Source organism: Triticum urartu, chromosome 7A (assembly GCF_056163025.1).
Source record: "Triticum urartu cultivar PI428250 chromosome 7A, HENAU_Tu73, whole genome shotgun sequence".
NCBI classification, from domain to species: domain Eukaryota; kingdom Viridiplantae; phylum Streptophyta; class Magnoliopsida; order Poales; family Poaceae; genus Triticum; species Triticum urartu.
In genome coordinates, this window is record NC_141879.1 from 686,216,102 (window position 1) to 686,288,190 (window position 72,089).

At 44.1% G+C, this 72,089-nt stretch overlaps 3 protein-coding genes and 3 pseudogenes across 4 annotated transcripts; 5 read left to right on the forward strand and 1 right to left on the reverse strand.

Annotated features, from left to right (window-relative positions):
- The first annotated feature begins 3,761 nt into the window (after positions 1-3,761).
- LOC125519670 (disease resistance protein Pik-2) lies at positions 3,762-6,981 on the forward strand. Its single transcript, XM_048684401.2, has 2 exons — positions 3,762-4,754; positions 4,940-6,981. The coding sequence occupies exons 1-2, from the start codon at positions 3,763-3,765 to the stop codon at positions 6,549-6,551; spliced, it is 2,604 nt and encodes an 867-aa protein (XP_048540358.2). The 5' UTR covers position 3,762; the 3' UTR covers positions 6,552-6,981.
- Positions 6,982-28,799: 21,818 nt separating this feature from the next.
- On the forward strand, positions 28,800-31,402 carry LOC125519338 (disease resistance protein RGA5-like; annotated as a pseudogene).
- A 12,974-nt stretch (positions 31,403-44,376) lies between these two features.
- LOC147961515 (F-box/kelch-repeat protein At3g23880-like) lies at positions 44,377-45,535 on the forward strand (annotated as a pseudogene).
- A 715-nt stretch (positions 45,536-46,250) lies between these two features.
- LOC147961516 (F-box/kelch-repeat protein At2g43445-like) lies at positions 46,251-47,482 on the forward strand (annotated as a pseudogene).
- Positions 47,483-48,174: 692 nt separating this feature from the next.
- LOC147961517 (putative F-box protein At1g47765) lies at positions 48,175-48,867 on the forward strand. Its single transcript, XM_087533836.1, has one exon. The coding sequence runs from the start codon at positions 48,175-48,177 to the stop codon at positions 48,865-48,867; it is 693 nt and encodes a 230-aa protein (XP_087389962.1).
- A 2,344-nt stretch (positions 48,868-51,211) lies between these two features.
- LOC125522273 (uncharacterized) lies at positions 51,212-53,302 on the reverse strand. 2 transcript variants are annotated; one of them, XR_015612130.1, is made up of 5 exons: positions 53,148-53,295; positions 52,723-53,074; positions 52,539-52,616; positions 52,170-52,293; positions 51,212-51,893 (listed from the first exon to the last, which is right to left on the reverse strand). XR_015612130.1 is itself a non-coding variant. In XM_087537513.1 (5 exons), exons 1-3 carry the CDS (start codon positions 53,192-53,194, stop codon positions 52,592-52,594), a joined length of 384 nt encoding a protein of 127 aa, XP_087393639.1. In that variant the 5' UTR covers positions 53,195-53,302; the 3' UTR covers positions 51,212-51,893; positions 52,170-52,293; positions 52,539-52,591. The 2 variants fall into 2 exon arrangements, 1 of the variants encoding a protein (XP_087393639.1); XM_087537513.1 differs by having other exon boundaries at positions 52,723-53,034; positions 53,148-53,302.
- Between the last annotated feature and the right edge of the window lie 18,787 nt (positions 53,303-72,089).

The following is a 72,089-nucleotide window of genomic DNA, read 5'->3' on the forward strand; positions in this document are numbered from 1 at the left end:
AGATCCTGGACGTCACGAGGAGTTCCGGAATGGTCCGGAGGTGAAGAATTATATATAGGAAGTGCAGTTTCGGCCACCGGGAGAGTTTCGGGGTCACCGGTATTGTACCGGGACCACCGGAAGGGTCCCGGGGGTCCACCGGGTGGGGCCACCCATCCCGGAGGGCCCCATGGGCCAAAGTGGGGAGGGGAACCAGCCCATAGTGGGCTGGTGCGCCCCCCTAGGCCCACCCCATGCGCCTAGGGTTGGAACCCTAGGGGTGGGGGGGGCGCCCCACCTTGCCTTGGGGGCTACTCCACCCTTGGCCGCCGCCCCCCTAGGAGATCCCATCTCCTAGGGCCGGCGCCCCCCTAGGGGAGCCTATATAAAGGGGGGGAGGGAGGGGGCAGATAGACCTTGAGTCTTGGCGCCTCCCTCTCCCCTGCTACACCTCTCTCTCTCTCTCGCAGTATACGGCGAAGCCCTGCTACTGTGACGCCCTGCATCCACCACCACGCCGTCGTGCTGCTGGATCTTCATCAACCTCTCCTTCCCCCTTGCTGGATCAAGAAGGAGGAGACGTCATGCTGACCGTACGTGTGTTGAACACGGAGGTGCCGTCCGTTCGGCGCTAGGATCTCCTGTGATTTGGATCACGTCGAGTACGTCTTCCTCATCCCTGTTCTTTGAACGCTTCCGCGCGTGATCTACAAAGGTATGTAGATGCAATCCAATCACTCGTTGCTAGATGAACTCATAGATGGATCTTGGTGAAACCGTAGGAAAATTTTTGTTTTCTGCAACGTTCCCCAACACAGGGGGCACCCCTTGACACACAAGTTGATCCACGTGATCATATTCTTAGCCGTGTGCGGTGCCCCCTTCCACCATAGTCCTCGATAATATTGTAGCGGTGCTTAGGCGAAGCCCTGCGACGGTAGTGCATCAAGATTGTCACCACACCGTCGTGCTGACGGAACTCTTCCCCGACACTTTGCTGGATCGGAGTCCGGGGATCGTCATCGAGCTGAACGTGTGCTAGAACTCGGAGGTGCCGTAGTTTCGGTGCTTGATCGGTCAGGCCGTGGAGACGTACGACTACATCAACAAAACGCTTTCGTTGTCGATCTACAAGGGTACGTAGATCACACTCTCCCCTCTCGTTGCTATGCATCACCATGACCTTGCGTGTGCGTAGGAATTTTTTTGAAATTACTACGTTCCCCAACAGTTATCCTCGATGGTAACAATACAATACGTGCATTGCTGCCCCTTCTGTCACTGGGAAAGGACACCGCAAGATCGCACCCAAAGCTAAGCACTTCTCCCATGGCAAGAAAAATCAATCTAGTAGGCCAAACCAAACTGATAATTCAAAGAGACTTGCAAAGATAACCAATCATACATAAAAGAATTCAGAGAAGATTCAAATATTATCCATAGATAGACTTGATCATAAACCCATAATTCATCGGTCTCAACAAACACACCGCAAAAAGAAGATTACATCGAATAGATCTCCACAAGAGAGGGGGAGAACATTGTATTGAGATCCAAAAAAAGAGAAGAAGCCATCTAGCTACTAACTATGGACCCGTAGGTATGAAATAAACTACTCACACTTCATCGGAGGGGCTTGGATGATGATGTAGAAGCGCTCCGTGATCGATGCCCCCTCCGGCAGAGCTCCGGAACAGGCCCCAAGATGGGATCTCGTGGATACAGAAAGTTGCGGTGGTGGAATTAGGTTTTTGGCTCCGTCCCCGATCGTTTGGGGGTACGTAGGTATATATAGGAGGAAGAAGTACGTCGGTGGAGCTTCGATGGGCCCACGAGGCAGGGGGCGCACCCTCCACCCTCGTGGCCGCCTCGTGGCTTTCTTGACGGAGGGTCCAAGTCTCCTGGATCTTATCTGATGAGAAAATCACGTTTCCGAAGGTTTCATTCCGTTTGGACTCCGTTTGATATTCTGTTTCTCCGAAACACTGAAATAGGCAAAAAACAGCAATTCTGGGCTGGGCCTCCGGTTAATAGGTTAGTTCCAAAAATAATATAAAAGTGGAAAATAGAGCCCAATATAGTCCAAAACAGTAGATAATATAGTATGGAGCAATCAAAAATTATAGATACATTGGAGACGTATCATGGGTTCATCCCCGACGACATCTAGACTATTTATGTGCTGGAGTCTTTGATTATATTCGAATTCCAAGTTAGTTTTGTGATATGGAGTGCTCTCCAGAAATATAGGGACTTGTCTATAATTTTTGGTTTTTGTTGTTTCCATGTGTAAAATGTGGTTGTATTGTTTCTAGTAATATCTAATCCAGTCTGGGTCCTTTCGCACACTTCTCCAATAAGAAAATGAACTCATATGAGAGCATGACTATTTCTATTATTCAATGGAACATTTATGTCACATATAGGTGTAATATTTATTTATATATGTACTACTTCTTCCGATTTAAAATAAGCGCCACAGCTTTAAACTACGAAAACACTAACGCCCACATATGTGGGCGTTTGCATCTCGTCCACACGCGTGGATCCGTATCCGTTTGTAAACGCACGAATCTTGGCATGTTTCTAGTGCCACGTATGACTGGGCTGATGTGTGGGCATTTACCCGGTCGCCCACACGGCCGTTTCACCACATGAGATGGGCTGATGTGTGGGCGTTCAGCAGTTCGCCCACACGCCACTTTCCACTCACGCACAAGGGCTGGTGTGTGGGCATTTGCCATCTCGCCCACACGCCCGTCTCATCTCCCACACCCAAGTTGCCACACGCCATGTATTTTGCAGTGTACATGGCAACTACCCTAATGTGCTTTATAAGCAGGTGGCAACTCTTTTTTTTTACCCGAACATGTCAGTTGCCATGTATTTTGCAGGGTACATGGCAACTGGCCTAGTGTGTGCTTATAAGCAGATGGCAACTCTTTTTTTTACTCGAACATGTTGTTTTGTCATGTCTTTTTGTAGCGCTACACGGCAACTGTCTAGTGTTAGTAGGTGGCAACTCCTAAGGTTTTCAAATTATGGCAACTGTAGTAAAACCAGACCATACATGGCAACTGCCTAGTGTTAGTAGGTGGCAAACCCCTAACGTTTTCAAATCATGGCAACTATAGTAAACAGACCATACATGGCAACAGCCGCAGTTGCCCAAAAATGACATTTGGAACTTTTGACATGAGATGGCAACTGCACTTGAGCAACCATGGTAACTGTAGTTGTCCGACATGGCAACTGCAGTTAAACGAACATGGACGAGGGTCTGGACCATGGAAACTGCGGGCGTGCGGTGACTGTCACGCGGGACGTGCTGGACCACGAGGTACGAGGCTTGACGTACGGGGCGTGTGGGCGTTATCTATTTCGCCCACACGCACGCGTGTGAGAGGGATTGGGAGGGGGAAAAAGAGGTGTGTGGGCATTACTTGTTTTTGCCTACACGTAGGTGTGTGGGTTGTTCCTCTTATACATCACACAAAATATGTGGACAGACTCTCTAACGCCTACACGTGTGATACTTATCGGCGTCCTTAAACTAAGGAGGGAGTATGTAGGAAAACTCGAACATTTTCTCTACGTTCATTCTAAATATTATCAAGTTTTTATTAGGACATGATTTATTTTACTTTTCTTAGAACACATGGTTATCTGGAGTAGTAAAAAAATGTCAGACAAGTATTGGGCCGGCCCAATAATCGGGAGTGCCTTTGCTCGTTGTTGACCAAATCAAGACGTCTTTTTCTAAGATTTTCTATTCCGTTGATGATGCTGCTGTGGAGTGTGAATAATTACAGCCAAAAAATCATTGGCGCCACCAGGCGACGAAGACTTGGTGGCCTCTCAGTCTCCCTCAGGTCCACGCCCATCCTCGTTCTCGCCGCCGGCGACACCCACAGTCCACAGATCCAGATCCAGAGGAGGCCGCTCTGTTCTCAACAGACCGGCGGGATGGAGATCGCGGTGGGCGCGCTGTCGGGCATGGTGGAGGCGCTGCCGGGCAAGCTGGGCGAGCTGCTGCAGCAGGAGTACGAGCTGCTCTCCGGCGCCCGCGGGGACGTCGCTTTCTTCCAGGCCGAGCTGAGGACGATGAACGCCGCCGTGCTCCGCTGCGAGGCCCTCGAGGAGCCCGACGTCCAGACCACCAGCTGGATCGCCCAGGTCCGCGACCTCGCCTTCGACATCGAGGACTGGGTCGACCTCTTCGCCCACCGCGTCGACGCCGGCGCCCACGGCGCCGACGCCGCCACCTCCCACCGCTTCTCCCGCTGGATCCGCCGGCTCACCACCATCCCCGACCGCCACGTCATCGCCACCGAGCTCAAGGAGCTCCGGGCGCGCGTCGTCGAGGTGAGCGAGCTGCGGAAGCGCTACAGCCTCGGCCCGCAGATGCCGTCCCATCACGCGCCCGCCGTCGACCCCCGCCTCTTCGCGCTCTACGCCGACAGCGCCGGCCTCGTCGGCATGGACGGGCCGCGGGACGAGGTGGCGGGGATGGTGACCGGACAGGGCTCGGACGGCCTCAAGGTCGTGTCCATCGTCGGGATGGCCGGCTCCGGGAAGACGACGCTTGCCAGGGAGGTGTATCGGTTGGTTGGCGCGGGGTTCAAGTGCCGCGCGTTGGTTTCGGTCGGCCGGAGCTCCGACGTCGCCAAGGTGCTCGGCGATATGCTGTCCCAAGTGGACAGCAGAGGACGAGGTGATGCTGGCGATGTGAATCAGTTGATTGGGAGGCTGAGGCAGCATCTGCAAGATAAGAGGTACTCTATTTGCTTGCTGATAAAAGTTGCTGGATTGACAATCATCGACCACCATTTATACTGAAATTTTGCTCCAGTACAGTGTTATTATACTGAAAAATTATCTCCAGCCCTGCTTCCTCTTGGTTCAGATACATGTATACTCTCTGATTATGATTGATGATTTCCCTCGTGTCATTAAGCAGGTACCTTGTTATGGTTGATGATTTATGGAATGTTCAAACCTGGGGGATAATCAAACACTGTTTTCCGGAGAACAATCTCGGGAGTCGCATAATCACTACAACAAGAATTGAGGCCGTTGCAAAAGCAGGTGCAGGTGCCCATGTTTACAAGACTTGTCTTCTTGACGAAGCCGATGCTGAAACCTTGTTTACCCAAAGAACTTTTGGGAGTGTGGGTGCCTGCCCTGCCCATTTGAAGGATGTCTCAGCTCAGATCATGAGAAAGTGTGGTGGTTTGCCACTCGCTATAGTGAGCGTGGGTGGCTTGCTAGCCAGCAAGGCGCGCACAAGAGATGAATTTGAGCGGTCAGGACTGGAATGGCGGACAAATTCAGAACTACAAAGGATGAAACAGATCATCAAACTCAGCTACAGTGATCTTCCTGCCAATCTCAAGGCATGCCTATTGCACCTAAGCATATTTCCCGAGAACCATGAGATCGAAATAGAGCGTCTTGCGAGACGTTGGGTTGCAGAAGGGTTCATCAATGAACAACGTGGCACAAGCATGGAGGAAACAGCGAGAAACTACATCTGTGAGCTCATTGGCAGAAACTTAATCCAACCATCACAGCTGAATCATGATGGAACCCACAGGAGCTACGTTCTTCATCCAGTAATACACGATTTCATCATTTGCAAGTCCATGGAAGACAACTTTGTTGCTCTGGTACATGCTCAACAGCAAGATGTCCCACCTGGTAATGGCACTGTCCGACGGCTGTCTTTACTTAATAGTGGTAAGCATGATCAGGCTGCTGCACAAATTGATGGGGCAAAAGTGTCTCGTGCTCGCTCGATCACCGTATTTTCTCACACCGGTCGCACGCCTCGTCTGAATGAACTCAGTGTACTGCGGGTTCTTGACCTTGAAGGCTGTCAAGGTCCACTGTGCCTTGATGGTCTCTACAAACTGCTGCTTCTGAGATACTTAAACCTCAAGGGAACAGATGTCAGTGAGCTCCCTACACAGATCGGAGAGCTAAGATGCCTGGAGACACTGGATGTGAGATCCACAAAGGTGAAAGAGCTACCTCCCAGCATTCTCAGGCTGGAAAAGTTAATGCATTTGCTCGCCGGGAACGCCAAGTTGCCGAGTGGGATAACCAAGATGAAGTCACTGCTGACACTTTCGTGCAGCAATATCGGGAAGAGTGCTGATGCGGATATCATTCAAGAGCTCAGTGAAATGGCAAGCTTGCGGGAACTGGAATTATTTTGTAATGTTCCTCGGATGTCTGAGGATAAGAAACAAGTCGCATTTCCGAGTGATGGATTTCAGAGTCTTAAGAAGCTTTCGATAAGGTGCAGCTTGTCATCAGTGACCTTTGTGGCCGACGCTTTATCGAAGGTTGAAGTGCTTGAGCTAAAGTTTGAAGAAGGCCTTTCAAAGGAGTCGAGTGGTGTGTCTGGCGTTGAGCATCTGTCAGGCCTGAAGCATATGCTCATCGAGTTTTCGCAGCATGATGCGGGTGCTGCAGCAGCAATTGCTGCAGTCAAGAAGGTTGCTGAGAAGGTCCACCCTAATTGTCAAGTGATCATCGTGAACGTTGATAAGAAGACCGACCAATAGAGTTTTGGAGCATTGTGCATATCTGATTCCGAGCAAGCATGAGGGATGTCCGGATGTGATATACCTTCTGCTGTGGGCAGTCAAGGGCATTTGATGATTCATTTCAACACACCTCCTTCAACATTGTTCTCATGATTTGTGTAGTGAATTGGTTCTTGAATAAGTGATGCCCCTAGAACTCGGTATTGTCATTCCATAAACCAAATGTATGATGTTTTGGTGAAGAATGCATTTGTGTTTTACAGTAATTGCTAAGGTGTTTTCATGGGAGGGTGTATTTTTTCAGAAACTTTATTTCGCTTTCAGTTCCAGCCTGAACTAAACAAGCAAAGTGACCCTGTATGGACTTCGTGTGAATACCTCATTTATAAATGAATGTATTATGTATCCATAAGTCATTATTCTCAAATGCAATTATTTATGAACTCTATATGGATCTTGTGTGAATACTTTTAGATATAAATGATTTTTTTACACTTCATATCAGTGAAAAATATTTGAACAAAAAAATGATTTAAGATGGAGTGGTTCATATACAAAATAAGTTGTGAATTTCTCTTCATTCACCAAAATGTTTTCTTACCTTTTTTATAGAACTCTCTATAAAAAAATAGAGTATTATTCTTTGTCTACATAACAAGAAATTAAATTGTTACTTTCTTTCTATTTCTTAGTTTCTAGTGTTGTATTATTGATCCTACTAATGATTTTTTTTGGAAAAAACAGTAGGGAAGGCCCCTACTAATGATTTTATATTAAACTATTTTTATTTTATAATTTCATATATATAAACATTGTTGTATCTTTTATCCATCCAATAAGTATATGCATATCCAGATATATTATGTAACGTCATAAGTGGCTATGTGCCGGTTGTGGCTCGGCCTGTAGGACGTGGCTCGTCATGCTGATGTCACTTGAGTTTTTTTCTTTTTCATTTTGTTTACATTTTAAATGCATATATTTCAAAAACTTCAATTTACTTAAGAAGTAAAAAAACGAATTCAAAAATTATAAAATTTTATAAAAAATTGTTAGTGCAGTTTATAAAAATGTTGATAACTTAAAAAAATGTCCGAGACAACGAAAAAAATGTTCATGTGTTTAAAAAAATATAGGAAAATTTAGAAAATGTTTATACAATGTAAAACAAATGTTTGTGTAATGTAAAAATTTGTTTATTTTTTTCTAAAATGTGATGTGCAATGTAAAAATTGTTCATGTAGGGTGAAAAATCTTTATATCCATTTACATAATGTACGTCACGTGATTCCAAACAAATGTACGTGAATTTTTCAAAAAAATATATATAATGTAAGAGAATGTCCACGTAGTTTAAAAAAATGATTGCCATTAATAACATGTATAAAATGTACTCGATTTTAAAATGTAACAGTATATTCGATTTGTTTTTTAAAACATCTAGTTTAAAAACTGTACATCATGTATTTGAAAAATGTAAAGCGTTATTAGAAAAATGTTTCATGTGTGCTCTAAAAATATATACATTGTGTACTGAGAAATTAGTAAACATGTGTTGAAAAAACCTATAAAAATGACAAAGAAACAAAAAGGAAAGAAAAAACAAAAGAAAACCAAGAAAAATATTGTGCACATCGAGTTTTTGCCGCAGGATGCAGGTGCTACAGCGGCAATTACTGCAGTCAGGAAGGCTGCTGGGAAGGTCCACCCTAATTGTCAAGTGATCATTGTCAACGTTGATAAGAAGACCGACGAATAGATTTTTTGAGCATTGTGCACATCTGATTCCGAAGATGCGTGAGGGATGTCCGGATATGATATACCTTCTGTTGGAGACGGTCAAGGGCATTTGATGATTCATTTCAACACACTTTCCTTCAACAACGTTCTCATGATTTTGTGTAGTTAATTGGTTTGAATAAGTGATCCCCCTAGCATTTGTATTTCATTCCTCCAATTAAATGTATGATGTTGTCTGCCATTGTTACTTGCTTCTATGCCCATGGCCGTTAAGCCGTGAATAAGGCATTGCGTTTTACAATAATTGCTAAAGGGTGTCCCTTTCAGAAACTTTATTTTGCTTTCAGTTTTAGTCCAAACTAAACTCACAGAATGACTCTCCATATGAATACAGAATAGCTTTGTTTTGTAAATGACTGTATTCTGTATCCATTTATCAGTATTTCCAAATTTATCCATTCAGATTTAACATGGATTCACAAAAAAAGGATTTAACATGGAGTTTGTATACAGAACAAATTGTTAATTTCTATTAGTAAAAAAGAAGGTAAGAAAATAATTTTTTCACCCGGAAAAAAATTCTTACCTTTTTTGAACTTAATTTAAAAATAAGTACTATTCATAATAAGAAATTAAATTGTCATTTTTATTTCTTATTTCTAGTTTTGTCTTACTTACCCTCCTAATTATTTTCAAAATATATTTTATTTTCTATTTTAATATATGAACAGTATTATATATTTTATCTAGTAAGCCCATGCGCTTGAGCATTCATATATGTCTTGTAGTGTCTAGGTTCCCAGCCTCCTCTAAGGGCGTGCAACCCGTGCGACAGAACAGGGTCCCCAAGTTTTAGGGCCACCTATTCAGCACATTTAGCTCCCCCACCCCTACCCCCCCTCCGTGCTGGCCGACCAGCCAACCTTCCTCATTGCCTGAAAAGCCAACCTTCTTCAGTGGGGGCCAGCCTCCTAACCTAGTGTGCTCGCTAACCTCGTCTTTACACAATGATGCTATGTTAATGCTAGTCATCATTTCAACCTTTCTCTTTTTTATGTATACTTTTGTAAATGTATCTACAATTTTACAAGCTTTATACACATTGTTTTTTTTAATAAAAAGGTAAGCGAAATAGTGCTCATGTATCTAAAAAAATGATCATGTGCCTTGAAAAGAGAGTTCACGTGTTTTAACAAAAAATTCATGTATCGATTTTTAAAATACTCATGTAACTTATTCAAGCATTTGAGAAAACATTGTTTGTGTAGTACAAAAGGTTTTCTCACTTCTTCTAAATGTTCATGTAATTAAAATAAGTGTCCATATTTTTGTGCAAAAGTTATTGTAATTTTAGATGGTGCTCGGGCCTTCTATAAAAGTGTTCATACACATGTAACTTAAAATATGTTTCTGTATTTAAAAACATACTTATGTTTTTTTAAACTCAAAAACCACAGGAAAATAAACTAAATATAAAAAAGGTTCTCCCAAGAAAACTCAAGAGGAAGCAGCGTAAAAAGAAGAAAATACTAATGAAAAACAGCCGCACCACTCTTGGGCTCGGTCCATGGACACACGTGTCGGCAACTTGCCCATTTGGGGGCTTCTGCCCTCAGGCAATGGATTTGCCGTACCGGCTTCCGCCGACACATGTAGCCTTCGCTTTTTCGTCTGTTTTTTTCTATTTCCTTTTTCCCTCTGATTTTTCTTTCATTTTATTTTTTCCTTTTATATTGGTATATATAAAAAGACCCAAAGAGACAGATCCAATTAATCTCCATCATCAAATCATGTCAATCCAATGACTTAAACTGCTTCAATGTCGAGCGCTCAGCACGTTTAGCGTGTAGTTAATTTTATGTCAAATATAGTGCTAATCACATAATAACACGCAAATAATATCCTACTTAATATCCACATGCACTTAGTATACCTAAGAGAACCGTCCTTATTAATTTATTTATATCAACATGCAATCATGCCACCTCACAATAAAATTATGAATAAGATAAGGCCCACCTCAACATGCAATAATGTATAGAAAAAGACCCACCACAACACTCATTTTGTTCCTCATTAATTTATTTATATCAACATGCAATCATGCCACCTCACAATAAAATTATGAATAGGATAAAGCCCACCTCAACATGCAATAATGTACTCCCTCCGTTCAGGTGCATAAGGCACCTAAGAGAATTCTAAAATTCCAAAAGTGTTAGACGTAATTCAATTAAATGCTCCTCGTTTATCTAAATCATCTCGTTTTTTTCTGTTCGCTCCACCAGGACGTGCTCCTTCTCCTAATCTCCCACCGGTCCACCTCCTAGTAATCTCCGGTGTGAAAGCAAACAGCATGCATGTTGCTTCTTCTCTCTTCTCTGTAACGCCTCTTTTCCCGTGTGAAAGCAATCATGCATGCTGCATGTTCCCGTGACGCTCCTTCCAACACTAATGACAGGATTAATTTTCAAATTCAGTTTCGATTTTGAGGGAAACCTGCGCGCGCTCTCGTCCAATCTCAACCCACCTAAATCGCAGAGCTTTTTCTTATGCGCCCTATGCACCTGGACGGAGGGAGTATAGAAAAAGACCCACCACAAATTTTGTTCCTTTCAATTATATTCTACTTATATCAAACGTCTACTAGACGAATGTGCCATCCCCACTGACCAACTGCACTGCCCTTTGTGTTTTGACTAAGCGAGGTGTTCTATATTCATTACCACAAGTAGTCCACTACTCTGGTGCAGATATCACTCGCAATTTTTCTCAAGAAAAAATTGGTAAAACTCGAGTTTTTTTCTGAAAAAATAAATTGTAACTCGAATTCAAGTACTTGCGGGAGGGAGAAAAATATTATTCCCATATTGAGATTCAAACTGTAGTTACTGTAAACGAAATGAAGACTAGTGAGCTATTTGACTTTTTTACCATTCAAACCACTTGTATTAGTGTAAAAATATATTTTACTAAGATTGCCTCCTAGTGTTTTTCTCATCAGCGTGCCCAATTCATTCTCTTCGGAATTTTATTCATTTTTCTGTATCACAATTTTTCATTGTTGTTATCTTTCTAGACCACATCGCTCGTATTTTGATACGACAAAGCTAAAATCTAACCTATCAGAAACTCGCAACAGATCCGAACGATGTGGATCTCGTCCATTTCTCGATCGGACAGGGCTGGCGATCTTGCGATGATTTTGCGTTGCACTTTCCTGACTTAACCGGCGTAATCCTGCACACATTGATTGACTTCCGTACTAATTAGATCATGACAGCCTGCTCTCCCGATGAAATCGCACGGCAGGCCCAGCCGCCCCTTCTTTTCTCTCTCTCCCAAAAAATCTGCATGCGAAAAATGTAAGTGGTGGGTGTGGGAATCGAACCTAGCACGTGTTGTGCTTATACCCATCACTCTTGCCATCTCACCAACTGTTACTTATCTAAAAATGGTAACAAGGTATTTGAACCTTTTTCCTGCAATATGAGCAAAAAAATGCAAACAATCTAGTTCTTTTCTTGGATTTTTTTTACCAACTCGTATCGAGTTGATCACACCGTGGAAATTTTCACGCCCCGATAACTTTTGTGTGAACATTATGGTAACTCACACATTGCATACCTAATAACTTATATACCCCGGTCCTGGTAACTTTGCCGCCGGGGGGGGGAGGGGGGGGGGCGGGGGGTGATAAAATATCACCGTGGTAACTTTTATGTGAATAGCATGTTAAGTTGGTGAGGGTGATAAAATATCACCGTGGTAACTTTTATGTGAATAGCATGTTAAGTTGGTGACTCACACATCACAAACCTAATAACTTATGTATCGCGGTCCTGATAACTTTGGCATGGGGAGTGGGGGTTGATTAAATATCCCCCGATAACTTTTGTGTGAATAGCATGATAACTCACACATTGCAGACATGATAACTTATGTGCACTCACACGCCGTAGACATGATGACTTATGACCCCAGTCCTGGTAACTTGGGCGACCAGGGGGGAGTGCACTAGTAGAAAACGGAGCTTTAACGCCGGTTCGTAAGGGTCTTTAGTGCCGGTTCCATAACCGGCACTAAAGGGTGGGTACTAAAGCCCCCCCCTTAGTACCGGTTTGGCACGAACCGGCGCTAAAGTGCCACCACGTGGCGTGAGCTCGCGCCCTGGTATGGGGGACCTTTAGTACCGGTTGGTGTTTTTTTGAAGGGTTTTTTTTTGAAAATTTTGGAATTTTTTTGATTTTTTATTTCGATTTTTAATTTTTCTGAATTATTTGATGATTTAGTCTCTAATCACCTCTCTTAACTGCTCAAGTGTGGATCATTCATTCCAAATCGTCTGACTTCCCGGCCGGTCACCCATCCTCTCACTCCCCCAGCCTGAGCACGTTTAACTTCGGAGTTCTATTCCCCCTACATTCCAAGTCTGCACTTATTGTTTTCCTGACAAATGTAAGCTGTCAATCCTATTAACCCTCAGCAATTTAGCTTGAGCATTAGGTCACATGTTTCACCGTTTGAGTTTCAAACTATTATTCTAAAAAACAGTAATTATTTAGTAACACTAATATTTCTTAAATAAGTTTGACCATAGTTTGACCACAGTTTGACCATAGTTTGACCAGATTTGACCAAAATTTAAAAAATTGAAATAATTATTTAGTAACACTAATATTCTTGAATAATTATGTAGTAACATTAATACTTCTTGAATAAGTAGTTTGACTAGATTTAACCATTTTTTTTAAAAAAAATGAAATTTGACCATATCTTTTTTTTCCTTTTGGAATTTGAGGATTCTAAAAAATTGCAAGCAGGCCGTAGGATTTTCGTGCTGAATTTTTTGATATATTATACGTTTTTTTCCGACATCGTATGCAAAAGTTATAACCGTTTTATATTTTCCCTACACTTTTTGCAAAACATGTCCAAATTTAAGTTTTCAAATTTTCCTAACTAGTAGATGTAGTAATATAACTACCTCTCGAAGGATTTTATTTTTTGAAGTTTTTATCATTTTCTTTTGATTTTTTCAGAACTGAAATGGCGACACACGGGGGGGGGGGGGGGGGGGGGTTGAAAATTGCCCTATAGTGCCGGTTTGTGTCACAAACCGGTACTATAGGTCAGACCCCTTTAGTACCAGTTCGTGGCACAAACCGGTACTAAAGGTTAGCCCTTTAGTACCGGTTTATAACATGAACCGGTACTAAAGGTGATCGTGGGGCCCCGGCCTGATGCTAGCCTGCCTAACACGAACCGGTACTAAAGGTTCAACACGAACCGGCATTAATGCATAGCCGTTCGAACTGGCACTAATGGTACCATTAGTACCGGGCTAAAATCAAACTGGCACTAATGTGTCTCACATTAGGTCCTTTTTCTACTAGTGGTGGGTTGATGAAATATACCCTCCTGGTAACTTTTGTGTGAATAACATGATATAACTTATGTGCCTCGGTCCTGGTAGCTTTAGGGGACGGGGGAGGAAGGGGGTGATGAAACATAAGTCTGAAAAGTTCAAAGTATTTAAGAGTGAAGTGGAAAATCATCGTGACAAGAAAATAAAGTTTCTACGATCTAATCGCAGAGACGAATATCTGAGTTACGAGTTTGGTCTTCAATTAAAACAATGTGGAATAGTTTCACAAACTCATGCCACCTGGAACACCACAGCATAATGGTGTGTCCGGACGTCATAACAGTACTTTATTGGATATAGTACAATCTATGATGTTTCTTACCGATTTACCAATATCATTTTGGGATCATGCATTAGAGACAGTTGCATTCACGTTAAAAAGGGGCACCGTCTAAGTCCGTTGAGACGACACAATCTGAACTGTGGTTTGGCAAGAAACCAAAGTTGTCGTTTCTTAAAGTTTGGGATTGTGATGCTTATATGAAAAAGTTTCATCCTGATAAGCTCAAACTCAAATCGGATAAATGTGTCTTCATAGGATACCCAAAGGAGACTTTTGGGTACACCTTCTATCACAGATCCGAAGGCAAGACATTCATTGCTAAGAATGGATCCTTTCTAGAGAAGGAGTTTCTCTTGAAAGAAGTGAGTGGGAGGAAAGTAAAACCTGATAAGGTAATTGTACCTTCTCCCATATTGAAAAGTAGTTCATCACAGAAATCTGTTCCTGTGACTACTACACCAATTAGTGAGGAAGCTAATAATGATGATCATGTAACTTCAGATCAAGTTACTACCGAATCTCGTAGGTTAACCAGAGTGAGATCCGCACCAGAGTGGTACGGTAATCTTGTTCTGGAGGTCATTCTACTTGACCATGACGAACCTACGAACTATGAGGAAGCGATGATGAGCCCAGATTCCGCAAAATGGCTTGAGGCCATGAAATCTGAGATAGGATCCATGTATGAGAACAAAGTATGGACTTTGGTTGACTTGCCCGATGTTCGGCAAGCCATTGAGATTAAATGGATCTTCAAGAAGAAGACGGACGCTGATAGTAGTGTTACTAACTACAAAGCTAGAATTGTCGCAAAAGGTTTTCGACAAGTTCAAGGTGTTGACTACGATGAGAGTTTCTCACTCGTATCTATGCTTAAGTCTGTCCGAATCATGTTAGCAATTGCCGCATTTTATGAAATCTGGCAAATGGATAAACAAAACTGCATTCCTTAATGGATTTATTGTATATGATGCAACCAGAAGGTTTTGTCAATCCTAAAGGTGCTAACAAAATGTGCAAGCTCCAGCGATCCATCTATGGACTGGTGCAAGCATCTCAGAGTTGGAATATACACTTTGATGAGTTGATCAAAGCATATAGTTTTATACAGACTTGCGGTGAAGCCTGTATTTACAAGAAAGTGAGTGGGAGCACTACAGCATTTCTGGTAAGTATATGTGAATGACATATTGTTGATCGGAAATAATATAGAATTATTCTGCAAAGCATAAAGGAGTGTTTTGAAAGAAGTTTTTCAAAAAAAGATCTCGGTGAAGCTTCTTACATATTAAGCATCAAGATCTATAGAGATCGATCAAGATGCTTGATAAGTTTTTTCAATGAGTACATACCTTGACAATATTTTGAGAGAAAAGTATACTTTTCGTCCCTCAACTCTTCGCTGAGTTTACTTTTCGTCCCTCAACTCTAAAACCGGACAGAGTGCACCCCGAACTCTCGAAACCGGTTATTTTTTGTCCCTGCGACTGAGTCAACTCGGTTTTGACCACGTGTGAACAGTACACCAGATGAACAGTAAATTCGAAAAATAGAGCAAAAAGAATAAAAAAAAAATCTGAAATGTTATGACATCGAAGATACTCAGGTGTGCCATGTGCGTGCAAATTTTCATCATGTTTGGAAGTTCGAGGAGCTCGCAGCAAAAATAAAAAATTAATCTACTCTGAAGTGAACAGTAAAATCAAAAAAATAGCAAAAAAATCTGAAATTTTTTGGTATCAAAGATGCTCGGGTGTGCAAGGTGCGTACATATTTTCGTGGTCAAATGACAACCGAGAAGGTCATGCCAATAAAAACAAAATAGCGTACGTGTGCATGCCGCTTCGGGTGGTTTCCAAACCCTCGGATCTTATTTTACCACGAAAATTTGCACCCACCTTGACCACCCAAGCATCTTCGATGGCAAAAAATTTCAAATTTTTTTGACTTGTTTTCTAATTTTTTTAATGTACTGTTCACTTCAGAGTAGATTTAATTTTTCTTTTTTTGCTGCGAGCTCCTCGAACTTCCAAAATGTCAAAAATTTGCACACACGTGGCTAACTGAGTATCTTTGATGTCATAAATTTCCAGATTTTTTTGCTATTTTTTTGAATTTACTGTTCATCATGTGTACTGTTCATGTGTGGTCAAAACCGGGTTGACTCAGTCGCAGGGACGAAAAATGACCGGTTTCGAGAGTTCGGGGTACACTCTGTCTGGTTTTAGAGTTGAGGGACGAAAAATAAACTTAGCGAAGAATTGAGGGACGAAAAGTATACTTTTCTCATATTTTGAAGTAGTTCAAAAAATGGAACAGTCAAAGAAAGAGTTCTTGGCTGTGTTACAAGGTGTGAAATTGAGTAAGACTCAAAGCCCGACCACAGTAGAAGATAGAAAGAGAATGAAAGTCATTCCCTATGCCTCAACCATAGGTTCTATAAAGTATGCCATGCTGTGTACCAGATCTATTGTATACCCTACACTGTGTTAAGCAAGGGAGTACAATAGTGATCTAAGAGTAGATCACTGGACAGCGGTCAAAATTATCCTTAGTGGAATAAGGAAATATTTCTCAATTATGGAGGTGTCAAAAGGTTCGTCGTAAAAAGTTACGTCGATGCAAGTTTTGACACAGATCTGCATGACTCTAAGTCTCGATCTAGATACATATTGAAAGTGGGAGCAATTAGCTAGAGTAGCTCCATGCAGAGCATTGTAGACATAGAATTCGCAAAATACTTATGGATCTATATGTGACAGACCCGTTGACTAAAATTATCTCACAAGCAAAATATGATCACACCTTAGTACTCTTTGGGTGTTAATCACATAAGCGATGTGAACTAGATTACTGACTCTAGTAAACCCTTTTGGTATAGGTCACATGACGATGTGAACTATGGGTATTAATCACATGGTGATGTGAACTATTAGTGTTAAATCACATGGCGATGTGAACTATATTATTGACTCTAGTGCAAGTGGGAGACTGAAGGAAATATGCCCTAGAGGCAATAATAAAGTTATTATTTATTTCCTTATATCATGATAAATGTTTATTATTCATGCTAGAATTGTATTAAACGGAAACATAATACATGTGTGAATACATAGACAAACAGAGTGTCACTAGTATGCCTCTACTAGACTAGCTCGTTAATCGAAGATGGTTATGTTTCCTAACCATGAACAAAAGAGTTGTTATTTGATTAACGGGATCACATCATTAGAAGAATGATGTGATTGACTTGACCCATTCCGTTAGCTTAGCACCCGATCGTTTAGTATGTTGCTATTGCTTTCTTCATGACTTATACATGTTCCTATGACTATGAGATTATGCAACTCCCGTTTACCCGAGGAACACTTTGTGTGCTACCAAACGTCACAACATAACTGGGTGATTATAAAGGAGCTCTACAGGTGTCTCCAAAGGTGAATGTTGGGTTGGCGTATTTCGAGATTAGGATTTGTCACTCCGATTGTCGGAGAGGTATCTCTGGGCCCTCTCGGTAATGCACATCACATAAGCATTGCAACTAATGAGTTAGTTGTGAGATGATGTATTACGGAACGAGTAAAGATACTTGCCGGTAACGAGATTGAACTAGGTATTAAGATACCGACGATCGAATCTCGGGTAAGTAACATACCGATGACAAAGGAAACAACGTATGTTGTTATGCGGTCTGACCGATAAAGATCTTCGTAGAATATGTAGGAGCCAATATGAGCATCCAGGTTCCGCTATTGGTTATTGACCGGAGACGTGTCTCGGTCATGTCTACATTGTTCTCGAATCCGTAGGGTCCGCACGCTTAAGGTTTCAATGACAGTTTCATTATGAGTTTATATGTTTTGATGTACCGAAGGAGTTCGGAGTCCCGGATGAGATCGGGGACATGACGAGGAGTCTCGAAATGGTCGAGACGTAAAGATCGATATATTGGACGACTATATTCCTGTTGGGGAACGTAGTAATTCAAAAAAATTCCTACGCACACGCAAGATCATGGTGATGCATAGCAACGAGAGGGGAGAGTGTGATCTACGTACCCTTGTAGACCGACAGCAGAAGCGTTAGCACAACGCGGTTGATGTAGTCGTACGTCTTCACGGCCTGACCGATCAAGCACCGAAACTACGGCACCTCCGAGTTTTAGCACACGTTCAGCTCGATGACGATCCCCGGACTCCGATCTAGCAAAGTGTCGGGGAAGAGTTCCGTCAGCACGACGGCGTGGTGATGATCTTGATGTTCTACCGTCGCAGGGCTTCGCCTAAGCACCGCTACAATATTATCGAGGATTATGGTGGAAGGGGGCACCGCACACGGCTAAGAATATGATCACGTGGATCAACTTGTGTGTCTAGGGGTGCCCCCTGCTCCCGTATATAAAGGATCAAGGGGAGGAGGCCGGCCCTAGGAGGGGCGCGCCAGGGAGTAGGATTCCTACTCCTAGTTGGAGTAGGTTTCCTCCTTTCCTAGTCCAACTAGGAGAAGGGGGGAAAGGGGGGAAGAGGGGAAGGAAGGGAGAGAGGGGCCGCGCCCTAAACCCCTTATCCAATTCGGACTGGGCTTGGGAGGGGCGCGCGCGCCACCTCCTGGTCCTTTCCACTAAGGCCCATTGCTTCTTTCTCGTATTCCCGTAACTCCCCGGTACCTCCGAAAATAGCCGAATCACTCGGAACCTTTCCGATGTCCGAATATAGTCGTCCAATATATCGATTTTTATGTCTCGACCATTTCAAGACTCCTCGTCATGTCCCTGATCTCATGCGGGACTCCGAACTCCTTCGGTACATCAAAACTCATAAACTCATAATATAACTGTCATCGAAACCTTAAGCGTGCGGACCCTATGGGTTCGAGAACAATGTAGACATGACCGAGACACGTCTCCGGTCAATAACCAATAGCGGAACCTGAATGCTCATATTGGCTCCCACATATTCTACAAAGATCTTTATCGGTCAGACCGCATAACAACATACGTTGTTCCCTTTGTCATCGGTATGTTACTTGCCCGAGATTCAATCGTCGGTATCTTAATACCTAGTTCAATATCGTTATCGGCAAGTCTCTTTACTCGTTTCATAATACATCATCTTGCAACTAACTTATTAGTTGTAATGCTTGCAAGGCTTATGTGATGTGTACTACCGAGAGGGCCCAGAGATACCTCTCCGACAATTGGAGTGACAAATCCTAATCTCGAAATATGCCAACCCAACATTCACCTTTGGAGACACCTGTAGAGCTCCTTTATAATCACCCAGTTACGTTGTGACGTTTGGTAGCACACAAAGTGTTCCTCCGGTAAACGGGAGTTGCATAATCTCATAGTCATAGGAACATGTATAAGTCATGAAGAAAGCAATAAAAACATACTAAACGATCGAGTGCTAAGCTAACGGAATGGGTCAAGTCAATCACATCATTCTTCTAATGATGTGATCCCGTTAATCACAACTCTTTTGTTCATGGTTAGGAAATATAACCATCTTCGATTAATGAGCTAGTCTAGTAGAGGCATACTAGTGACACTCTATTTGTCTATGTATTCACACATGTATTATGTTTCCGTTTAATACAATTCTAGCATGAATAATAAACATTTATCATGATATAAGGAAATAAATAATAACTTTATTATTGCCTCTAGGGCATATTTCCTTCAGTCTCCCACTTGCACTAGAGTCAATAATCTAGTTCACATCGCCATGTGATTCAACACTAATAGTTCACATCACCATGTGATTAACACCCATAGTTCACATTGTCATGTGACCTATACCCAAAGGGTTTACTAGAGTCAGTAATCTAGTTCACATCGTTTATGTGATTAACACCCAAAGAGTACTAAGGTGTGATCATGTTTTGCTTGTGAGATAATTTTAGTCAACGGGTCTGTCACATACAGATCCGTAAGTATTTTGCGAATTCTATGTCTACAATGCTCTGCATGGAGCTACTCTAGCTAATTGCTCCCACTTTCAATATGTATCTAGATCGAGACTTAGAGTCATCCACATCTGTGTCAAAACTTGCATCGACGTAACTTTTTACGACGAACCTTTTTGTCACCTCCATAATTGAGAAATATTTCCTTATTCCACTAAGGATAATTTTGACCGCTGTCCAGTGATCTACTCTTAGATCACTATTGTACTCCCTTGCTTAACACAGTGTAGGGTATACAATAGATCTGGTACACAGCATGACATACTTTATAGAACCTATGGCTGAGGCATAGGGAATGACTTTCATTCTATTTCTATCTTCTGCCGTGGTCGGGCTTTGAGTCTTACTTAATTTCACACCTTGTAACACATCCAAGAACTCTTTCTTTAACTGTTCCAATTTTTGAACTACTTCAAAATATTGTCAAGGTATGTACTCATTGAAAAAAAACTTATCAAGCATCTTGATCTATCTCTATAGATCTTGATGCTTAATATGTAAGCAGCTTCACCGAGGTCTTTCTTTGAAAAACTTCTTTCAAAACACTCCTTTATGCTTTACAGAACAATTCTACATTATTTTCGATCAACAATATGTCATTCACATATACTTATCAGAAATGTTGTAGTGCTCCCACTCACTTTCTTGTAAATACAGGCTTCACCGCAAGTCTGTATAAAACTATATGCTTTGATCATCTCATCAAAGCGCATATTCCAACTCCGAGATGCTTGCACCAGTCCATAGATGGATCGCTGGAGCTTGCACATTTTGTTAGCACCTTTAGGATTGACAAAACCTTCTGGTTGTATCATATACAACTCTTCTTTAATAAATCCATTAAGGAATGCAGTTTTGTTTATCCATTTGCCAGATTTCATAAAAATGCGGCAATTGCTAACATGATTTGGACAGACTTAAGCATCGCTACGAGTGAGAAAATTTCATCGTAGTCAACACCTTGAACTTTGTCAAAAAACCTTTTTGACAAGTCTAGCTTTGTAGATAGTAACACTACTATCAGCGTCCGTCTTCCTCTTGAAGATCCATTTATTTTCTATGGCTTGCCGATCATCGGGCAAATCCATCAAAGTCCATACTTTGTTCTCATACATGGATCATATCTCAGATTTCATGGCCTCAAACCATTTCGCGGAATCTGGGCTCATCATCGCTTCCTCATAGTTCGCAAGTTCGTCATGGTCTAGTAACATGACTTTCAGAACAGGATTACTGTACCACTCTGCTGCGGATCTCACTCTTGTTTACCTACGAGATTCGGTAGTAACTTGATCTGAAGTTACATGATCATCATCATTAACTTCCTCACTAATTGGTGTAGTAGTCACAAGAACAGATTTCTGTGATGAACTACTTTCCAATAAGGGAGAAGGTACAATTACCTTATCAAGTTTTCTACTTTCCTCCCACTCACTTCTTTCGAGAGAAACTCCTTCTCTAGAAAGGATCCATTCTTAGCAACGAATGTCTTGCCTTCGGATCAGTGATAGAAGGTGTACCCAACAGTCTTCTTTGGGTATCCTATGAAGACATATTTCTCCGATTTGGGTTTGAGCTTATCAGGATGAAACTTTTTCACATAAGCATCACAACCCAAAACTTTAAGAAACGACAACTTTGGTTTCTTGCCAAACCATAATTCAGATTGTGTCGTCTCAACGGATTTAGATGGTGCCCTTTTTAACGTGAATGCAGCTGTCTCTAATGCATAACCCCAAAACGATAGTGGTAGATTGGTAAGAGACATCATAGATTGCACTATATCCAATAAAGTACGGTTATGACGATCAGACACACCATCATGCTGTGGTGTTTCAGGTGGCATGAGTTTGTGAAACTATTCCACAATATTTTAATTGAAGACCAAACTCGTAACTCAAATATTTGTCTCCGCGATCAGATCGTAGAAACTTTTTTTTCTTGTCACGATGATTTTCCACTTCACCCTGGAATTATTTAAACTTTTCAAATGTTTCAGACTTATGTTTCATCAAGTAGATATACTCATATCTGCTCAAATCATCTGCGAAGATCAGAAAATAATGACACCTGTCGCGAGCCTAAATATTCATCAGACCACATACATCGTATGTATGATTTCCAACAAATCTGTTGCTCGCTCCATTGTTCCGAAGAACAGAGTCTTAGTCATCTTGCCCATGAGGCATGGTTCGCAAGCATCAATTGATTCATAATCAAGTGATTCCAAAAGCCCATCAGTATGGAGTTTCTTCATGCGCTTTACACCAATATGACCTAAACAGCAGTGCCAAAAATAAGTTGCACTATCATTATTAATTTTGCATCTTTTGGTTTCAATATTATGATTATGTGTATCACTACGATCGAGATCCAACGAACTATTTTCATTGGGTGTGTAACCATATAAGGTTTTATTCATGTAAACAGAACAATAATTTATTCTCTTACTTAAATGAATAACCGTATAAACATGATCAAATCATATTCATGCTCAACGCAAACACCAAATAACACTTATTTAGGTTCAACACTAATCCCGAAATTATAGGGAGTGTGCGATGATGATCATACCAATCTTGGAACCACTTCCAACACACATCGTCACTTCACCCTTAACTAGTCTTTGTTTATTCTGCAACTCCCGTTTCGAGTTACTAATCTTAGCAACTGAACTAGTATCAAATACTGAGGGGTTGCTATAAACACTAGTAAAGTACACATCAATAACATGTATATCAAATATACTTATGTTCACTTTGCCATCCTTCTTATCCGCCAATCACTTGGGGTAGTTCCGCTTCCAGTGACCAGTCCCTTTGCAGTAGAAGCACTTAGTCTCAGGCTTAGGACCAGACTTGGGCTTCTTCACTTGAGCAGCAACTTGCTTGCTATTCTTCTTGAAGTTCCCCTTCTTCCCTCTGCCCTTTTCTTGAAACTAGTGGTCTTGTCTACCATCAACACTTGATGTTTTTCTCGATTTCTACCTTCGTCAATTTCAGCATTACGAAGAGCTTGGGAATCGTTTCCGTTATCCCTTGCATATTATAGTTCATCACGAAGTTCTACTAACTTGGTGATGGTGACTAGAGAATTCTGTCAATCACTATCTTATCTGGAAGATTAACTCCCACTTGATTCAAGCGATTGTAGTACCCAGACAATCTGAGCACATGCTCACTAGTTGAGCGATTCTCCTCCATCTTTTAGCTATAGAATTTGTTGGAGACTTCATATCTCTCAACTCGGGTATTTGCTTGAAATATTAACTTCAACTCCTGGAACATCTCATATGGTCCATGACGTTCAAAACGTCTTTGAAGTCCCGATTCTAAGCCATTAAGCATGGTGCACTAAACTATCAAGTAGTCATCATATTGAGCTAGCCAAACGTTCATAACATCTGCATCTGCTCCTGCAATAGGTCTGTCACCTAGTGGTGCATCAAGGACATAATTCTTCTGTGCAGCAATGAGGATAAACCTCAGATCACGGATCCAATCCGCATCATTGCTACTAACATCTTTCAACACAATTTTCTCTAGGAACATATCAAAATAAACACAGGGAAGCAACAACGCGAGCTATTGATCTACAACATAATTTGCAAAATACTACCAGGACTAAGTTCATGATAAATTTAAAGTTCAATTAATCATATTACTTAAGAACTCCCACTTAGAAAGACATCCCTCTAATCTTCTAAGTGATCACGTGATCCAAATCAACTAAACCATGTCCGATCATCACGTGAGATGGAGTAGTTTCAATGGTGAACATCACTATGTTGATCATATCTACTATATGATTCACGCTCGACCTTTCGGTCTCCGTGTTCCGAGGCCATATCTGTATATGCTTGGCTCGTCAAGTATAACCTGAGTATTCCGCGTGTGCAACTGTTTTGCACCCGTTGTATTTGAACGTAGAGCCTATCACACCCGATCATCACGTGGTGTCTCAGCACGAAGAACTTTCGCAACGGTGCATACTCAGGAAGAACACTTCTTGATAATTAGTGAGAGATCATCTAAAAATGCTACCGACAATCAAAGCAAGATAAGATGCATAAAAGATAAACATCACATGCAATCAATATAAGTGATATGATATGGCCATCATCATCTTGTGCTTGTGATCTCCATCTTCAAAGCACCGTCGTGATCACCATCGTCACCGGCGCGACACCTTGATCACCATCGTAGCATCGTTGTCATCTCGCCAATCTTATGCTTCCAGGACTATCGCTACCGCTTAGTGATAAAGTAAAGCATTACAACGCAATTGCATTGCATACAATAAAGCGACAACCATATGGCTCCTGCCAGTTGCCGATAACTTGATTACAAAACATGATCATCTCATACAGTAAAATTTAGCATCATGTCTTGACCATATCACATCACAACATGCCCTGCAAAAACAAGTTAGACGTACTCTACTTTGTTGTTGCAAGTTTTACGTGGCTGCTACAGGCTTAAGCAAGAACCAATCTTACCTACGCATCAAAACCACAACGATAGTTTGTCAAGTTGGTGCTGTTTTAACCTTCGCAAGGACCGGGCGTAGCCACACTCGGTTCAACTAAAGTTGGAGAAACTGTCACCCGCTAGTCACCTTTGTGCAAAACACGTCGGGAGAACCGGTCTCGCGTAAGCGTACGCGTAATGTCGGTCCGGGCCGCTTCGTCCAACAATACCGCCAAACCAAAGTATGACACGCTGGTAAGCAGTATGACTTATATCGCCCACAACTCACTTATGTTCTACTCGTGCATATAACATCAACACATAAAACATAGGCTCGGATGCCACTCTTGGGGAACGTAGTAATTTCAAAAAATTTCCTACGCACACGCAAGATATGGTGATGCATAGCAACGAGAGGGGAGAGTGTGATCTACGTACCCTTGTAGACCGACAGCGGAAGCGTTAGCACAACGCGGTTGATGTAGTCGTACGTCTTCACGGCCCGACCGATCAAGCACCGAAACTACGGCACCTTCGAGTTTTAGCACACGTTCAGCTCGATGACGATCCCCAGACTCCGATCCAGCAAAGTGTCGGGGAAGAGTTCCGTCAGCACGATGGCGTGGTGACGATCTTGATGTTCTACCGTCGCAGGGCTTCGCCTAAGCACCGCTACAATATTATCGAGGATTATGGTGGAAGGGGGCACCGCACACGGCTAAGAATATGATCACGTGGATCAACTTGTGTGTCTAGGGGTGCCCCCTGCCCCCGTATATAAAGGATCAAGGGGAGGAGGCCGGCCCTAGGAGGGGTGCGCCAGGGAGTAGGATTCCTACTCCTAGCTGGAGTAGGTTTCCTCCTTTCCTAGTCCAACTAGAAGGGGGGAAAGGGGGGAAGAGGGGAAGGAAGGGAGAGAGGGGCCGCGCCCCAAACCCCTTGTCCAATTCGGACTGGGCTTGGGAGGGGCGTGCGCCACCTCCTAGTCCTTTCCACTAAGGCCCATTAAGGCCCATTGCTTCTTTCTCGTATTCCCGTAACTCCCTGGTACCTCCGAAAATACCCGAATCACTCGGAACCTTTCCGATGTCCGAATATAGTCGTCCAATATATCGATTTTTACGTCTCGACCATTTCGAGACTCCTCGTCATATCCTCGATCTCATCCAGGACTCCGAACTCCTTCGGTACATCAAAACTCATAAACTCATAATATAACTATCATCGAAACCTTAAGCGTGCGGACCCTACGGGTTCGAGAACAATGTAGACATGACCGAGACACGTCTCCGGTCAATAACCAATAGCGGAACCTGGATGCTCATATTGGCTCCCACATATTCTACGAAGATCTTTATCGGTCAGACCGCATAACAACATACGTTGTTCCCTTTGTCATCGGTATGTTACTTGCCCGAGATTCGATCGTCGGTATCTTAATACCTAGTTCAATCTCGTTATCGGCAAGTCTCTTTACTCGTTTCATAATACATCATCTTGCAACTAACTTATTAGTTGTAATGCTTGCAAGGCTTATGTGATGTGCATTACCGAGAGGGCCCAGAGATACCTCTCCGACAATCGGAGTGACAAATCCTAATCTCGAAATACGCCAACCCAACATTCACCTTTGGAGACACCTGTAGAGCTCCTTTATAATCACCCAGTTACGTTGTGACGTTTGGTAGCACACAAAGTGTTCCTCCGGTAAACGGGAGTTGCATAATCTCATAGTCATAGGAACATGTATAAGTCATGAAGAAAGCAATAGCAACATACGAAACGATCGAGTGCTAAGCTAACGGAATGGGTCAAGTCAATCACATCATTCTTCTAATGATGTGATCCCGTTAATCACAACTCTTTTGTTCATGGTTAGGAAACATAACCATCTTCGATTAACGAGCTAGTCTAGTAGAGGCATACTAGTGACACTCTGTTTGTCTATGTATTCACACATGTATTATGTTTTCGGTTAATACAATTCTAGCATGAATAATAAACATTTATCATGATATAAGGAAATAAATAATAACTTTATTATTGCCTCTAGGGCATATTTCCTTTAATTCGGACATCGGAAAGGTTCCGAGTGATTCGGGTATTTTCGGAGGTACCGGGAAGTTACGGGAATACGAGGAAGAAGCAATGGGCCTTAGTGGGAAGGACCAGGAGGTGGCGCGCGCCCCTCCCAAGCCCAGTCCGAATTGGACAAGGGGTTTAGGGCGCGGCCCCTCTCCCTTCCTTCCCCTCTTCCCCCCTTTCCCCCCTTCTCCTAGTTGGACTAGGAAATGAGGAAACCTACTCCAACTAGGAGTAGGAATCCTACTCCCCTGGCGCGCCCCTCCTAGGGCGGCCTCCTCCCCCCTTGCTCCTTTATATACGGGGCAGGGGGACACCCCATGGACACACAAGTTGATCCTCGTGATCGTTTTCTTAGCCGTGTGCGGTGCCCCCTTCCATCATACTCCTCGATAATATTGTAGCGGTGCTTAGGCGAAGCCCTGCGACGGTAGAACATCAAGATTGTCACCACTCCGTCGTGCTGACGGAACTCTTCCCCGACACTTTGCTGGATCGGAGTCCGGGGATCGTCATCGAGCTGAACGTGTGCTAAAACTCGGAGGTGTCGTAGTTTCGCTGCTTGATCGGTCGGGCCGTGAAGACGTACGACTACATCAACCATGTTGTCATAACGCTTCCGCTGACGGTCTACGAGGGTACGTAGACAACACTCTCCCCTCTCGTTGCTATGCATCACCATGATCTTGCGTGTGCGTAGAAATTTTTTGAAATTACTACGTTTCCCAACATTTCCTTCACCACAGACATGGTAACTCGCAAACACCGCGGTAAATTTGTCCCAAAAAAATAGTTGTTGAAAATGTACCACTGTAACTCATGTGTAAATAACATGATAGTAGACACACATCTGAGCTGATAACTTACTTAGCCCAGGCTTGGTAACTATTTGCACGAAAAAAAGTCACCAGGACATATCAACATAGGATCTAGTTTGGTAAGTCTCGTCGCAACTGATTTTTTATGTGAAAGCATTTTTTTATCAGACCGGCGCTTTGACCTACACCACATTTTAAAGTTTTGAAATATGTAGAATAAAGGATGCATCCATTTTCCCCCTTCTAATGTATGCATCCATGTGCATGTGAAGAGAAAATTACAAGAACTATCTTTTATGTCCCAGTAAGTTATGTATAAATAACATGATAACTTATATACAAACGCATGATAACTTGTGTAGCACACGCGTGATAACTTTTGACCCGAAAAAATATCGTCGAAACAAAACATGGGATCTAGTTTCGAAGGTCTCGTCGAGACGAATCTTTTATGGGAAAACAGTTTTTTAATCGGACCAACGGGTTGAGCTACGAAATATTTTAAATTTTCGCATTGGAAATAATCTTTGATGACATCATCAATTTCGTTTTTTTCTGCACGTATATGATTAGTAGCTGCTAATTAACTGCTAATGGATAGTGGACACGCACAGAAAAAAGAAAAAAAATAAGATGAAGCTAATGCATGCATGCAAGCTAGGGAGGAATCGTGCGGATCTGTTGCTTAATTTCAGTACGTGTGGAAGTTAGCACTGTCCTAATTAAATATAACAATTCATATGTCTTTTTAATTTTGATTCTCATGCTATCTATCCTAGTTTTCTTCAACAAATTTCCGTAGCAACGCGAGGTATCCTCTAGTTTTGAAAATATTTATTGTATATTAAGAAAATGTTCACCGTATGTTAACAAAAATTTAAGATGATTTCTATATTGCACATAAGAAACCAAATCCACAATAGGGAAGAGAAAAGTCAAGAAGCCTCTAATGACAAGCATAAGGGAAAGGAAGAAAGAAAGACACGCCAACTTGAGATTTCTTTGGCATCATCATCACAAAGAAGATATTCCGGATTTTTCTTAATTGGTATCTTCAAGGCAAATTGACCCAATTCAGTGGATGATAAAGTTTTGAACTTCTTTTTCTAATATTCATTGAAATTTTGTGTGCTTCCGGTTGAGTCGTACGAGATGAAATTTTCATATACGGTTAATGTAAATGTTTTAAAGTAAACTCACTAAAATATCTTATAAAACCGGAGTAGTACTATTTTACAACAAAGTATGGGGATTTACACTAGTAGTATTAAGAAGACATGCATTGTGTTTGTGTCGTGATGTATGTCTAATTGTCAATGGACTGCCCCTTGCATAGGAAATTTCATAGGTAACATTTCAAATAGTACTACTGTAGCACCGTAGGAGTTTCCGATTATTTTACTTTTTCCCAAACAGGCCAGTGCAGCTGTTTCCATACAATCTCTTTCCACAAAAATAGGAGTGTTATATCATGAATAAATGTCTTTCCAAATTGTGCAACAAAGCAATCCGAATCCTTGTGGAGGTCCGTCTGGTCTGGGTTCCATCAGCTTCGTTAAATATGGAGCAGGTCTGCAGGTGGCCACAGCAGCGATCATATCGTCCAGTCGTCCCGCAGAAACTTGCGACGTGGCCTTGTTCCAGTCCGAGCTTAGATGCGTCCAGGTTGCCATCCTCTGCTGCGACGAACTCGAGGAGCCCGACGTCCAGACCATCATCTGGGCCGACCAACTCCGCGACCTAGCCTACGACATTGAGGACTGGCTCAGCCTCGTGGACGACGGCACCCACGACGCCGACACCGGCACCTCCTCTCGGTTCACCCGGTGGTTCCGCCGCGGCGTCCGAAGGCTCACCACCGTCCCCGACCGCCTCGTCATCGCCACCGAGCCGCGGGAACTCTGGAGGCGCGTCCTCGAGGTGGCCGAGCGGCGGAAGCGCTACAGCTACACCCTAACCCTAGGCCCGCAGATCGGCAGGGCGGGGTCCCATTACGCCGACCCACGGCTCATCACGAGCCACGCCGACAGCGCGAGTCTCGTCGGCATGGATGGGCCGCGGAGCGAGGTGGTGGAGATGGTTACTGCGGCGGGCTCGGACGGGCTGAAGGTGGTGTCCATCGTCGGCATGGCCGGCTCCGGGAAGACCACGCTTGCCAGGGAGGTGTATGGGCTGGTCGGTGAGGGGTTCGATTGCCGCGCGTCCGTACGGGCCGGCCGGAGCTCCGACATTGCCAAGGTGCTCGGCGATATGCTATTCCAAGTGGACCGCGCGTACAGAGGGCGAGCTGTTGGTGCCTATTATGTAGATATGTTGATTAGTGAGCTGGCGGATTATTTCAAAGACAAGAGGTACGCTCTTGCACTTGCCCTACACATCATCTAATTAATCATCGATAAAACATCACATAGTCATGTTTCCTCTTGGTTGACATACATTTATGCTCTCTCACTGATCACTTCCTTTGGATCATTGTCATTAAATAGGTATCTTGTCATGGTTGACGATGTATGGAGTGTTCAAGATTGGGAGATCATCAACGAGTGTTTTCCAGAGAACAATCTCGGTAGTCGGATAATCACCACGACAAGAATTGAGGCCGTTGCGAACGCCGCAGGTGACCGTGTTTATAGGACTCGCCTTCTCGGTGAAGCCGACGCCGAAGCATTGTTTTCCAGAACAACTTTTGGCAGTGTGGGTCGGTGCCCTCCCCATTTCAAGGATGTTTCAGCTCAGATCATGAGAAAGTGTGGGGGTTTGCCGCTCGCTATAGTGAGCGTGGGTGGCTTGTTAGCCAGCAAGGCGCACACAAGAGATGAGTTTGAGCGGTCTGGCCTGAAATGGCGGGAAAATTCAGAGCTAGAAGGGATGACACAAATCATCAAACTTAGCTACAACGATCTTCCTCCTCATCTCAGGCCATGCCTGTTGCATCTAAGCATATTTCCTGACAACCATGAGATTGAAATAGAGCGTCTTGCGAGGCGACTAACTGCAGAAGGGCTCATTAGTGAATGTTGTTACAGAGATATGGAGGAAACAGCGACAGACTACATATATGAGCTCATTGACAGAAACTTAATCCAGCCATCACGGCTGAATCATGATGGCACCCATCGGAGCTGCATTGTTCATCCAGTAATACATGATTTCATCGTGTGCATGTCCACAGAAGATAATTTTGTTGCTCTGGCTCATGCTCAACAGAAATTTGTCCCACGTGGCTATCGCACCATCCGACATATGTCTTTGTTGAACAGTGGTAAATATGACCAGGCTGCTGCACAAATCGATGGGGCGAAAGTTTCTCGTGCTCGCTCCATCACCGTATTTGCTCACACCGGTGGCATGCCTCGTCTGAATTATCTCAGTGTGCTACGAGTTCTGGACCTCGAAGACTGTGAAGGTCCACTGTGCCTCGATGGTCTCTGCGGATTGCTGCTACTGAGGTACTTGAACCTCAAGGGAACAGATGTCAGCAAGCTCCCAGCAAAGATTGGGGAGCTAAGATGCCTAGAGACACTGGATGTGAGATCCACAAAGGTAAAGGAGCTACCTCCCAGCATTCTCAAGATGGAAATGCTAAAGCATTTGCTTGCTGGGAATGCGAGGTTGCCGACTGGGATAGGCATGTTGAGGTCAGTGCTGACAGTTTCGTGCAGCAATATTGGGATGAGCGCCGATGCAGATATCCTTCAAGAGCTCGTGAAATGGCAAGTTTGAGGGAACTGGAACTATTTTGTAATCTTACACAGATGTCTGGAGATCAGAAACAAGTTACATTTTCGAGTGATGGATTTAAGAGTCTTAGGAAGCTTTCCATTCGATGCAACTCGCCATCAGTGACCTTCATGACCGGCGCTCTATCGAAGGTTCGAGTGCTTGAGTTGAAGTTGGAACAACGCGTTTTGGAGAAGTCAAGAGGTGTGTATGGCATAGAGCATCTGTCACACTTGAAGCGCATGCTCATGGAGTTTTCACAGCATGATGCGGGTGCTGCAGCAGCAATGGCTGTAGTCAGGAAGGTTGTTGAGACGGTCCACCCTAGCTGTGAAGTGATCACCGTGAACATTGATAACTAGCGAGAGCCACGAATTGAGTCTTGGAGCATTGTGCGCATTTGATTCCGAGCAAGCATGAGGCAGTGAATGTTCATTGCAAAATACTTCAGTAAATTGATGCTCTTATATATGATTGTGTAGTGAGTTAGTTTTTGAATAACTGATGTCCCTAGGCATTATCATTCGTCAAATAAAATGTGTGATCTTTTCTGCCATTTTTTCCTTGCTTCTAGCCCATGAGTACATGTCATCATGCTTTACAGTAATTGCTAAAGTGTTCGTGAGGCTCAAAGCCGTTCTTGTAATTGTGTACATCAGAAAATACTCCGGGAGAGAATATTTAGAAGTATACTAATGCATCAGAAAATCCCTCTCTGAAGAAACTGTCAAATTTAAGTAACTGGTAGAATGCCCGTGCGTTGTCACGGGCTTTTAAAATTTTTAGTGGTTGCATATACAAACATAATGCCTGTCAAATTTCACATGTGTAGAAAAGATATTCCGGGATGACATAATAATGTTGATTGGTTCTATTTATCATGGCAGCTTTATCTCTTCCATTGGTTCTAAATTTTCTAAACGCACACATCTTATTTCTCACTCCCCACCAATAAGATAGAATTTGCTCTTCCTTCACCCTCTTTTACCTTGGTCTACTCCTTGCTCTAGCTTTGGTATCATCACTCTAATACGTCCATACAGTTCATTGTGACATGATAAGCTAGCTCTTACTATGCTTGTCATCTGTTATTTCTATGGATAGGTAACACTCATATGTAGGTGTTTGTTTATCAACTATTTTGATTTTGGACAATCAGGCCATTCAAATAAACGATTCCTAGGATTTACTTGAGCTGAACATATTGTCATTGTCTGGTCAAACCAAGAGTAGAAAAAACAAACTGGTTTTGGTAGATGAAAACAAATGTGGTAATCATGTGAGCTGCAACGGGGGCATATATATTCTAGTGCTTCAACATTCATCATGTCTAACATATATTTTAGGATCCTCCTGCACATCACATGGGTTTGTCATGGTCATCTTATCCCATGGTGGTAACAGCCTTTTCTTCGCCCATCGTGGTCGTCCTTCTGATCCTCGTTGAGTAGCTTGGTCAGTTCTTCTTCTCGAACAAACCACGGCCCCGGTGCTCCAGCAGTTGTCTCTCAAGATGGTTCATGTTGTTGTCGAGCAGCACCCATAGCCGTCGTCACTGAGGGAGTCCTGGATTAGGGGGTGTCCGGATAGCCGGACTATATCTTCGGCCGGACTCCTGGACTATGAAGATACAAGATTGAAGACTTCGTCCCGTGTCCGGAAGGGACTTTCCTTAGCGTGGAAGGCAAGCTTGGCGATACGGATATGTAGATCTCCTACCATTGTAACCGACTCTGTGTAACCCTAGCCCTCTCCTGTGTCCATATAAACCGGAGAGTTTTAGTCCATAGGACAGACAACAATCATACCATAGGCTAGCTTCTAGGGTTTAGCCTCCTTGATCTCATGGTAGATCTACTTTTGTACTATCCATATCATCAATATTAATCAAGCAGGACGTAGGGTTTTACCTTCATCAAGAGGGCCCGAACCTGGGTAAAACATCGTGTCCCCTGCCTCCTGTTACCATCTGCCTTAGACACACAGTTCGGGACCCCCTACCCGAGATCCGCCGGTTTTGACACCGACATTGGTGCTTTCATTGAGAGTTCCTCTGTGTCGTCACTTTTAGGCCCGATGGCTCCTCCGATCATCAACGACGATGCGATCCAGGGTGAGACTTTTCTCCCCGGACTGATCTTCGTATTTGGTGGCTTGGCCATCTGGAGCAGATCAAAAGCTACGCCCCTGGCCGTCAGGTCAGATTTGGAAGTTTAAACTACACAGCGGACCTCCACGGGGACTCGATCTTCGACGGATTCGAGCCGCAGCCGAGCGCGCCGCACTGTCAGATGGGCATGATCTAGCTCTGCCGCCGAACAAGTGCCTTGAAGGCCGCACCCGCATCAGCTCCGACCCTTAATTCGGAGCCAACTGCGCCAATCGAGGATGGGTGGTTGGACACCGCCTCGGGGGCTGCAATCTCTACGGCGATCGAGCCGAACACCAGCCCTATTCTCTGCGAAGCCTGTGACTCCAAGGAGCCAGACTCCTCTCCAGACTCCGAGCCCTCCGCGCTCCTACCAATCGAACCCTATTGGGCGCCGATCATGGAGTTCACCGCCACGGACATCTTTCAGCACTCGCCCTTCGGCGATATTCTGAATTCACTAAAGTCTCTCTCTTTATCAGGAGAGCCCTGGCCGGACTATGGTCAACAAGGTTGGGATGCGGATGATGAAGAAATTCAAAACCCACCCACCACCCACTTCGTAGCCATTGTCGATAATTTAAACGACGTGCTCGACTTCGACTCCGAAGACATCGACGATATGGACGACGATGTAGGAGATGAACATGAACCAACGCCTATAAGGCACTGGACAGCCACCTCATCTCATGATGTATACATGGTGGACACACCCAAAGGAAGCGACGACGAGGAACACAGGGATGCAACAAGGGATCGTTCACTCGAAAAGCAATCAAAGCGGCAACGTAAGCTCCGCTCCAAGCCCCGCCTCGACAGAGACAGCAGCCATACAGACCCAGCCATAGAGCAGGACGAGCCGGCGGACGACGAACATGCCTTCGAGCAACCGTCCGAACAGGGCAACTTGGGTAAACAAACCGAACACCCCGTCCCCGGAGAAAACAACAGTCCGGACGACCTTACGCCGGATAGGCTCATGGAGCAGAATAACCTCCACAAAAGGCTCGTCGCCACTGCGCGTAGCCTAAAAAAGCAGAAGCGGAAGCTCAAAACTGCGGAAGATGCACTCAGAATCAGATGGAGCAAAGTACACAACACCGCAGACAAATATGCGGCAGTCGCCACACAAAAAGCTATCCAAAGCGAAAGCTACTGCCTGAATTTGACGAGGAGGCCTTAGAGCCCCCGCAGTCAAAAAATAGGAAAGCCACCCGGTCGGATAGACGACCGCATGGCCAGCATGGAGCGGCAAGCGGCGCCGCACACAAGCCGGCACACGATCCACCAAAGGATCCGCATCAAAAGGATGGCCCAGCCAGATCTATCTACGGGCCAAGAAATCAAGCTCTAGTAAGCAATGCAACACAACAAATATCCGAACATCACGGCACACCCAAATACAGGGGTGCCGCACACCCCCTATGTTTCACCAATGAGGTGTTGGACCATAAATTTCCAGCGGGATTCAAGCCCATAAACATAGAAGTATAAATTAATAAAAACTATATATCACTTGTTGTATGCATAAAAGTGGCACGTACATACAAACAGATTTAATTTTGGGATCCCAAAACCCCTTCACCGTGATATACTCTACAATTTACTTCAACAAAATGGTACATCAGTAGTGGCGTTAAGCCATCCCCAATGGAAATATACTTGCATTGACTCTAATACGGTAAAATGGAGTGCTTCCCTAAGAAACCTAGATTCTAGCACAAATTATCAGTACATGTCACAACCAGTGCACATAGAATTTGTGCGAGTATAAATTCTGAATTTGTATTCTGAAAATTTTGAAAATAAAAGAACTATATCCCCCATCCCCCAAATGGAAGGCTAAAAAAACCACATCAATTATCTTTTTGCGGGACAGAATACACAAAATTAGTGTTTGGAAATCCCTAACATGAGTTGGAATTTTTGCCCCAATGCAAAGATTAAAACTATCATCACACTTGGATAAAATTTGAACATAAATATTTACCACTGAACCCGAATATCTTTGGCGTCCTTTTTCTACTTATCCTCCTATGATCTAAGCGATTCCACTGGAGTATAGACCTGCCAAACAAAACAAATGTTGCATGTGGTACAAGATCAGAATCAACAATCACAACAACCGAATTGAATTGAATTTAAAAAAATCAAACCAGCTTAAGTTCTGTTCCTGCGAGCCAAGAATGTACATGCAACAAGAATATTTATCAAAATATAACACTGATTAAGTATTGCATGTGTCCATACTACCATGATTTACTAACATATAGAGTTTAATAGATCATGTAGTAACGTTTTATTACAATCATGTAGTAACTTTACAGAAAAAGAACACTTGTTTGACCGGATAAATGAATAAAATCAATATAGGTTGTCATCTTCAGATGTTTTCCTTCTGGTCCATCATTGCAAGTGAAACACTACATGTCATGCAGAGAGTTGAATCATCCTTCCTAGCACCAAATTCCTCATCAGGGCAAAGTGAAGTACGCCGACCATTTACCAAGGCTTCCTTCCAGAGTTCCAGTACACAATACACTTACTTGAAGTCTAATATGAAGATGTAGCATCCGTTGAAAGCCTCTACAATTTATTCGAGCCTGGAAATCACAAGATCCTCCTCGTCACCTGGAACGCCTTCCCAGTATGCTGTCGGTCCTTCTAAGCGCACCTGATCATATATATATCAATATATAAACTAATATACTTAGCATGCAATTTTTTAAATCTCTGAATATGATTTACCCACATATTTATCTTGAAAACAAGGCCAACTTTTCATGATTGCAGATGAAAACTTCAAATTTTTTTTAGGAAAAGCTAATGATAGCCTGCATCAGCCACACTGGATTTTTTCACATCCAGTGTGGTACATCATCAGTGAAACCGTCTCATCAGCAAAGGAGCCTCCTGGTTCAATGGGTCCGAGAGTTTGGGCTACAAGAAACTGAGTCCAAAAGACCTCAAAGATCGTCACAAGGTTTTCAACGCCCTGTGCGTTGCAACGGGCCGCATATGCATAACTTAGTCGTTCAACACTAATCTTGTCTACCATGTGACCAAGATCCTCATGAGTATGTTCTCCCCCCTCCCAATCCCTCTCCTCGTCCCTCTCCCTTTCTCTCTATCCCATGCATTTCCACCTCTAAAGTAAAGAGTAAAAAATTAGGGAGTAAAAACTGAGGCAAAAACATCCAACTGGACATGACAGTCACCCAAGATGTGCAATTTGTCAGTTGTTCATACGTGCTTATAACTTGGCAAAAATAGAAGGATCTAAAATAATCTTGCAGTAAAACAATAGTATCCTTCAATATTATGTGGCTAATATCACGAGTTTTCTGACCGTGTTTCAATGACTCCATGTGTCCCAGCTACCTCTGTAGAAGGAATTCTAGAAAGAAGTACTTAAATTAATATGATGTGCTAGACGTATTTGAGTGCTAAATACATCAATTAATATGAGAGAGAGTAGTTCATATTACATAAAATAGACATAGTTAGATTTGTGTTCATGCAAGCTTCCATATGATTATGATTTGTAACCATCGACAATTTTTTTCAAGAGATGTCTTTAGACAAAGTATGAATTTAGACAATCAAATTACACCTTATATTATGGATCTGGGTGGGTTGGGGGGGGGGGGTACAGTATAGCCGAACAAATCAAATCAAACTAAGTGCCCCGTTCATGGTACATGCATTGCACATTTCATAACCACCAAAAAAAATTCAGCTGTATGGCACACAGTCATCATATTTTAGCAAATATTGATATACTGGCCAAAGCACGATCCATAGATATTAACTTAATACTAAATGAGTGAATTATACTGAAAAGTTTAAGTCAAAAATCTTATTAACAGTTAAATCATATCCAAATAAATGATAAGTTTAGCTCTATAAAAAATTCACATAAATTAACAAATCAATAGAAAATTCAACATTGTTATCTTATTAACAGTTTAGCTTTATTTGTTACCTTGTTAATCAAAATACACAGTGGCACTGATAAGATAATTTTTGTAAGGGAAATTTTGATCGATCGAGTGATCTAGGGATTATAGCCATCTCCAAGAAATTCTTCGACCTTGATGCTCCTTTGAGTTTCTAAATCGCGTAGCTGTAGATCAATTTGTTAACTCCATAGGACTGAACAAAAGGCATGTTTCATCTGGAAAATAAAAAATCAACTGTAATGAAGAACAACAATTGTAGTGGAAAAGCAATGGTAAAGAAAAAGGAAAGCTTGTAGCTCCCAGTTGATTGCAGCGTCTGTACCGAACAAATTAGAATGCAATAACACAACACATTGATTTGAAGAACTTGTAGGAGTTCATAGTATCTGCACATCACCCAACAGGTCTGGTATCCATAATTTTCTATATATATACTCCCTCTGTTTCTAACCAGTGAGAACAAAAATAGCCAAATTCTGGGATCCCATAAAGAAGCAAATAAAGAACATTTTTTCTCGTCTCTATATGATTGGATACACATGACTGAAATGGTACATTATATCATACCATGCTAAACAATATTTCTCCTTTATCCTTTTCATAGTTCAATCTTCAAAGAAATAGCCAATCAAAAGGTATTGAAAATGTCAAAAACGTTGGTTCAGCAAAATTTGTGAGAATATATGATAGTAACAATCAAAATAAAAAGATACCTTTAGAAGTAGCAAAATTATCTGGTTGATCCCCCTTGAAATGCAATTTATGTATGTTCTAAACTACAAAGCTTATAGGGAAATTCGGCATCCCTAATTGACTCGCATAGCATGTCTCTCACAGTTGTGTACACATCATACTGTAGAAGATACCTTTAGAAGTATAGATACATGTCTCCCATTATATAGAAAAATGATGTCCAACCAATATATCTTGGTATGTGAAGTAGTGCACCAACCCAATCGATGAACAAAGAATAACATGAATATGAATAGAAATAGGAGGCTGTCTGACGTGAACATACCATCAATTCGCTCCCGGCTGCACAAGCCATCCCTCCACATGGCCTCCACGAGCATGCCTTGACAGTTGTTTACTTGCTTCTTGTGCCTTTTGTATATCTGAATTCAGATAGACAGATTAGGCTTGGGTCGTAGTGATATTAGCATGCTGTCGATTTTGTCCTGGACGCACAAGGCATAGCTCCACGCACCACATGGCATGCTCGTTGCCTTGACGGCTGTTTGCTTGCTTTGTGTGCCTTACATGTATTTCAGTTCAGATTAGACATGCCTTGACAGTTCATTGTAGGTATTATACATGCCTTCGGTCATAGTCCTCATCACCTCCTATCAATGTTTTGCTCGTGCTCTTTGCAGTATCCCCTGATCAGGCGAAAGTTACATATTAGTGCAAACAGAGATGACAGAAAAAGTGACCAATACAACATTTGTTGCTCCCTAGCCTCTCCATCATGCTACCCGCCGATAGAGCCGCTGCCAGTTTTCCATCTGCTTCCCCTCTCTACCATGCCACCACACTGCATGCAGAGAACTACCACATATACAAGAATGAGAGAACTATATTCAGAGAAAAAACATGTGTTGCATCATCACGCAACAAGAACACACACACAGAGCATGCACGCACGCAGCTCCCTGGCTTGCCCAACTGATGCACGCCCTGGCGTCTGCTACCCTAGGCTCCGCCCCCAAATATATTGTCACAGGGAGAAGGGTGCAGGCAGACAGAGATAGAGAAAGAGTGGGAGGAGGAAAGGGCCTACCTTGGTCGTCGTTGTCACTACCATCAAACGGAAACGAAATGGGGGAGGCGGGCGGTTCATGGGGCACCGCGGCTCTGGCGAGTTCGGATGCGGACAGTGGAGCGCAGACCGCCGGCGGCGGTCAAATCGCAGAGACGAGACGGTGGATCTTGTGCGAACGGCAGTGGCGCTCCTCGCTTGCCGCAGCACCGCCACATCATGTCCGCACACGATTGCCTCCGTGCTGTCGACCCACGAATCCGGGGACACGCCCTTGAGGCGCTCCTCGCCGGTCGCTACGCCCTGCACTGGGGTTACGCGATCTCCTCAGCGCCGTCATCCGAATTTTGGGGGCCTCAACCAGGGCATGCCCGCTAAGGTCGGAGGAGGCGGCAGATGGTGCGGAGGGGCCGCATCGAAGGAGGTAGCGTGTTCGCGTTGCTCGTCGCCGCCGCCGCGACATACTCCGCCTCGTCCCCATCATGGTGGTAGCACGTCCGCGTTGCTCCAAGGTCTGGAGAGTGATGACCCACAAGTATAGGGGATTTATCGTAGTCCTTTTAATAAGTAAGAGTGTCGAACCCAACGAGGAGCAGAAGGAAATGATAAGTGGTTTCCAGCAAGGTATTCTCTGCAAGTACTGAAATAAGTGGTAACAGATAGTTTTGTGATAGGATAATTTGTAACGAGCAACAAGTAACAAAAGTAAATAAAGTGCAGCAAGGTGGCCCAATCCTTTTGTAGCAAAGGACAAGTCTGGACAAACTCTTATATGATGTAAAGCGCTCCCGAGGACACATGGGAATATCGTCAAGCTAGTTTTCATCGCGTTCATATGATTCGCGTTCGGTACTTTAATAATTTGATATGTGGGTGGATCGGTGCTTGGGTGCTGCCCTTACTTGGACAAGCATCTCACTTATGATTAACCTCTATTGCAAGCATCCGCAACTACAATAAAAGTATTAAGGTAAACCTAACCATAGCATGAAACATATGGATCCAAATCAGCCCCTTACGAAGCAACGCATAAACTAGGGTTTAAGCTTCTGTCACTCTAGCAACCCATCATCTACTTATTACTTCCTAATGCCCTCCTCTAGGCCCAAATAATGGTGAAGTGTCATGTAGTCGACGTTCACATAACACCACTAGAGGAGAGACAACATACATCTCATCAAAATATCGAACGAATACCAAATTCACATGACTACTAATAGCAAGACTTCTTCCATGTCCTCGGGAACAAAAGTAACTACTCACAAAGCATAAACATGTTCATAATCAGAGGGGTATTAATATGCATATAGGATCTGAACATATGATCTTCCGCCAATTAAACCAACTAGCATCAACTACAAGGAGTAATTAACACTACTAGCAACCTACTAGCACCAATCCCGGACTTGGAGACAAGAATTGGATACAAGAGATGAACTAGGGTTTTGAGATGAGATGGTGCTGATGAAGATGTTGATGGAGATTGCCCTCTCCCGATGAGAGGAGCGTTGGTGATGACGATGACGATGATTTCCCCCTCCGTGAGGGAAGTTTTCCTGGCAGAACAGCTCCGCCAGAGCCCTAGATTAGTTCCGCCAAGGTTCCGCCTCGTGACGGCGGAGTTTCGTCCGAGAAGATGGCTTATGATTTTTTTTCCCATCGAAAGACTCCATATAGCAGAAGATGGCCACCGGAGGGCCACCAGGGGGCCCACGAGGTAGGGGGGTGCGCTCCCCACCCACGTGGGCAGGGTGTGGCCCCCCTGGTGAAGTTCTTGCTCTCAGTATTTTTTATATATTTGGAAAACATCTTCCGTGAAGTTTCAGGACTTTTGGAGTTGTGCAGAATAGGTCTCTAATATTTGCTCCTTTTCCAGTCCAGAACCCCAGCTGCTGGCATTCTCCCTCTTTATGTAAACCTTGTAAAATAAGAGAGAATAGGCATAAGTATTGTGACATAATGTGTAATAACAGCCCATAATGCAATAAATATCGATATAAAAGCATGATGCAAAATGGATGTATCCGAGAGCAGGCAACTGCAGCCACGGAAGCATGAGGATGGTCCGGGCCGGAGCGGAGGAGCGGTGGTAGGGGAGGAGGTGGGGAGGGCATGAAGGACGAAGGAAAGGGGTGGGATGCGGGCGGGCGGGCGGCGGCGGCGGAGAAGGGGAGACGAGCTAGGGATCGAGTTGTGCGTGAGAGAGGTTCTCGCTCGAGGGCACCGTGCGTGCGTGCGGGTCGTGGCCGATTTTTTTCGTAGATTTTTTTCCGTTGGTTAATTTTCGTAGATTTTATTTACTTCGCTTGTCTTGGGTGCGATCGGAGATTAGGTCCTGGAGTGCGTGGGGCAGGTGGGGGCCTTGGTACGAGGTTTTTTTGGTTCATGGCGGCTCAGTGTGAGGTGGGAGGAGGTACCAAAAAAACCATGAGAGGTGGGACAAAAAAAACCCTGAAAGCGAGACTACCAACTGCTCCATTAAAAGTAGAGATTGTCGGGTGATCACAAATATCAATCCAGGAACCACAACTTGTGGTGAAGTTGTGGGGGAATGACTCCACCCTCCAAGGTTCAAATTCTGGTGCCCACATTGTCTCCCGTGCAATCTTTCTATCAAAAAAAATCTGGAGAAATTATAAGATTTGCACTAACACCTACCAAGTGTGATAAGACTGAATTAAAAAACACTTGCAAAATATGTTTGAGTGTAGAACATGTAAAATTTGAGAAACTGATAACCAAGCCGGGAAATTCCCTGCAATGGAAAATGTGTGTACACAGACCATTAGAAAGTGATAAGATGTCTAACCTGAATATTCTCTTGGAACAAAACATTGTTCCATTCATAACAATGTGGAAATTTTATTTCACAAAAAAAAACACGTGAAAAACTTATGTGAACTAGATGCATATTATGTGGTGCTAGGGGAACATTCTTTCGCAAACAATTGTAGCACATTCTTTTTTCTCTTTGTTTCTCAAAGAATGAACATCTTTCTCCAATAAAGTATACCTTCCTTCGTTAAAAAATATAAAATATTTGGGTTATTTCGTTGTGAACCACATATGGACTAAAAGAGTGAAGAAATATATTAAAATGTGTCTATATACATCTAATCTAAAAAAAAGTTAGAACATCTAATATTTGTGAACGGAGGGAGTGAAAACTAGGTGAGTTTTGTATATCAACACTTTTCATTGTCGTCTGTTATTTTTCATATGGAATACTTTTGTAACGAGTAGCAGGAATATTACCAAAAATATTAATTCTGAAATTTGTATTCACAGAACAGATGGTGGACAAAAACAGAAAACACGGGCGCTCATACAAATCAGTTTGTGTGTCTCCCGTGCACCTGCATGTCTCACGGTTTTTAAAAACCAGTCTTTTTTATAGGGAGAAAAAAGAAGAAGATAAAAGAGTCTCACATGCACTGCATATATATTATTAGCGGTCCGCTCACAGCACGTACCTGGTAGTCAAACAAATAGTTTTTTTAGGGGAGTCAAACAAATAGTTGGCCCGTTTTGCCTACTGATCTTGAATCCTTTGAGGGGAAAGGGGAAAACGTTTCCATCCGGTGGACCAGCTGAAACTTCGGCCGATCGCGCGCGGGTCGTGCGTTTCGTTTTGATCGTGCGTCTGGCACCCACCCACTGTGTTAGATACAGGCCCACACATCATAATTTTTTTCTGGTCGTCTTCTTCCACAAACGCATCGCAACCTTATCTGCTCCCCCATGATCCCCTGAGCCGTTTCTCGCTCCGCCGGCCCGCCATGGCTTCCCGGCGAGCTCCACCACCGGAGCGACCTCTCCTGTATCCCTATTTTTTTCTTCCTTCCCGGCGAACTCTTCCTCCTACCTCCCACGGATTCCATGTTGTCACATCCTCCCTGCTCCTGATGACCCCTAACTCCTTGGAGTTAGACACGAAACGGCTTGGGGCGGCGAGCCTAGGTGCTGCGAACCACCGGCCGCCGAACTTTTATGATGAGATGGCTGAGATGACCATCTCCGGCAATGGTAAACAACCGATCAGACGGTGCTGCAACCATTGTCGGTTTTTGCTACGACCGGCCACAAATTTTGCTACAACCAACTGGCCACTCTGCCTCTCGTGACAGTGACGACAATGTTTTTTGCTACAACCATAATCTAATTTTGCTACGACCGCTAATTTTTTTTGCTACAACCAAATGGCCATACCATGCCTCGCGACGGGGAGACGACCGTTTATGTTGCAACCGCCGTTTACTTTTGCTACTACCCGGTGATACAATTTGCTACTATCGGCAAGAATAAATTTTTGCTGCCACCATCTACTTTTTCTACTACCGGCGAGGGTGAATTTTTGCTGCAACCGCGGTCTACCACCGTCTACTTTTTGCTACTACCGTTGAGGTCAATTTTTTCCTACAGCCAACAATGAAAATGTTGCGATCGACGCACACGACGAGCTACAATCAATGCGGCGACCATTTTTTGTTGCAACCATCGTTACCGTTTGCTACAACCAACAACAAAAAAGCTACCTCCGACGACATGATTTGCTGCAATGGCAACACCGAAGTTTTGTGGTGGCGATCGAGGTGTTGCGTTTTTGCTGCAATCGGAAGCATGAAAAGCTACCACCGGCGGTCATTTTTGCTACAACCAGCAACGAAAAAGCTACAATCGGATATGTGATTTGCTGCAACGGCCACGACGGAATTTGTGGTGGCGACAGCGGCGCTGAGATTTTTGCTGCAACCGGCAGCGGGAAAAGCTACAACCAGTGTCATGTCTTGCTACTCCCGGCAAAACCCGACGAAGGTTGAAGCAAATCGTGGTCGCCGCCGTGACTGTCGACATGAATGGTTGTAGCGATTCCTGTCACCGGTCGTAGCAAAAATGAACAATGGTTGAAGCAAAATAATATCTGCACGTGGATGATGAAGGAGAAAGGAATGGTTAGGCGTGGCCATGGCGACAGGGCTGCGGCGAGGGGCGGCGGCGGAGCTGCAACCTGAGCTTCACCCGTCGCTGCTGAGAGCTACAACCATAGGTGTAGCTGTTTCATGGGTCAACGCGGCGACGAGGACGAACGGCGCAGGTGGGGACCAGCGACGAGGACGGCCGACGAGGATGGGGACCGGCGACGAGGACGGCCGGCGGGGGTGGGGACCGGCGACGAGGTCCTCGGCCAGTGGGGAGAGGATGCGTGCACCGAGAGGGAGATGTGAATCCAGCAAGAGGAAGAAGAAGCTGCGGGGCAAACCCTTTTTTGCCAGATCCAATAGCCCACGCGGCTCAAATCCAATGGTCCTGACGCGACCGGCCGAACGGTTAGGCCGGTGCGCCGGCGCAGGCACAGATTAGTGCCCTTCGCGAGGTCTGTCTGGGTTCCGCGTCCGCTTCTTTAAATAGTCCTACGGTCCTACCTGGTGACCGCAGCAGCCACGATCGTCGCAGAAACTTGCGACGATGCCGACGTCTCTACCAAACGACGTCATCTCCGAGATACTCTCCTGGTTGCCGGTGAAGTTGGCATGCCGATGCCGGTGCGTGTCCAGGGGGTGGCGCACGCTCATCTCCGACCCCGCATTCATGGGAGCGCACCAAGCCCGCAATGATCCGCATCTCCTCCTCGTCTCCAACACTTTCCGTGGTCTAGCCGGCGAAGGACTCAGCGACCTGCGGCTGGTGGACATGGACGGCCGCATCCTGAGGGCGGTCGAGGCCGCAGGTGACCTATGGACCATCTTCTCCGGCCCCGACGGCCCTGTCTGCGCCACCCGCCATTATAAAGTCCTCAACCTGATCGATCTGACGACAGGAATTGTGCTGAGGACTTGCACAGAGATGGACTACGGAGACTATACCTTTGGCATCAGCTATGCCGCCCGGTCAAGCATGTACAAGATGGTCCGTATCATGAATAGTACACATGGTCAGCACACTTGCACGGTTCTCACATTAGAAGATGACGAAGCCAGAATATGGAGGAAGGTCCAGTCACCGCCAACTACAGCCGACGGCCGTTGTCACCAGAATTGTGTGGCGGCGATAGATGGTGCCGTCTACTTCCTTTAATTATGGCTCGGCGAACGAGGTCCTCTGCTTTGACCTCGAGAGCGAGGAGTGGAAGGGGACAATCAAAGGCCCGGCTAGATCAGGTGGTGAGTTGCGGCAGAAGTTTCGTATGGTTGAGCTCGATGGCGCCCTTTGCATTGTTCACTTGGTGGGGCGCCAGACTAGCCGTCGTCACACAACTATATGGCTCATGTCTGATTTCGCCGGGGGCGCCTGGGTCAAGATGTACACGATCCCGATGCCTCCATCCATGGATTTCGTGAGGCCTTTGAGGATGATGCGTCGTCATGGGAAGCTATTGTTCTATTGCTTCCATTATGGTACGGAAACTCCATCGCTACAACTCTATGATCCGTTCAATGGGACATGCACACACTTGGCCAAGCATCCACGTAACCTCTTGGGTGATGTTGCTGTTTGGGGCTTGCACTTGAAGTGTTTTGTCTCAGGCAAGATCTCGCCGGTGGCTACACCAGATGAATCCTTGATCTCTTTTATAAGGGATATTTTTGACAAGCCAAAACCACATGAATCCTTGATCTTTTTATAAAGGATTTTTTTTTTGACTAGCCAAATAATGTGATCTGATGTAACCTTAAACCGAATCTATTGTGTGGCCTTGTAAGCTACTATGTTTTTTGTTGAAGGCGTTGAGGAACATGAAGACACGAAGATCGGAACTCTGAATGACAATTATGCAAGAATTTTTAATGTAGCTTTATTTCAAGGAACCGACAGGAGCACCGAATTTAGAACGAAGACTAACAATATATATGATTTTTTGTATTTTATTATTTGTAAAATATTTGTAGATAAATATTATTTCTCATGCATGTTGAGAGAAATAAAAATAGTGGAGTTGATGAAGTGAAATGTGTGCGTGTTGAGAGGAATATTATAAATATTATTTCTCATGCTTATTTAAATAAATAAAACTAGTGGGATTAACGAGATGAGGTGGTATGTGTGCATGTTAAGCTAACAGAAGTATTCCTCGAAACAAATCAAGTACTTAAGTATACTATTGGTGTTTGATAAAGAGTTTTGATGGTATGGGGTTTATTTCAAATAACTTTTTGTGTGTTTCAGTTTCAATCTTTAGTAAACTGGCAATGAGAGGGTTTTCTTGCATACACGTTTGCACAGCTAGGTTTCCGTGCACCATTTTGACCATTGCCTTGGCAGCTCGCGATCACATGCACTGGCAATTACTTTAATCAAAGAGGCTCAAAAACTCTTATGTTTTGCTTCCTTCCGAGTTCCGAATGGGCCAGCGCAACCCACCGTCCTTCCAAATAGCGCACAAACCAGTGGGTTACAGATTTCGTATACAATACGGCCGTGTAGTTTGCAATTCCGTGTTCTTCTGGACGTCCGTCTCACTATGTTTCTTCAGCTTCAAATACAGACCAAGCGACCACATCAGCGATTGTCTAGTCTCACAGAAACTTACGAGACGATGCAGACGTCGCTACCAACGACGTCGTCTCGGAGGTACTCTCCTGGTTGCCAGTGAAGTCGGCATGCCGGCTCCGGTGCGTGTCCAAGGGGTGGCACGCGCTCGTCTCCAACCCTTCGTTCCTCGTGGCGCACAAAGCGCGCAACGAGCCGCATCTCCTCGTCGTCAGCCCTTACCTCGGTGGATCAAAAGGACGCCGAGAGCTGCAGCTAGTGGACTTGGCCGGCAACATCGTGAGGGTGGTCGAGACCGTAGGTGATCCTTGGAGGATCTGCTCCGGCCCCGATGGCCCTGTCTGCGCCACACGCCATGGAAGCGTCCTCAACCTAATCGATCTGGCCACCGGCGTGCTGATGACTTCCACAGAGATGGGCAGTCAAGAGCGCTATATCGATGCCATGGGTTTCGGTTATGCCACTCCGTCAGGCGCCCCCAAGGTGGTCTGCCTCACAAGTGTATGCGAGATTCTGAGTTTCTGACGGTAGAAGATGGTGCACGATGGACGCGAGTGGAGTCACACCCAGCTGATCTAAGCTATTACGAGAATTCTGTGGTCACAATAGATGGTGTCATGTACTTCCTTTATAGCTCGGAGAACGAGGAGCATGTACTCCGCTTTGATCTAGAGAGTGAGGAGTGGAAGGGGTCGATCAAAGGCCGATGAGATCCGGTGACGAGTTCCAAAAGAAGACATTGACTATCCGTATGGTCGAGCTCAATGACACCCTTTGCATAGCTCACTCAGAGTCAGAGGGAAGCATGGCCATCCATCCGTGCACGACAATATGGCTCTTATCTGATTTCACCAAGGGCATCTGGATCAAGGCTTACACAATCCCGATGGCTTCAACCAACGATCTAACCATGCCTCTTAGGGTGATGTGTCATCGTAGTAGAAAGTTATTGTTTTATTGTTTCCATAGTTGTGGGGCAACTCCGACGCTACAAGTATATGATCCGCTCGACAACGCATGCACACACCCTTCCGGGCCGGGTTGGTGTTTGCGGCTTGCACTTGAAGTGTTTTGTCTCATCTAAGATTCGCCGGTGGCTGAGCTGCGGGCCCAATTAGCTAGGAGTCTCAAATATTGAAACACGTGCATCAAATGATTCCCTTGTCTCCTTTATAAATGATTTTTTCGACAAACCAAACAATGTGATCTGATGTAACCTTAAACTAGAGCTCTTTGTGTGGATTTGTACCGTATGATCTATGAAGTTTTCTTTACTGGATTGAATCTTGGGGCTGCAATTCTGGATGAATTATTTCATGGCCTTTTTTTAACATGTCTCTCAACTGGTTGTGCTGTTCTTTCTGATTGTTCCAACTGTTTCGAATCAGGAGTATATTCCGTTGTACTCCAACCGGTACCTTACCTCCGGAGCGAACAAAGAAATCTGAATCTGCCCGCATGGCGAAGGAGCCAGGTGGTAGCACGGAGACCCCCAACATAGCTAACTCTATGCCGGACAAGCAACAGGCATGAACTCTGGCTCGTTGGACAATGCATGAATCTCGGTCAGGTTATGGACGAGCCGAGGAGCTGGAGGACATGTCCGACTCTACGGCTCCTTTTTGGGAACGCGATCCCTACGTACCGACCCGATCGTTTTGTTAGCTTATCGCCTCACACACGGCCCACGAGGTTCTTTCGCTGGAAAACTAGCGTGGCCCGGCCTACTCTAACCCTAACCCTAATCCTAGCCGACGTCCGCTTCCCACGACCAGCATGGACGACGGCGACGCCACCGCTGCAGGCTCGTTGACAAGGGATGCCATCTTCGACATCCTCACCTGGGCGCCGTTCAAGTCCGTGTGCCGCTTCCGGTGCGTGTCCAAGGATTGGCTTGCCCTCATCTCCGACCCCGCCTTCATCGCCCAGCACAGGTCACTATCGGGGCCGCTTCTCGTCGGCAGCTACTGCTTCCCCTACGACGGCGGCCTGCGGGTCATGGACGTGGAGGGCAACGTCTTGAGGACGGTCAAAGGCTTAGGCCCCTTCCCTTCCGTCGCCTCGAGTGTCGGCAACCTAGTCAGCGTCCACTGCACCAAAGCCCCCGGCATCCGCTTGGTCGATGTCACCACCGGTAAGGTGCTCCTGACCTGCCAAACATTGGAGAGGAGCAAGCTCCATGCCGTCAGTCTTGGCCGGGCCGCCGCCTCCAACTCGAGCAAAGCCGTCCGCATCACCGAAAGCTTCTCGTACAATGATGAATATGGTGGTGTTCAATCCCAGCAGACATGCGAGGTTCTCACGTTTGGGTGTGACGATTATGAGTGGAGGCAGGCACCATCGCCCCCAGCCCTTGTCCGCATGCACAATTTCATAGGCTCCACTGCCGCTGTCAATGGTGTCGCGCACTTCCTCTCTCAGCAAGAGCCTGTAGGCAACAGTGTTCTTTGTTTCGACCTCGAGAGCTAAGTGTGGGGGAAGACAATCGAAGGCCCATTGAAAGAAGACACTGAGATGTGGAGCCGGACAGGACTAATTCACATAACACAGCTCAAGGATACCCTGTGCATGATCCAGACGGAGAAACGCGAGGCTGAACAATGCACCAACATATGGCTCCTAATTGATGCAGACAATAGCATATGGATGAAGGCGTATGCGATCCCGATGCCCATGTCTGTTGATATGGTCCAACCATTGACGGTAATGGCCGACGGTGTAAAATTGCTGACCGACTATCATACTAGACGCTCGTTGGTTCCTGTGTTGCACGTGTACGATCCCTCTACCAGGACATGCACGGATGCGGTCAAGCTGCCGGAAAACACCTTTGGCAGAGTCTGTCTTTGTGACTTGCACTTGGATTGCTTTGGTGTTGGCAAGATCTAATCACAGCCGCGCAACTGAATCAACCTTCAATATGCGATTTGGATCTGCTATGGACGCAACCCATTATTGTTCATCGGTCAAGGACATGGGGAAATTCATAGACATCAGATAGCTTCTTAATCTTATTCTTGTGCATTGAACAATAGGTTTAATTATCAGCTTCAGTTTCTTGGGTTAGTTTCCTTGTCTACAAGCTTGGGTTTGTTTTGTTAGTGCAAGTGCTTTCATCTTGCAAAGTCCTAGTCCTGGTAAGTTATAGTTCGTCGGATGAAATAAAAAAAAGTTGACGCGACTAGGGAGCACACGTGTGCTCCCTAGTATTCCGGAGCACACACCTAAAAAAGGCAAGTTTTTGTATTAATGCTATGATGAAAAATCCACTTCAAAAAAAGAAAGATTTTGTCCCATGTGCAATTATTTTGTGTGTTCAGATTTTTTAAGAAGACATAAATTTTGAACGGAGCATTGAAATTAAGATTCGCTTTTACCGTTAGATTTTTGGTGACGAGCTCTTCAAAACTATATCCCATATCGATATGTTTTGATGACTATTTTTCTTCGGGCAACTTTGGTGTCACGGGGAGGCAACTTTTGTACTACTGTAGGGCAACTTTCGTTTTGGGTGTGCATCATGGTCACATACCATCTGGATGTTCTTTTGAGTTGGTTATGATGACTACCAAATTGCCTAGCATTACATGTAAGTTGTCTACCATAACTAGCTATCAACTTTGCTACTATATGAAGCACTTGTTGCTAGGTTGCCTATATCGACTCTGCTCAAAGTTGGCTGTCATGATTGTCAAGTTGCCTGGTGTCACCTATGAAGTTGCTTTTGGTGAACTTATTTTCTCAAGCAACTTTGTTGCCATAAAGAGGCAACTTTTCAACTACAGTAGGCAACTTTTGATGTTCTTTTGAGTTGGCTACAACGACTACCAAATTGCCTAGCATGACATATAAGTTGCCTGGCGTCAACTATGAAGTTGCTTTTGATGATCCTTCTTTTTCTCAAGCAACTTTGGTGCCACGGAGAGGCAACTTTTGGTTAGGTTGTGTATCATAGTCATCTATCATCCTAATATTCTTTTGAGTTGGCTACGATGATTACTAAATTGCCTAGCATCACTTATAAGTTGCCTACCATGACTACCTATCAAAGTTGCTGCTACATGACCCACCTTGTTTCTTATCATGACTACATATCAACTCAATGCTCTTATAAATATGGCTATCATGACCTCAAGTTTCTCAGGGTAACCAATGAAATTGCTTCTGACGAAAAAATTCTCAAGCAACTTCGTGTCACTAAGAGGCAACTTTTGTATTACAGTAAGCAACTTCCGCTTAGGTTGTGTATCATGGTCACTTGTCATCAAAATGTTCTTTTGAATTGACTACAATGACTACAAAATTGCCTAAGTTGCCTACTATCACGTGTAAGTTACTTACCATGACCACCTATCAAGTTTGGTGCTACATAACAGACCTCGTCGCTAGGTTGCCTATGATGGCTACATATCAAATCAATGCTTTTATAAGTTGGCTATCATGAACGTCAACTTGCCCCATCTTTCAAATCAATAAGTTGCCTCATCTTTCAAATCAATAAGTTGCCTACCATCACTTATAAGTTGCCTACTATCACGTGTAAGTTGCTTACCATGACCACCTATCAAGTTTGGTGCTACAGAACACACCTCATCGCTAGGTTGCCTATGATGGCTACATATCAAATCAATGCTTTTATAAGTTGGCTATCAAATCAATGCACCTCGCATGCTTCTGGAGGCTGATGTGCCCCATCTTTCAGTCAGAACGGCCAATGAATCTGCTTTCATTTTTATTTTTCATTATTCCAAAAAACATTTTAGTATGTAGTACAAAAATTGAAAGTACAAAATTGTTGCTGACGCTGCTTCCAAAAACATTTTAGTATGTAGTACCAAATTTGCAAGTAATACAATTGCTGCAGTCAATCAGGCGAAACATGGTTTCAGTAAAAATGATACTAAGACAATAAAAATCAGAAGCATCAGCGGATAAAAATTCAGGCACCTACATGACTAGCGTCAGGCAAGTTGTGTGAAGGGGAAAAGTCAGGCAAACTGGTAACGCATATCAGGCAACTCGTGGCCTCTCTCATAGCAACTCATGCCAGCATCTCTAGCGGCTACCTATTATGCGTTGGGCAAGTTTTGGACACTTTTGGCTCAAATCATCAACAATTCCAGCCCCGCATCCCCAAGTCGCAAACCACCGCCACGCTCAAAATCAACGAACTCGGGACCCCGCACACCCCTCATCAACCTCTCTATCCCGCCTCTATTGCATAGAATCAGATATTTGAATAGAAAAACACATGCCTAGGGGGGCGATTTCGAGATACTAATGGGCGCTTTGCAGCCCATTCCTTGACCACGGACGACAATGCTTTCCGGGATCCAGCTCCTCCTGCTAGGTGGTCGTGACGCACGGACGGCGCTGCCCCCTTGGCCATTGCTATTGCTTCGCTTGCTGGTCGCCGGCACTCCGACGCCTCTCTCCTCCATCCACTTGCTGGTTGCCGCAAATCATATGGCAAAAGATATATTGTAGGCAACTTCCTGACATTACTAGGCAAGTTAGTGTAGAAATCATTGACTAGAAGAAATCATATTTTTTGGCTAGAACTCAATCTGCAAAAAGGTTATAGATTGTAGGGCATTATCCTTGTGCTGCAAAAGGGATACAAAATGATCCCCTAGCATGTTATGAAAAATTATTGTTCGTTAGGTTTGCTAAGTGAGCACACATTATATAGCACAGGAAATCTCAGGTAGAACAGAGGAACAACAAATGGTGGAAAACAGTTCAGTCCTCAAAAAGGAAAATGAACTTACCTTATGAAGATGAACGAACATGGTGTCGCTGTGCCGGTTCCCGCTTCTGGTTCCTTGCATCTCCTTCTCAAAGCAGCCAACAAGTCCCCTTGCCTATCGCCCTATCCCTCTCGCCACTGCTTCCCTGTGTAGCCCTCACCATGTTCAAAAATAGCCATCAACTCCAGACATTGAACAGAGTTCTCTAGTTTTCATTTCAACACCTATGTAATTGAAGAGCTTGGCCAAATGCACGAAGGTAATATTACTCATTTACGTATTGGTGTCACCATCTTTCAAAAGAAGGCAACAAGTCGATAGCAAGTTATTCTGATGACAATTACTAGCATCAAAGAGAATGACAAGGGATTCAGTTCCAAATACACCTACCGCATATATTTGTGAACATTCAGACAACACAGCCAAATGTGTTAGACTACAACTCATACACCAGTTCTTGAGAAAAACCTGAAAGGAAAGTTAAACGGGACATAATCAGGAAGTATGCAAACACGATAGATATAAGACTACATTTCTATTTGCAGATACAAAGCAGGTAGCTGACGCTGGACACCTGACGCCTCTGTTCTCTGCTCCTCTGTTGGCGAGCACCACACCTCTGCTCACTTCCCCTCTTCCACTGGTGGCGGCGGAGCAGGCACCTGACGCCGGCGTGGAGCACCAGCACGGCGAGCAGCGAAAAGGGGTGCGGTGCAGGTCCGTCCCCAGGGAGCTGGAGTTCGCCTCCATGGACTCCACGGGAGCTTGCAGGTGCTGGCCTGGTTGGGGCCGCCGGCGCTGTTGCCGTGGACTCCGCTGGGAACCTGCCCCATAAGCCGGCTCACGGCAGGATCGTAAGTGCCAGCGGCACCACCCAGGCCAGCACCTGCACGCATGGCGGCATCAAAAGCATCGACGGCGACCGGCTAGGAATGTCATGGCGAACTTTTAGGGGCCAGATGGGGAGGACCGGCGTGGGCGGGCGGGCTGGGGACTCACCGGTAGTGCCCGCGAGTGGTCGGCCTCACGCAACGGCTACCCGCCATGAATCCGGCGTGAAGTAGCGGCGAAGTGGCGCCGCCCCTGCTCGTCGTTATCTCACGACGCGAATAGAATGGGGAATTGGGGGACCGCGTGATGTGAGGAGAGAGACCAGTGCCATGGTCGATGAACGTGTGTATGGTGGGGCCCAGCACCGCTGTCTCTTCGGGATGTTTGTTTCGCGACGGTTCGCTCCGACCAGAGAACACCTGGCGACACCCGAAGACGCGCGATTATAATCCAAGGGCTGTCGCGGGTGTGTGCTCGGGACGTCTAAAAAGTGCAGCTGCACTTTTTAGAATTTAGGAAAAAAGTTTGGTTTAGGTCTAATAGTGATCAAGGTAGCCATGATTAGTTTTGAAAAGTGAACATGTCATACTTCGTACAGGAAGTGCACCCCGAGTCCAAGATAGAGTATATGTGTCCGATCTTGTTTTGGGTATGTTCGTTACTGGTCGGATGTGTATGTATATACACACAATGTATTTATATATACACATGCACATGGCACCTTGTAACAGTGAGTTAAAAGAAGTGCCACCTTTAGTAGGACGTTTGTATCGAAAACACATGGTCGAAGATGGCGTCACTGTTGTCTCGTTGCTAGCAGATGCCATCTTTGACATCCTTTCCTGGACGTCGATCAAGTTTGTATGCTGCTTCAGATGCGTCTCCAAGGAGTGGCCATGCCTCATCTTTGACCCGGCCTTCGTCTCTCAACATAAGTCAAGCAGCACATCGGAGTTGCTCCTCGTCGCTGTCTACAATGAGGTCGATCAGCCCCACGGTGATATTGTTACGAATGTGATTGACATGGAAGACAACTCTGTGTGGACGATCAAACCCATAGGTTTTCTTCCCTGTTGCCCGCTCGAGTTTTGACAGCCTTGTTTGTGTGTCCTGCTCTGATTCCATTATCCGCGTGGTCGATGTTGTCACCACAAATAAGGTGCTCGTGACATGCCATGAATCGGACAGGGTCAGCGAGGTCTACACCATCAGCCTTGGCCGCGCCACAGTGTCCAACTCAAGCCATGGAGCAAGATGGATCCAATCCACATATTTGAGCTCAACTACACCTTGTGTATGATCCACACATAGGTACACCATCTATGATTTTTTAGATAACCTGCTAGGCTTTATTCATCATGTAGTATGGATACATATCTTACAATGGAATCATGTGGCTGCCCAGCCAAATGTGGCGACCCTGATCCATAGTAATTAAGTGCATGCCTAGCAAGATTATGTGGCTCAAAGTTTGAGCTCCTAGACTTATAATTGAAATTACAAGAAGTAAAGAGTTTGCCAAGATAAAATTCCTTTAACTACTCCACCATAGCTGTCTCTGATCCTTCCTTGATGTGCTTTACCACTGTCTCGTAGTCCGACGCAATAGCAAGATTTTGATGCCCCACTTCAAGTGATAGTCCCTCAAGGCTGACAATTGCTTCTAGACTTGGCGGGTCTATCATTCCCCTAATAACGAAAGCCAATGATCCCAGGTAAACTGCCTAGGTGATCTCTCCACACAAGCACAGCTGAACCCACCCAATGTGAAACTACCGCATCGACATTGATCTTCACATGCCCTGATGTTGGAGGGATCCACCTCTTCCATTGAACTGTTGGAGCTACCCTACTCCCCTGGTTCCCATCCGCACTTCGAACCTCGCCTAGCTTCGTAATGAAATGAGTGATGAACATAAATGTTGACATAGGGCTTTGGTTAATCCCTTCGTGAATTAATTTCATTCGTGCCCACCATATAGCCCAAAGCGTGATTCTCAATCTTATAAACTTCTGGTGAAGCAGCTGCTAAATCATTGTAAATAAGTTCATTGATCAGTCACACACTCAAGCAAGCTGTGTCGCCATGAATCCGACATCCCACAAACAACACAACTACACGTAGTCGACATGTTTCTATGCATTCTCATATCTTCCGCCGGGATGGACTGATGAGCTAACCTCCACATAAACACTCGAAGTTTTGCAATGCAAAGTACTATCGGGGTAAATTGCTTTGTGAGGTCGCAAAGTTCATGAACTATCGCAGGTCTACCCACTCCACGATACTTCCAACACATGATACTCATTGTGCCCGACAGAGATCACTTTGGGGCTCCGCCCCAACGCGCATCATTGGTTTTCTGATTATGGTCCTTCTTCTGTAAACCCTTCTCTACACTTGCAGAAACTCTAGCTCTTCCCAAGTCTTGCTTAGATGACAGACTCAGTGGATAACCGGGTGCGGTCAGCATTAGCCGGTTACCAACCGTAGTTGTGGCCCCCTTAGGGATGGTTGTCTTGCCTCCGGAGTCCGCATTCACATATGAGGATCTCTTCCTACTGGGGTCGGCCTCCTCCATATAAGCTTCGGTATATTCATACTTAGAATTCTGCGAGTGTTGTGTTCTTCACCTTCCAAAACCGGAAAGAGTACCGCCCCGTGGAGCTCCATGAGCAAAGCCTCCCCTCCGCACATGTCCTTCACCTGGGCATCTTCCTCCGGTGCGGAAGCATATTGCCCTCAAGACCTTGAACACTAGTGCTTTTGGAGGGTGAACAACATCCCCATGTTCCTTATATTGATGGCCAATATGACCACACACAACACACCAATCTGGATGACACTCATATTTGACGATAAAAATCTGACTCTTGTTTTCCTTCACCATTGATGTAGCATTCTTGAGTGGTTTGTAAACGTTGATCTTATGCGGACCCTATAAAAGTTTCCCTCAAACTCATGAGTTGGTTCCACGAAAACCACCTCACCAACCTTTCCAGGTAACGCCATCAACATGGGATAGTAGTCGTCAGGGAGATCATGTATCTGAACCCAGAGCTCAAGGGTATCCAATTTGATTTGCGATGGCTTGGTAAATCTGCCACACAGCACTATGATCACAACAAAACCCTTGTAATTCCATAACCCTTCTTCCATGATTCTCTCCCACTCACACAAACAAGACAAACTGTAAAGTGTACAAATTATCCTCAAGGGTCTAATCTTTACCTCATGGGCTAGATCCCAAGTTGCTCTCGTCGTTTTGAAAAAAAAAACAAAATTGGCTGTAAGATATTTCTCCATGTGGACTCTTGCAAGTGCCATCAATTTTATTGACTCCGGAGAGGGGGGGGGGCTCTTCTTCCTCAAACACCACACCATCTAGATCATCCTCCTGGAGACCCAACATCTCCATCATCTCTGCTAGATCCTTCGAGTCCATCGCCCTGGAGCCCGAAGCTTTTTCTGCCATGCCTAAAAACCCTAGCCCGATGATGAGATCAATAGAGTTGTTGTTGGAACCCTAGTCTGCCTTCCCCAGCAACCATGAGGCCAAGACCGAGCAACTCCCCCGAGAGAATTCCTTGACCAATCGGAGCAAACAGGGAGGTGGAGGAGGGCCGCATGGGATTGAAATTCATGACGTTTGGCTGTCGTTACCACAAGTACAGGAACTCTAGGGAGAGGGGAAAACCTATAGGTACACCATCTACGTGCTAACATATGGCTGATGTTTGACGCTGACAAAAGCAAATGGGTCAAGACATATATGATCTGATAGTCATGTTTGCATGACATTATTCATCAAAAAATAAAAAAGCAACACATAACATAGTACTCTATATAAAGGGAAACGTTAGGTTTCAGCCGGCGGATCGCACGCGAGCGTCTGCCATCTTCTTCTTGCAACACGTGTCTTGTATGGGTTTCTCTAGTACTATTTTCTAGAGGTTCTGTGTGACACATGTGACGCGTGTGTGGCTAGCGGAGAAACCAAAAGGTTTTCTGCAACAATATCTGTGTTGCAAGAATTTCTTTCGCAATAACTTCCATGTTGCAAAAAAGTGAAAACGAAAAAAATGCAACGTCACCGGCGGAAGCTGTAGCATTTTTTTATTACAAAAAATTATGCAACAACATCCATGTTGCAAAAGTCATTTTCGCAACATCATCTATTTTGCAAAAAAAGCGAAGGCGGATTTATTTTTTGCAACAGAATCTCTATTGCAAATGTTTTTCCGCAACACGAGCTCTGCTGCAATATTTTTTTGAAACACAACCTTTGTTGCAATGGTGAAGAAGGACCAGGTCGTTGGATTTTGCCGGATCTAACGGCTGCTGAGGCGGCGGATCTTTTTAAAACATCCGCCGACCGATGCCTAGTGCGGCCCACACCTATATAAAACTAGCAAACTAAACTACTTCCCCCCCCCCCTTTTTCCTCTTTTTTGTACTTTTAGTTTTGTTTTTTTACGAATAACAAACTTTTTGAAATATTATAACCTAGTAAACAGTAAAAAAAACATAGAACTATTTTTCTAAGTTTTTTTACACTAACTAACTAGCAATTCACAAGCAACTACTTAATATATGTAGCTAGCTAACTAATACTCCATCCGTTCCATAATGTAGTGCTTATAGATTTTTTGAAAAGTCAAAACCTCACAATCTTTGATCAAGTTTATGGAGGAAAATATTTACATCTAAAATGTCAAACATATATCATTAGATTCATCATAAGATGTACTTTCATATTTAATATTTTTGGTATTGTAGATATAAATCGTTTGCTCTATAAACTTTGATCACAGTTTGCAAAGTTTGACTTTTTAAAAACTATACAAACTACATTATGAAACGTAGAGAGTATTAACAATTAACTAACTATCATTTTAGTTACAAAGCAACCAATTAATCGAACTAAAACTCATTAATATAACAAAAAACACCGTGCCTTAGGTGGTGGCCGGATCCGGTTGCGGGTGTGGGTGGCGGCGGAGGAGGCGGTGCGGTGTCTTTGAAGGACGACACGGGCGGCTGAGGATTGTGGGGCTGTTCAGTAATTAGTCAAAAAGAAAATGTTGCCGTGGATGATCGTAGGCGGCTTGATTTTACTTTTTTTTAAAAGATTGTTTTTGAAATGCTGCATATAAAATGAATTTTTGTCAAATGATTAGATGCAAAGCATTGTTTTTTTTCTTGGGAGGATACAAAAGTAGTGTTTCGTATACACGTAACATGCTTAAATGCTTTCATCACAAAAGTATAATTGGTAGTGTCTGAAGCTTGATGTGTTTATGGGCGTGTTTTACTGGAGTAATTAGAGAACAAAACTTCCTCATCCAACGGCAAAGATAGGGCTCGACTTTTTTATTCTCACCCTAAAGATTCTAGTCCTGAACAAAGTTTACTCGCAACATGACAAATCAAGACCAGCCGCAAAAATGACAAATCAGGACAACCGGGATACAATCTTTTATTTTTAGAAAAAAGATCTGCATCACATATTATTTTCCTGTAACAAAAGTTCAGTTTGATGGGGGTGGAGGGAGGGTAGCTAAAGGAGGCGTTGTCATATATATATATATATATATATATATATATATATATATATATATATATATATATATATTTGAGAATGAAACCTGCATATTTTGGACTGGAGAGAAAACCGTTTCGTACTATATATCAATCTTTACCTCTCTATCATTTCGGGACTCCTCGTCATGTCCGTGATCTTATTCAGGACTCCGAAAAACATTCGGTCACCAAATCACATAACTCATATAACACTATATCGTCATCGAACGTTAAGCGCACGGACCCTACGGGTTTGAGAACTATGTAGACATGACTGAGACACCTCTCCAGTCGATAACCAATAGCGGAACCTGGATGCCCATACTGACTCCTACATATTCTACAAAGATCTTTATCGGTCGAACTGTTATGACAATATACGTAATTCCCTTTGTCCATCGGTATGTTACTTGCCCGAGATTCGATCGTCGGTATCTTCATACCTAGTTCAATCTCATTGCAGGCAAGTAACTTTACTCGTTCCGTAATACATCACCTCGTGACTAACTCCTTAGTCGTTTGCTTACAAGCTAATGATGTGTATTACCGAGAGGGCCCAGAGATACCTCTCCGATACTTGAAGTGACAAATCCTAATCTCGATCTATGCTAACTCAACAAACACCTTCGGAGATACCTTTAGAGCATATTTATAACCACCCAGTTACGTTGTGACGTTTGATAGCACACAAGACATTCCTCCGGTATCCAGGAGTTGCATAATCTCGTACTCGAAGGAATATATATTTGACATGAAGAAAGCAATAAAAACCGAACGATCATAATGCTAATCTAACGGATGGGTCTTGTCCATCACATCATTTTCTTAATGATGTGATCACATTATCAAATGACAACTCATGTCCATGGTTAGGAAACCTTAACCATCTTTGATCAACGAGCTAGTCTAGTAGAGGCTCACTAGGGACATGGTGTTTGTTTATGTATTCACACATGTATCAAGGTTCCCGATCAATACAATTCTAGCATGTATAATAAACCTTTATCATGAATAGGGAAATATGAAATAACAACTTTATTATTGACTTTAGGGCATATTCCCTTCAGGAGGAGGGCGACAGGTGATTGAAATTCTCGACGTTTGGCTGTCACGCCGCGAACCCTAGGGAGAGGGAAAAACCCAAATATATACCATCTACGTGCCAACATATGGATCGTGTTTGACACCGACAAAAGCAGATGGGTCAAGGCATATATGATATGATAGCCCTGTCTACATGACATTATTCATCAAAAAATAAATAAAGCAACATGTGACATAGTATGCTATATAAAACAAGCAAACTAAACTACTTCTCTTTCTTTTCTTTTCTTTTTTCCCTTTTTCCTCTTTTATTTACTTTTACCTTTCTTTTTTACGAATAGCAATCTTTTTCAAATATTATAACCTAGTAAACAGTAGAAAAACATACAACTAGTTTTTCTTACACTAACTAACTAGCAATTCACAAGCAACTACTTAATATATCTAGCTAGCTAACTAAAACTCCCTTCGTTCCATAATATAGTGCTTGTACATTTTTGAAAAGTCAAAACTCACAATCTTTGACCAAGTTTGGAGGAAAATATTTACATCTAAAATGCCAAACATATATCATTAGATTTATCATAAGATGTAGTTTCCTATTTAATATTTTTGGTATTGTAGATATAAATAATTTTCTCAATAAACTTTGATCAAAGTTTGCAAAGTTTGACTTTTTGAAAACTATACAAACTACATTATGAAACATAGAGAGTATTAACAATTATCTAACTAGCATTTTAGTTACAAAGCAACCAATTAACTGTACTAACAACTCATTAATATAACAAAAAACACCGTGCGTTAGGTGGTGGCCGGATCTGGTTGCGGGCGTGAGTGGCGGCGGTGCGGTGTCTTTGAAGGACGACACAGGCGGCTGAGGATTGTGGGGCTGTTCAGTAATTAGTAAAAAAATGTTGCCGTGCATGATCGTAGGTGGCTTGATCTTACCTTTTTAATACAGTTTTGCTAAAGCACATCTAGATGTGCCATAAGTATTGCACATCTAAATCCTATATCATTGATTTTACATCGAGATTCGTGTGGATATTTTTCTTTTCTTTTCTCTTTTTCATCTTTATGCTTGATTCATTCACTTAGATGTGCAATAACTAGAGCACATCTAAATGTGCCCTAGACATACTTTTTTTAATAAGATTGTTTTTAAAAAGCTGCGTATAAAATGAAATTTCGTCAAATAATTAGATGCAAAGAATGTTTTTTTCTTGGGAAGATGCAAAAGTAGTGTTCCGTATACACGTATAACATTCTTAAATGCTGATCGCAAGAAAAGAAGCTTAAATGTTTCATCACAAAAGTATCTCTACTTTTAATGGAGCAGTTGGTAGTCTCCGCCAGTCAATTTTCATCCCACCAATGACGGGTTTTTTTCGTCCTCGATCCCACCTCCCGCTTCCCCTCGATTCCCCCCCTCCGCCCTCGAACCAGGAAAAAAATCGGAATGCTCCCACTATGTCCAGTACTAAACCCTTCGGTTGATTGAAAAAAAAACGCTCTGAAAAAAATCTACGAAAATTAACCTACGAAAATTAGCCAGGCGTTCCGTGCCCTCGATGCAATTGCCCGCACGAGTCGTCGCCGAGAAAAGACGCAGCCGATCCCTCCTCCCACCTTCCTGCCAAGACCTGCCGCCGCCGCCCTCCCCCGCCCCCGCCTCCGATTCCAGCCGACGCCATCCGCCCCTCGCGTCGGCCGCCACCAGCGCGGCTCCACCCCTGTCTCCCCCATTGATCCCCAGCACCTCCTCGCCGTCCCCCCGTGCGCGCACCCCTGCGGCTAACCCTAGCCCCCAACTCATGTTGCGGGCACCAGGATGGGAGAGGGGCGGTCGTGTCGTTGATGGGGTGGACCTGCTGGGGCATCACGGATCCAACCCATCTCTTGATCCTATCCTACCCCGATCTTTTTCCTAGGTCGTGGCTGTGGGATGACGACGTCGCCACCGCCACCAACGCGGAACCAGGCTTCCAGCCTCCGGCATCCAACCTCAGAGGCCTCCATCACCGCCGCCATCGCTGAACCACATGTCAGCGAGTGGTTGTGGGTCGACACCGCCACTGCCGCTGCCGTCGCGGAACCCTGGGGCAGGGCGTGATCGCATTGCGGGCAGCACGAGCGGCCTTGCCTCTCCCCCGTCAGTATGTCCTCAGCAGCAATTCGTGACCTCCTCCTGACAGATCCAAGGCCGTGGCCTTTGGGGTCCAAGTCACTGTGCGCCATGAGCCCTCAAGCAGCGCGTGTGTGGCCACTGCATCAAGCAACGACCTCGACCACCATCGTAAGTTTGTTTTTTCTTCACGTGCTTAAGTCTGAAAGCATTCTACTGTATTTAGGGCATGTACGTTTGTACAAGTAAAGGTATTGTATATATGCCACCACAGAACTATCGGCCTTTTCATGTCAATACGAAAGGGCTTTGCACTATGTGTGTTCTTGTTGTACATCAACGAGAATAGCAAGTATAGCAGCGAAAACAATGGCAAAAATAAGGAGCGACATTCTTCTTACTTCAAAGAAAGGCATCGAGTTGATTCATGTGAGTTTTTGGAACTAAAGCATCATACAATGATAGGTACAGTAAGATACTTGACCCATGTGAAGCTGAAAGTGTTTTCTTATATCGAACGTATGATAATCTAATTATATTCACAAGTAATTTCTTTATGACCAGGAAGAATTACTACGAGAGGATTATGTTTTGAGGTAGTATTTGCTAAGCTTATTCACATACTTTTGTGCTAAGAAGTTTGCATAATGGCATGTTTTCTTCCAATTGTAGGGAAATCCTCTTGATGAATGAAACCAATCGTGAAGAAAGTTGTAATTTCAACCAAAGGACCAGGTTGCGCTGAGGTAGTGGTGTGGTCCCAATGATGACGGCGAGGTTGACCTAATGATAAGCTTGGGAGTTATTATTCTGTTTAGCGTCTATTGCGGCGCCGGTGAGAATCCATTAGCCTTCCTCCTCTCCTCGCCGCGCCATCTAACTATTATTCTTAGTCCTTTTACAGTTGCTGTCATAAATAAAATTGGTTGGCTCTCTTAGCTGAAAACTGAACCACACTCAATGGATGAATGAATGAATGAAACTGCCCCTTACTATGCTAGCGCTCATTTCTCACGGACGCCAATTTGAGCTTTTCTTTCTCCGCAGCTTGCAATGACCATCCGGATCTGCACCCTTGAATCCGACGATGAAGCCATATGCGTAAGTTGACTGCATCCATGAATCAAATATCTACAGTACATGGTACTGCATTACTGTCCCTGGACACCGTATAAGTAATAATTCTCTAGGATTGTTGCCCTGGCCAACAATGGGTGACACTTCTAGGTTAGGTGACCTACTTGCGTCTTGAGTTAAGGCCTCATGTGTTTAGTTACTATCATGGTTGAACCAACTAAAAGGCCTCCCAAATGCAAAGAGAATGCACCTCCTCTTGATTAGCTCAAGAAAACCTGCACCGACTTCATGTATTTCTTGATGTATTTATATACTTGCCGAATGGGCAAATGCTCCAACGACCAAGTCCCTGGACAGATCAATTTTAATGATTCACATTGGAAATTAGCTTCTTTGTTCCTAAGTTTTGTTTAGTATTTTTTCCTGAATAATTAAAAGCATTTTTAAGACTTCAATTGACTCGCTGAAAATTGTGGTGAATCCAAGATTTCATTCAGAAGTATTATTCTTGCAAGCTTTGATAATTCTTACTCTGTATATGGCGCCTGAGATTCTTTGTAGCTGGCCATGTAGGAAAAATGTGAAGGCTGTCAAGAAGGTATGTCTCCCCTTCAGAATACATGGTCTTCTTCTTCTTCAAAAAAATTTGTATTTACTATGTAAATGAAGTTATCTTAAACGCTTTGTGTGGAGTAAGGTGCCATTGCACTTCAGCATTTTTTTCTTTATTTTACATTGTCAGGCAAGTAAATATGTCATGATCACAGGTCGTAGGCTATGTGCTATACATATGCCATTCCTTGAAACTGAAAATTGGATCAGCACCATTTGGAATCTTTTCATAAACTACATTATGCATTCAATTGTTTTCAGGAACAATAAATTTACTCAGTCAATGTGAAAATGAACATTGATTTTTTGTCCCAAAGGAGATGAGGTTTAATATTTGCTTACATGACCAGGAACATTAGGAGATGTTTAAATGAGTAATTAAATAAGAAGAGTTTATCCGGAAAGATGATACCTTTCTTACCTGTACAAAAATGATGGCTATATCCACAATATTGCTCTTATTCCCTTCTTTTGATGTAGACATCAGCTCATTTTCTTATCAAGATTAGAAGCTTATTAATCAATGAAAATTCTGAATTGTTCCTGAAGCACATGCTTGTTTGGCCAATCAGGAAATTAAGAACTTTGCTTCCTCCCCGTACAAACCATAGCCCTCTGATCTAATCCGAATGGCCCCTTCTCCGTCGCTGCCACCGGCAAGCAGTGTGTACTGCACGCACCAGTTGTAGCTCACCGGCAGCCAAACGTGCATATAAATCACCTAGCCTCCAGAGGTTAACCTTATTTGTTCATGCTTGTAAGTCAGGCCATCAGTGTTCGTGCATATAAATCAGGATCCTTGATTTTCCAGTGACTGCTCTCTCATGTATTGCTATTTCCATAAGGCAGAGTAATTAGCATTTCTATCTCCCTCCTTAACCGAGTTTGTGAGTGATTTCAGCTCCATGAAGAACATAAGAACTCATTGGTATATATGGGCCCCCAGTCTACTTATTGTAGATGTCTGATCCTCTGCATTTCCTTCGTTGGCTTTGAATTCTTAATGCAGATGTTTTGCTTCTTCTTCAGTCATACATACCTCAAGTTTGATATTGCTTACTTATTTAACAAATATCAAAGCATGTCCATATCTTCAGACGCAAGCTATATACTCTAATTGCGGAGATTTTCTTTCTTTGTTAATCTCTTGAATAAGTTGGATCAGCTGTATATCTCTTTTTACACCACGATTTGTTTTTCATGTTGGAGTAGATATTGGCCCACTGATAATACTAATATTGGTCCATTGAAGGTACTAATTTCAGAAAGATCATATGGGTGCATACCAGTATCAACTATTAAGGGAGCAAAGTAATTACTTGTCATTCCTTATTGTTGTGAAAGTTCATATTTGTTTGCTATATAGATGCTCTTCATAGACTAACTGTGGTTTAAAATTCAAAATCATTTGTATCTCTTTGTTATTATTTGGTTCAGTACCTGTTATGTTCCTATGGCTGGCTGCCCTTAAGTAGTTAAAAATAATGATGGCTCTTCTACATTATTGATTGCCTGATGTCTTTGTAGGTGAGAAATAGATGATGGGAGAACGGGCGAAGATATAAATGCCTTGATTGAATAAATAAATGGAGGATTCATGGAGCTTCACTAAAGGATAGCATCACACTGTCACCTGAAATTGCAGTAGTGTATACACCCAGGGTATGTATATGGAACTAGCTACGTGAGTCATGTACTCATGTTTGAAATATATTATTTCCTGATGAAGGTGCCATAGCTTTGGCTGGACGTAAGAACATTCTTGGAGGTGATTGGTAATTTAAAATTAATGTTTGTTGCAACATAGCTTCTGGCCAGGAATTATTGGGACATTTTTACCAAGTAATTGATTTTTTTTCTTTGAGCTGCAGTTTGTTAACCAACTAGATGCACCATTTTTAACAAAGAAGGGCCCTTACTGTCCATTTTCTTTGCATTCTCGTGCGGATTTTTACATGCCCGTTTTCTGTAGCAGGCGCTTACATGCCCATGTCAGAGTTAATGGAGGATGAAGTGTGACCGTACTAAGTCCTTGTGTGTACAACGACGTGTGCCAGTACTGTCTCCCTGACCGGCTCCTTTGGCTCTCCCTGTGCGGCAGCGGCTCAATCTCCGCGGTGCCTTCGGGGAGGAAGGGCTGGGGCGGCCGTGTCTGGTGCGCTCTCGCTACTCATCGACCTTGTTGTTACTACCTCATCCTTGAAGCCATGGGTGCCCTCTAATTTTCCCTTTAGAGTGTTCAATGCAAACTGCAAAAGTAGAGTTGGTTGGCCGGCTAATCAGCTTAGCTGTTGATTTGATCAGGGGATAGCATACACTGGTAGAAAAAGGGCCTGTTGTCCCAGTTCGTAAGGGCCTTTTGTCCCGGTTCTTGAACCGGGACTAAAGGGTCAGTACTAATGCCATGTCCCTTTAGTCCCGGTTCAATCCAGAACTGGGACTGATGGGCCTCCACGTGGCCTGTGCGCGGAGCCCAGGCAGGAGACCCTTTGGTCCCGGTTGGTGGCACCAACCGGGACCAATAGGCATCCATGCGTCAGCATTTCTGTGGCTGGGGTTTTTGTTTTTTTTTGAAAGGGGGGAGGGGTTTGGGGGTTTTGGGGGGTTAATTTAGGTGTTTCATATATTGTGTTAGCTAGCTATAATTAATAGAGAGAAGTGTCCTCTCTTATGTCCGTGCTTGGTCGACGCTACGTACTATACATACGTATAGAGAGGACTAGACACGCTAGCTAGCTAGTAAGCAAACGAAGGAAACAGAAGATCGTCATGAACATATATGCATACAGAGAGAAGTGATATCGACCACCTCTCCTTCTCCGAGAGATTGGTCGAACAACAAGTTCTCGTATATCTATCCGACACTACCGGCTACATATATACAATAATTATCTCTTACAAATATAATCATACGGACTCATGGTCCACATAGTATTCTCCGTCTTCAGCGATCACGTGGTCAAGAAAAAATGCCGCCAATTTCTCTTGAATTGCACGCATGCGAGCTGGTGCTAGGAGTTCATCCCGCTTCCGAAACATCTAATTTGAAGAAGGGGGTCAATACATATATATATATATATATATATATATATATATGAATGAATGAAACTCAACACAAATGATGGTAATAAAATAAAATTGTGAATGTTGTTATTTACGTACTTCATATTGTTCGTCAGTGTAGCCCCGCTCACAGGTATCCACAGAAATCATTCTCTTGTTCCTACCACAACCACTTTACAAGAAATAGAGGTCAATCAAACTGATAAGCAAGAATGCCAAATGGTATTGATAAAACTAGCGCTTGAATCAATAGGAGATGCACGAAACATGCTACTATAGTACTTACTTTCGGGTGTCTAAATTGCAGCTTCTTCGGGAGTCCTGGAGCTTTTTTGGAGAATTTTTTCCAAACCCTGCCAGACAAAGAAAACAATTACTTGATATATCAGGAAATGAACAAAGTTGCTGATATGGTGGATAATGATCGATTTAACTTACTTCTCGAGCATTTGAGTCATGTCTGCAAATTCCTGGGGATCTTTTCGTCTTGAGTTTAAGACGGTTACTAGTCCCTGCTCAAGCTTAATCTCTAGGAGAATATAGTGGTAACTGCACACGCATGCATAACTCATCAATTACATTACTATAACCTTGACTAATATATAAGGGAAACTGAATACGCACAAGACAGTAACACTCACTTGAAGTTGTAAGGAAAGAGTATTATATCTTTGTTTTCATTTATTACCAACGATCGTAGCAAGTTGGCCTCGGTATCTGCGGCATGAAATTTAACCTGAGTTGCATCTATGAGATATGTGTTAATGAACCCAATATCACCGACTTGTCTTTTCTTCAATTCGGCGATCTTCAATCTACATAATATAGTGAGGATGATTATAAATACATGCAATGAGAGAGCCGAGCTATATAGAGAGACTTAATGACAGAAGTAGTACTACTTACAGACAGTAGCAGGCGACCGTTGTTTTATCGAGGGCCAATTGATTGAAAAACTGAAAGAACTCCTCGAATGGAACAGGCAATAGTTCAATTCCAACGAGGTCATGCTCCTTTTTAACTTTCACATACAAAGTACTCCTCCCCCAGAGTCTCTGCAGATTTTCAAGTACCAATCATGCAATCTTCGCATCATCGTTGATAGAGATCTTTCATCTTTGACAGAGGCTTCCCGTACTCGTATCTTTGTATCTGCACCTCCATGAAATCATAATGTACATTGTCGGGCAGGTAATCGCCAAGATTGCTATAAGCGGGCACCATCCTCGGATCATTAGCGACATTGTCGCTAGGCACCTTGAGCGGGGGGCACGATTGCTTCGCTTGTTCGCCGAGCTGGGCAATTTGTTTCTCAGCTCGTCATTCTTTCAGCCTTTGATCACTGACAGTACTTCCCGACCGCTCCGCTTCGGCAAATTCCTTTCCAATAATGAGCTCATAGTTTCCTTTCGGCGGAGACTTGGGTGGTTTTGTCAGGGAAGCCAGAGTGCGCTTCGCTTTCACCGGATCTACCTTCTCCTCCGGAGGTGGATGTTTCTTTGCTTTCACCCCTTCAAAGTAGTTCCTCACTTCTTCTCGTGCGATCTCGGCGTTCTCCTCCGGGGTCCTCTCGTATGGTAACTTCTCTGGAGTCTTCAGAGAAGGACCAAATCTGTATTTCCTCCCGCCTCTCGCTGTACTGCTAGACGCCGGCAGAGCAGACGGAGTGGTTATCTTCTTTACTTTCTTACGAGGTGGAGGAGAAGGACTACGACATGCCAGAGCAGCCGGAGCGGCGGCAGGTCTCTTCCGCCCTTGCTGACGAGGCGGAGAAGGAGGAGGCTGGCTGCTCGGGTGCGTCGGCGCAGGCGGAGAAGGAGGCGGAGTGCCACCACGCGCTGGAGAAGGAGCCGGTCGAGTGCCTTGATCGTCACTCGTCGGAGGAGGAGGCGGTGGAGGAGGCGGAGTGCCCTGACTCGCCGGAGGAGGAGGCGGTGGAGGAGGCGGAGTGCCCTGACTTGCCGGAGGAGGAGGAGGAGGCGGAGGCGTCCAGTTCGGAAGGTTGATGAGCTCCTTCCACCATAGGCATGGAGTCTTCAGAGCAGACCCCAGCCTAGTCTCCCCTTCACCGGTAGGGTGGTCAAGCTGGAGGTCCTCAAATCCCTCCGTTATTTCATCCACCATCACCCTAGCATATCCTTCTGGAATCGGCCGGCAGTGAAAAGTTGCGCCGGGTTCAGTAGGATAAACAGAGCCAACAGCCGCCTTGACCTTCAAATTCATCCATTGCGTCATAAGGTGGCAATTTTGAGACTCCGTGATAGCATCCACGGGATAGCTGGCAGGAGCTGTCAAGCCATGCTCCGGCTGAAGCAGCTCGGTGGAAGCCACGCTGCTTCTCCGCTGAGATGGCGGGGTAGCTTCGGGGGAAGCTTCGGCAGTACGTTTGCTGCGATTTGCTTCTTGTTCCTCTATCGCTTGTACCCTTGCTTGCAGCGCCTGCATTTGGGTTTGCTGCAATTTTTTCCTCCTCTCATGGGATTTGTAACCGCCTGCGTCCGGAAACCCAACCTTCCACGGAATGGAGCCTGGCGTGCCTCGTGTCCGTCCAGGGTGCTCAGGATTCCCGAGGGCCATTGTGAGCTCGTCGTTCTCTCTGTCTGGAAAGAACGTCCCTTGCTGCGCTGCTTCGATATATTGCTGAAGCTTCCTGACTGGTATGTCCATTTGATCGTTCGTCCAAATGCACTTCCCTGTTACAGGGTCCAAGGTTCTGCCAGCCCCGAAGAACCAAGTCCGGCAACGGTCTGGCTAGTTAATTGTCTCTGGTTCGATCCCTTTATCAACCAGATCATTCTCAGTCTTGGCCCACTTAGGCCGGGCTATGAGGTAGCCACCTGACCCCGTGCGATGGTGATGCTTCTTCTTCGCAGCATTTTGCTTGTTTGTCGCCGACATCTTCTTACTCTTTTCCAATGTCTTGTGGGCCACAAATGCGGGCCAGTGATCTCTGATCTTCTCATATCTGCCCTTGAATTCTGGTGTCTCATTATTTTCAACAAACTTATTCAGATCTTTCTTCCACCTCCTGAATAGTTCTGCCATCCTCTTAAGAGCAAAAGACTTGATTAATTGCTCTTTAACTGGCTTCTCTGGATTATCCTCTGGTGGTAGGGTGAAATTTGACTTCAGCTCAGTCCAAAGATCATTTTTCTGCATATCATTGACATAAGACACCTCAGGGTCTTCTGTAGCCGCCTTAAACCATTGCTGGATGTTGATCGGGATCTTGTCCCTAACCAAAACCCCGCACTGAGCAACAAATGCGCTGTTTGTCCGGAGGGGTTCAATCGGTTGGCCGTCAGGCGCGATTGCTATGATCTCAAACTTTTCATCCGAGCTCAACTTTTTCTTCGGGCCTCGTCTCTTTACCGAAGTTGTGCTCGATCCAGAGGGCTAGAAAAAAGAACAAAGACTTAATTAATATGTGTACATACCAAAACAATGAATGCATCAATTAGCTAGTCAGCAGAACCTTAACTAATATATATACCTGGCCGGACTCGGTTCGGTCACCGGAGACGTCATCACGGTCTCCTTCTTGCACCGGCATTGGGTCACCGGAGCCGTCCTCACGGTCTCCTTCTTGCACCGGCATTAGGTCACCGGAGCCATCATAATCATAGCCAGCTGCTTCCAGACCATCGGTGTCGTTGAGAAACAACGAGCAGACGGCATCACTTCCTCGTGCGATTATGTCCCCCAACAACTCTTCTTGTACTTCGTCTCGGGCGGTGTCCATAGTTTCTACAAATATTGACAACATGGCAATTATTATTCAAACATGACAGATGGATATATTGGTGGCAAACGTAGAACTAATATTAATTAGTGGCCTCGACGCTACTTCTCTAGGGTTTGGGGTGGCCTCGACGCTACTTCTCTAGGGTTTGGGGTGGCCTCGACGCTGCTTCTCTAGGGTTTGGGGTGGCCTCGACAACGCTTCAAGGATAAATGTGGGTCGTCGAGTGTCGTCGAGGGTCATCGAGCGATAGAGGAAACCCTAAATAGCAAGTATCGTGGGTGTGAGATACATGTGGTCGTCGGTGTCGGACACTACATCCATGTCCCACAAGTGACGTGGGCGTCGAAGCCCACGCCACTTGTGGGACGTGGATGTAGTGTCCGACACCGACGGCCACATGTATCTCACACCGACGATACTTTCTATTTAGGGTTTCCTCTACCGCTCGGCGACCCTGACCCTCGACAACCCTCGTATTTCTTCTACTCTTTTTTTTCTTCTTCTTCCTCTTCTTCTCTTTTTTTTCTTCTTCTTCCTCTTTATTTTATCGGGAACGAGGGTCGTCGAGGGTCAGGGTCGCCGAACGGTAGAGGAAACCCTAAATAGCAAGTATCGTGGGTGTGAGATACATGTGGCCGTCAGTGTCGGACACTACATCCACGTCCCACAAGTGACGTGGGCGTCGAAGCCCGCGCCACTTGTGGGACGTGGATGTAGTGTCCGACACCGACGGTACATGTATCTCACACCGACGATACTTTCTATTTAGGGTTTCTCCTCTACCGCTCGGCGACCCTCGACGACCCTTGTTCCCGATAAAATAAAGAGGAAGAATAAGAAAAAAAGAGAAGAAGAGGAAGAAGAAAACAAAGAGAAGAAGAAACCCCCTCTCGACCCCCTCATGTCGAAGTTATCGGGTAGGGGGTATATCGACAACGACATACCTGATACATACATACATACATACATATCACATGCATCCATACATATATGAACAAAATTAATATCTACTAATTAACAACCTAAATAAAAAAACTAATACATATAGGAAGAAGAAGAAAAAAGAAGAGAAGAAAGAATAGAGGAGAAGACTTCCTCTTCTTCCTCTCCTCTTCTTCTCCCTCTTCTTCCCCTTCTTCCTCGCCTCTCTCATGAATGTCCGACGTTCTCGACCCCCCCCCACGTGTCGAAGAAAAAAAAGAAGAAAAAAAAGAGGAGAAGAAGAAAGGAATAGAGGAGAAGAAGAGAAAAATAGAATATATCTATTTTTCTCTTCTTCTCCTCTATTCCTTTCTTCTTCTCCTCTTCTTTTTCTTCTTTTTTCTTCTTCTTATTTATTTCTCCTCATCTTCCTCTCCCCTCTTCTTCTCCTTTCTTCCTCTTCTTATTTCCTTTTTCCTCTCATTCTTTTTCTTCTTCTTCCTTCTTAAAAATACATGAAGTAGTATTGCTTGTTTTTTTTAAAATAATGTTCAAATAGAAATTTTAGAAAAAAAAGTAAAGGTTTTGCCTAATTCATTGTTCATATGAATATGCAAACATTTGCATATTTACAATGATCAATATCACCAAAAAAATCTATGAACAGAAAAAATACTATTTTTTCTGTTAATCTATCTTTTGCATACATATACACACATACATATACTATACATATACATATAATCAGGAAAAAACATATATGAATTTGCAAAAAAATTAAAAACAGGGGGGAAGAGGGGGGCGGTGCCGGCCCTGACCAAAGCGAGAGGCGACGGCGGCGCGGGGCGGCGACGGCGAGGCAGAGGCGGGGCAGCGATGGCGTCGGGGTGGCGACGCGGGGCGGCGACGGCGTAGGGGCGCGACGCGGGACGGCGA

Excerpts from the sequence above, each read along its gene's own strand:
- LOC147961517 (XM_087533836.1), top strand. The coding sequence starts at position 48,175 with ATGGACGACGGCGACGCCACCGCTGCAGGCTCGTTGACAAGGGATGCC.
- LOC125522273 (XM_087537513.1), bottom strand. The coding sequence starts at position 53,194 with ATGGCGGGTAGCCGTTGCGTGAGGCCGACCACTCGCGGGCACTACCG. Across the intron at positions 53,035-53,147 it reads ACCACTCGCGGGCACTACCG|GTGCTGGCCTGGGTGGTGCC; the intron begins GTGAGTCCCCAG and ends CCATGCGTGCAG. Across the intron at positions 52,617-52,722 it reads GCAGAGAACAGAGGCGTCAG|GTTTTTCTCAAGAACTGGTG; the intron begins GTGTCCAGCGTC and ends CTTTCCTTTCAG.
- LOC125519670 (XM_048684401.2), top strand. The coding sequence starts at position 3,763 with ATGCTGCTGTGGAGTGTGAATAATTACAGCCAAAAAATCATTGGCGCC. Across the intron at positions 4,755-4,939 it reads CAGCATCTGCAAGATAAGAG|GTACCTTGTTATGGTTGATG; the intron begins GTACTCTATTTG and ends GTCATTAAGCAG.